Source organism: Polypterus senegalus, chromosome 2, assembly GCF_016835505.1.
Source record: "Polypterus senegalus isolate Bchr_013 chromosome 2, ASM1683550v1, whole genome shotgun sequence".
NCBI lineage: Eukaryota > Metazoa > Chordata > Cladistia > Polypteriformes > Polypteridae > Polypterus > Polypterus senegalus.
This window is the reverse complement of record NC_053155.1, coordinates 152165115-152237203: the sequence shown is the minus strand read 5'-3', so window position 1 is coordinate 152237203 and position 72089 is coordinate 152165115. Positions and strand designations below refer to the sequence as shown.

The window sequence follows — 72089 nt, the reverse complement described above, 5'->3', positions numbered from 1 at the left end:
GCAGGCACATAGTGATGGAGGAGGTCACTGATGTAGTTTGGCACAAGGTCGTTTAAGGCTGTGTAGGTTATTTGTAGGATTTTATATTCGATTCTGTAAGACACAGGGAGCCAGTGAAGATGAAGCAGGATGGGTGTGATGTGCTCGCTGCTGCTGGTTCAAGTAAGGACTTGCAGCCGAGTTTTGAATAAGCTGGAGCTGTGATATAAGATTAGAAGGTGACCTGCCAGTAGGGAATTACAATAATCGATGTGAGATGTGATAAAAGCATGGACAAGTTTCTCAGCATTAGAAAAGGAGAGGAAGGAGTGAACATGTGATATGTTACGGAGGTGAATGTAAGAAAGTTTTTTAATGTGACTTATGTGGGCAGAATAAGAAATGGAGGAATCAAAAATGACACTAAGATTCTTTGCAATACAATACAATACAATACAATACAGTTTATTTTTGTATAGCCCAAAATCACACGGGAAGTGCCGCAATGGGCTTTAACAGGCCCTGCCTTTTGACAGCCCCCCAGCCTTGACTCTCTGAGAAGACAAGGAAAAACTCCCAATAAAAACCTTGTAGGGAAAAATGGAAGAAACCTCGGGAAAGGCAGTTCAAAGAGAGACCCCTTTCCAGGTAGGTTGGGCGTGCAGTAGGTGTCAAAAGTAGGGGGTCAATACAATACAATATACACAACAGAACAATTCCTTAAGACAGCATAATAAAAATTTTAGAATTACGGTTTAACAGTAGATGATATGACATAATTAGGTTTGGATATTTTTAGAGTCCTGGAGACCTCATCCATCTAGCTGCATCTCCATTTGGCCATGCCACGGCTGAAACATTGCTCCGATGAAAGGACCCCTCTTTCCCATGATTCCTGTGATCCTCCATCAGGGATGACTTTACCATAGGCAGGCAAACAACTTGGCAGGTGGGCCGTGGCACCAATGGCCACATTTGGGTACCGAGAAAAGAAACAGAATAGGTGAGGGTTAGTATTCAAATATAATTATCATGTTACTTATGTTATAGTGCTAATGACTAACAACAGAGATGCAGTATGTACAGTTAATCAGCAGCTCTAGTCAGGATATGCTAAACTGAAGTAGTGAGTCTTCAGCCGGGATTTAAAGGCTGAGACCGAGGGGGCATCTCTTATGGAAGCAGGAAGACCATTCCACAGTTTAGGGGCCCTGTAACTAAAAGCTCGACCTCCCACTGTTATTTTATTAATCCTTGGAATCCTAAGCAGACCGGCATCTTGAGATCTTAATGTGCTCAGGTTTGTAAGTCATGATAAGTTCAGACAAGTAAGCGGACCTTGGCCATTTAATGCTTTATATGTTAAAAGGAGGATTTTGAAATCTGCCCTAAATTTAACTGGGAGCCAGTGTAAAGATTTAAGAACTGGGGTTATGTGTTCATATTTTCTTGTTCTTGTAATAATTCTTGCAGCGCATTTTGGATTAACTGGAGGCTGTATAGAGAACAGTTTGAACAGCCAGTGAACACCGCATTGCAGTAGTCAATCCTACTAGAGATAAATGCATGAATTAATTTCTCACAATCCTGTTTATTTAGAAAGCGCCTTAATTTCCTAATATTTTTAAGATGGAAAAACATGTTTTGGACGACTTTGTAATATGCTTTAAATGACATGCTAGAGTCAAAGATAACTCCTAGATTGCGGGCTGATTCAGTAAAATTAATTGGGATTCCAACTGAGTTAAATGACGACAAAATATTGCTGTGATCAGCGTCATTCCCTCCAACAATTAACATCTCTGTTTTATCTGTATTTAAAGACAAGTAGTTCTCATTCATCCATTCCTTTAATTCACTAACACAACTAATTAAAGACAACATCGGAGAAACTTCATTTGATTTAAATGAAAGGTATAACTGGGTGTCATCTGCATACAGTGAAAATTAACATTATGTTTCCTAATGAGAGATCCCAGTGGAAGCATGTAAAGTGAAAACAGTAAAGGTCCCAGTACTGAGCCCCTGGACACCATATTGAACTTCTGTGTATAATGATGGAGTACTGTCAGCACATTTCTGTACATACTGGAATCGATTTGATAAATAAGAACTGAACCAAGCGAGCACGGGCCTGTAAGCCCAACATCGTTTTCTAGCCTGTGCAGTAAAATAGAATGGTCAATGGTGTCAAATGCTGCACTTAAGTCCAACAACATAATTACAGTGGAATTTCCTTCATCAGAGGATATCAGAATGTCATTTACAACCCGTGTTAGTGCCGTTTCTGTACTATGACCAGTCGAAAGCCAGACTGGAATTTCTCAAATAAATTGTAATGCGTAAGGTGTGACTGAAGCTGACTGGCGACTACTTTTCTAGTATTTTAGAGAGAAATGGTAAATTTGAAATAGGCCTATAGTTATTTAGTATGTGTGGGTCTAGGTCTGACTTTTTAAGTAAAGGTTTAATGACTGACACTTTTAGTGCATCAGGTACTGTGCCATGCAATAATGAACTATTGATAATGTTTAGAATGGTGCTGCAAGAACATCCATTGCACTTTTTACTAGTTTTGTTGGCACTGGATCTAGGGAACAAGTAGTGGGCTTCATTTTAGTAATTAAAGTTAAGACTTCCTGCTCAGTTACAGGATTAAAATTATTAAAGTGCTGAATGCAATGTGAGCAGGGTCTGCTAAGCTAGTATTTGGTTTGTACTGTGATGCTGAGATCTGGGATCTTATATTTTTAATTTTCTCATTGAAGAAGTTCATAAAGTCTGTACTGCTAATATCTGTTGGTATTTTGCACTGTTGATCTGAATTCCCATTTGTTAATTTAGCCACTGCTCTAAAAAGTACCCTAGGATTTTTATTATTGCTATCTATTAATGTAGAATAGTATTCTGAGCGAGCTTTAAAGAGGGCCTTTTTATATTTATTAACACTCTCTGTCCATGCAATTTGAAAGACATGTAGCTTTGTTGTTCTCCATCTGCTCCAGTTTTCGACACTCTAATTTAAGAGCTCGAGTGTTTTCATTAAACCAGGGAGAGTTTCTATGTGCTTTGATCACTTTTGTTTTAAGGGGAGCCACTGTGTCCAGAGCATCTCTCAAGGTCACATTATAATGTGATATTAGCTGATCTAAATTGTTTTCCACGTTTACATTTGATGTTAACTGATCTAAATGGTTTTCCACAATTACACTCGACTTACTCAAGGTATCTATAAATTTTGAAGCAGAATTACAATCTAGATGTCGCACTGTCTTTGTTTTAATCTGCGAGTGCGCTGGCATGGGCAGAACTAAATCAAACGTAATTAAGAAGTGATCGGAAATAACTACATTTAATGGAGTAATATTTAAATTTTGAATTTCAACTTTGTAAGTTATAATTAAATCTAATGTATGGTTATGATTATGAGTTGGACCTTTGACAATCTGACAAAATCCTACTGAATTTAACAAATAAGTAAAACATTTGCTAAAAGTGTCAGTTTCCACATCAATGTGTACATTAAAATCCCCATCAGAACTACGTGATCATAATTTATAGCCAAATCAGACAGAAGGTTGCTAAATTCAGTCATGAACAATGAATATGGCCCTGGTGGTCTGTAGACTAGCACTATAATTGTGTTGGAATCTGTTTTAATATTTAAAATGAATGCCTCAAAGGATGTAAAGTTGCCTAAATTTTTAGGAGTGATTTGCATTTTGTTACAATGAATTATTCCAAGGCCTCCTCCTCGACCAGAATCTCTAGACTTATGAAGGAACGAGTATCCATCTGGTGACGCCTCAGCTAGGGAACAGTGTCACATTTACTAAGCCAGGTTTCAGTAAGAAGACACAGATCAGATTTTGTACTTAATATTATATCATTTACCAAAACAGCTTTAGTGCCAAGAGAGCGAATGTTCAATAAACAGCATTTAAAACTGCATGGTTCTTTCTGAACTGCTGATATATTTTTTGTTTTAATTTGAATTAAATTTCTATTACAGATGCCCCTGGTGGAGTGTCTGGTTTTATCCCTTGGTCTAATTATACACCTTATTTTTGGTTATCAATTAATTTATGGTTTGTTTCAAGACTAAATTTACTGGATGCCCCACAACAGGGATTATGGGTAACAGCTTCAGGAAAATAACAGGTGGGATAAAGAACAGCCTGTGATTTAAGATCACATGACTGCGGCCTGGATGGTGCTCTAATCAGTCAACCAGGCAGTTTTTCTGCCATATTTTGGGATAATACATAAGATCCCTCCAGTTAGGATGAAGACCATCTCTTCTGAAAAATCCAGGCCTTTCCCAAAAATCATCCCAATTGTTCACAAATGCTATGCTTTTATTTGCACACCAGGTTTCTAGCCAGCAGTGAAAGGAATGCAATCTGCTATAAATCACATCCCTCTATACAATCTTGGTAAGGGACCAGATACAATTAAATTCCGACATTTTGTTTTAGCTTTGGTGCATAGAGAGATGAAGTTCGCTTTAATACCTCAGATTGCTGTAAATAAATATCATTAGTGCCGACATGCAGCAATAAGGTAGATACTTCATCGCGGCAACACGGTCCAATGCGGCCTTTATGCCAGAAATCTTGGCCCCTGCAAGGCACTTAACATTAACTGCTGGTTTAACATAGTTTGGAATTCTAACATTCCGCACTATGGAATCGCCAATTATGAGCACTTTATTATTCTCAGTTTCCACAGGCGCTGCGAGAGCTGAGAACCTGTTCTGGGTCCGAATTGGTGACCTGGGTGCTGGGGGACTAAATTTTGGATTCTTAGACCCCCGTCTTACTGTTACCCACTCGCCCTGTGGCTGAATTGGTGCTGCTGATTTCGGCCTCGCACTGACTACAGTGGGACCTGGAGAGACTGAAGCGAATCAGATGTAGCCGAATTGTCTAAACAAACCGAGTCGATCCAATTTTCGGTTTGCCTAATCGCTATCAGATTCCTAACGCGGTCCTCCAATTCGCGTATTTTCCCGACCAACTCTAAATTAACTAAACATTTTTGGCAGGTGAAGCTATCTGCACTGTCGGTCGGAAAACCTGAGCTGTACATACTGCAGGACACACAACATATAAACGTGCCCTCGATGGGCAGAGAGCAGATAGAACTTACATTAAATGTCATCTTTGCCGTTTTTATAGGTGCTTCTGCGCTTTCCGTGTTGAGCTGAATCACCGTCGCTTTTAAGTTTCCACCACCCGCTAAGCGATCGACTTTAATTTCTCACTGCCGGTTATTTCTACTGGTCAGCTGCCGGCTTTATCTCAGGTGAACTTGCTCGTGTGCTTTCAAAGGGCTACGTGCCTGTGGGAGACGCCGCCGCTCTCTGCTTCCGCTCGCTGATCCGCTCTCTGCTTCCGCTCGCTGATCCGCTCTCTGCTTCCGCTCGCTGATCCGCTCTCTGCTTCCGCTCGCTGATGAGGCAGGTCTGATGAGATACTGCCAGGATGGACTGGAAAGGAGCTGATTTTATTAAGTTGCACTTTAGTCCCAATTTGCAGTAGTTCAGTTTTGTTGCAATTTAATTTTAAAGAGTTCTGATCCATCCAGGTATTAATTTTACTGAGGCAGGTTGTAAGCTGAGAAAGCTCTGATGAAGTTCCACTTTTAACATTGAAATAGAGTTGAGTATCATCTGCATAAAAATGATAACCCAGTCCAAAGCTATGAATAATATGCCAAGGGGAAGCATATAAATACAGAAGAGAAGAGGGCCGAGGACAGATCCCTGAGGAACTCCTTGTGTGACTGGCGCTGAGCTGGATCTGCTGTTGCCAAGACTGACAAACTCTTGCCTATCAGTCAGATAGGACTTGAAGCACTGGAGGGCAGTGCCAGAGATACCCAGCATGTTCTCCATTCTGAACAGTAGAATGTCATGTCTGACAGTGTCAAATGCTACATTGAGGTCTAACAGAATTAATATGCTGGTTTGTCCAGAGTCTGCTGCCATAAGCAAATCATTGGTTACCTGTAGCAGAGCTATTATTCTGCCAAAATGGGTGTTCTTGGCAGCAGTTAGTGCTTCTCTGTAGGCTCTTTGGTGATAGATGAGCGGCGATAGCAAAGCAGCATAAAGCATAGCAGGAGGAGGTAGCAGGATTTGGAGGTTCCAACATACAGCCATAAACAGTAACGCTGGGTATTACAGGCGTGATCACCCCAGAGCCACAAGCCAGGTGTGAATGAACATCAGATCAGTTCTTAGTCATAGAGCACAGTAAAATGGATCGGGAGCAGACTAGCACAGCAAATATAATCAAGGAGACAGATCATCCCAGGCTACTAGATCGCAGGGTACAAAGAAATGTTCATAGGTCCCGTCCCGTGATCCACAGATTCAGTTGTTCCCAGTCAAAGTAAAGTCCATGAAATCTGTAAATTTTTTGGAGCTATACAATTCATGTCAGCTGCATTCACGAGCTATACATACAATAAAGAAAATAAAATAAGTGTAAGAAAGTGTAGGATTAAGACAAATTTTGCAAAGTGTCTTTGAAGTCTTAAAAAAGTTCAAAATACATCTACAGTCACCAACTTTAGCAAAAATTCCCCCATATAACTCTGGTTTATGAACAAAAGGTAATGTTAAACTTCATAAATGAAAAATGTATTTAACAAAAAAGAAAACAATGGCAAAAAGAATTTGTCTAAAAGGCAATCCAGATCAAGCATATACGAATACATGATTACTATCTAATATTTGAGATACAGAAAACAGGACAATATGACACAAAATAACAACAGATCCAAATCTAAACAGCAAAACTTAGAAACTCCTTCACAAACTCAGTGTTCCACGGCTAGGTTTTCTTTCTAGCCAGGAGGAGTAACCAACAGCAGTAATGTGTGGACTAGCCTCTTATGGTTTTACTCACAATGAACATGGAATGACAGCACATTTAAAGTAAAAGTACATCATTGACAAATATCAAAACAAAACTAACAGAAATAACTTAAAAAAGAACAGTTCAGAGATAACTAAAACACTAATAAATCAGAAAATAAATGTAAGCCAGGGAAAAAAACCCTGGCTATAAGACAACACCATAGATTTGACAGCAATGAGCATTAGCCAGCTATTAATTATGGAATAAGGACTAAAGCTAATAACAATTCCACTATGAATTTTACAATTCTTGCTGCCAATGCAAGGTGAGATGAGATCACATTAAATTCTGTATCTAGCTTTACAGTTGGTTTCCCATTAACTTAAACTACTCTAAACATTAAAGGAACACTTTGAAAACACATCAGATCTCAATGGGAAAAAAATCATGCTAGATATCTATATTGATATGGACTGGGTAATGTGTTAGGAACAAAAGGATACCACATCGTTTGATGGAATGAAAATTATCAAACTACAGAGGACTGAATTCAAAGACACCCCGAAAATCAAAGTGAAAAAATGATGCGGCAGGCTAGTTCATTTTGCCAAAATTTCATTGTAGCAACTCAAAATCATATTCAGTAGTTTGTATGGCACCAACGTGCTTGTATGCATGCCTGACAACTTTGGGGCATGCTCCTAATGAGATGATGGATGATGAGCTCCTGGACAGTCTGAGGTGCAACCTGGTGGCGTCAGATGGACCGAAACATAATGTCCCAGAGGTATTCTATTGGATTTCGGTCATGCGAGCATGGGGGCCAGTCAGTGGTATCAATTCCTTCATCCTCCAGGAACTACCTGCATACTCTCGTCACATGTGGCCGGTCATTATTGTGCACCAGGAGGAACCCAAGACCCACTGCACCAGCATAGGGTCTGACAATGGGTCCAAGGACTTCATCCCGAAACCTAATGGCAGTCAAGGTGCCATTGTCTAGCCTGTAGAGGTTTGTGCATCCCACCATGGATATGCCTCCCCAGACCATCACTGACCCACCACCAAACTGGTTATGCCGAACAATGTTACAGCCAGCATAATGTTCTCCAGACCCTTACATGTCCATCATATGTGCTCAAAGTGAACCTGTTGTCATCTGTGAAAAGCACAGGGTGCCAGTGGTGGATCTGCCAATTCTGGTATTCTATGGCAAATGTCAATCGAGCTCCACGGTGCCGGGCAGAGAGCACAGGGCCCACTAGCGGCCACCGGTTCTGCTGATGGGTTAAGGACCTTCTATGGCCCTGCCCAACTCTCCTAGAGAGCCTTTCTCCTGGAATCTCCTCCATGCTCTTGAGACTGTGCTGGGAGACGGAGCAAACCTTCTGGCAATGGAATGTGCCATCCTGAAGAAATTGGACTACCTGTACAACCTCTCTAGGGTCCAGGTATCACCTCATGCCACCAGTAGTGCCACTAACCATAGTCAAATACAAAACTAGCGAAAAATCAGAAAAGATGAGGAGGGAAAAATGTCAGAGGCCTCCACCTGTTAAACCATTCCTGTTTTGGTGGTTGTCTCATTGTTGCCCCTCTAGTGCACCTGTTGTTAATTTCATTGAAACCAAAGCAGCTGAAACTGATTAACAACCCCCTCTGCTACTTAAGTGACCAGATTAATATCTCAGAGGTTTCATTTACTGGATGCTATACTCAAAAGTGTTCCTTTAATTATTTTGAGCAGTTTATTTTGATTTGCCGTACCATTTGGGAATGTTTGGAACAATTAAGAGCTTTTTGCTGAAAATCAGTGCCTATGTACTGTAGGTGAAAGAAAACTCTAAAAATGAACAATTCAATCGGTTACAGTAAAGGTTAATTCTGAAACTAATGACACAGCCATGTCAACAACAGCTGGCAAATTTGTACTAAATCTAACAGAAAGAAAAAGTAAGGCTCAAAATGTGTTTTTTTTATTATAGGAACCTGCAGGGATTAGATTGCACACCCTTAAATTGGAATAGATGGAGTGGGTGGCAGAAGTCAAACCTGTGCTCAAAATAGTTATGATGCTTCAGTTTGGGTGGCCAATGAAATCGAGTCCTAACTGACACAGGCACTGGTGATAATTTCATTAGTACCAGTCTTCTTCAGCAATTACAAATAATCAGCATGCCTGTTAAGGTTAAATTTAGGATCCAGACCATCAATGGCAGCACCATTGCAAATGGTTTATTACAACTTATCAATTCCCCATTATCAAGGGTAACAGGTGTATTAACCCTGAAATAATAATGGTTTTGATACTGAATTTTAAAAAATAATTCTGGGTTTCCCATGCCTCCAGCTACTTAACTCAGAATCACTTGGAAACTGAAGTTTGTTGTTTCACTAAATTATACCCTCTTCTCCTGTGTACTGCTGTTTGGTTTCCTTTACCTTGAAAGTAAGATGATTCTGCTATCTTCGGAAAAAAATGGAATTGCCTCCAAATCAATCAACAATTGTGTACTAAATCTCCAGGAGGTGACTAAGGGGAGACAGTATGAGCTGTCAGAACCCAAGCTGAAAACAATTAATTAATACAAAAAGGAAAACCAGACTGTGAATTAATCAAACTTTCCTATAGTCTGATTGAAGTGGAGTTTTTCTGACTCTGAAATGAGAGATGGTTTGCTAAACATGTATCACAAACTCAATAGAATGTTTATCACTATCGCAAACTCAATAAAATCGTCATCAAGAATACCTGTTCCCTCACTATGACTTCATCAAAGGTATTCAAAAACCTAGTTCCAAAAAGTGCAAATAATTGTATCTGTATTCAGGAAAGAGAAGAATAGAAAACAGAGTTTAACACCTCAGAGCACACAGTAACAGGTTATGCCCTATGAACTGGCTGTTCTTCAGTTATCATCAATGATATATTTCAAGCAACTTAGGAAATATTATTTGGTAAACAGTAGATTTATATTTTAATTTTTGCAAAGTTTTGGTCACCTACATCAATATTGTTTGAGAGGTTTAATCCTCTCTTAATAAACATCTAAGGAAAAATCAGAAAAGTGCAGGTTCCATAAGTCATCAGTTCTGTTTCTTTAATACTTTATCGCACAAAATTATGTTAGCATAGATCAATTGAAAGTATAACCATTCAGAATCAAAACCCTTGCCACCTCAGAAAAACAAGTGGAATGGTTTTTAGCCTTTAAGCTACTGCCTTTGGTTCATTAATAACTTCAGCTCTGTAATACACTCATCACCTTATTAACCAGCACCAAAGATTTTATTCACACCTGAGGTCCAAGAGGCATTTAAAGGGCTCAAAGAGCTGTTTATATCAGCACCAATCTTGTGACATCCTGATGGGTGTCTATCATTTGAGCGCATCTAAGGTGGAGGTGAGTGCCATTTTGTTACAGAGGTTTCATGACATTGGAAATTCCTGGAGTTTACATGTTTTCCTGGTGGGTTTCCACAGTGTGCTCTGGTTTCCTTCCAAAGACATGCAGGTTTGGGGATTTGGTGATGCTAAAATAATGCTAGTGTATGTGTGTGCTTATGATGAGCTGATGCCCCATTCAGGGATTGTTTCTGCTCGTGCCCAGTGCATGCTAGAATGGGGGCATCCTTATATATTATATTGATATTGTGGCAAGGTGTCCTGGGAGTTTAATGGCCGTTTCAGGCAATTCACAACCCAGCGAAGCTGAATATTTTCTCACCGTGATGATATCTTGTATTGCCACCTGGTGGAATCTTCCACATTTATGTTAAGTACAATGCTTGTGTAGCAGTAGCATCCGCAGGCACATGCATCACATCGCATGAAGTTTAAACCCAGCCTTAAATGAAAGTTGGGACTTTAGAACAATTTTGATTAAAACTGGCCATTTAGAACAAAAAAACTCATCACTCCTATCACCTAATGTTTCTAAAATATTAATTCGAGTTTTGAAAGTTCCTGAAGTTCCACTGTTTTTCGTAATTAATTTCAAATGTTTAATGCTCTCTATGTGATGTAAAACTTTGCAATATTTGTGGCAAACCTACTATTAACAAGTTTCCATCAGTGTTCCTCTCTTCTGTATTCTGTCTGAAGTTAATAGATAATCTAGTCCAGGGTGTTCTAAAGCTGCAATTCTTTCTCAACGTTGTGATGTAACCAAACCATTAAGGAACCTCAAACCACGAACATACTCTGAGTCCCAGATTCAAATAATGGATTTTTTTATGACAAACACCTCCAAAAGTAACAAAAACAACAAGTACAGGTTTCCCAGTGGCGGTTCTACATTAAATTGCTCCCCGGCAGACTCCTCCCGCCCCCAAAAAATATGACAAAACTACACATTTTGTACACACCACACGTTTTATTGTAGTAATTCCGTCATTCCGTAACAGACCAATTTTTGCAAATAAATAAATAAATAAATAAATAAACTGCTCATAACTTAATTATACTCTGTACAAACCAATATTATTTAAGAAAAAATATTTTAAATTATTAAGAATAATATACAAATAAAATATAGAATAAATCACACTAAAGAAAATTAAATTATTTCACTGCAGAACAGAAAACACAAGCTGAAACTAAAATCTGACATTTCTGGCCTTTCTAGATGCAAAGTCATCAATAATGGCATCATATGAGATATGCTCCCCTACTGAATGATTAATGCTTATGACAGCAAGGCCAGTGAGCCGTTCCTGAGACATGGTTGACCTCAGGTATATCTTGATTAACTTCAGTTTGGAAAAGCTCCTCTCTGCTTGAGCCACAGTCACTGGCAGGGTAAGTGCAATCCTGAGAGCAGTCCAAAAGTTGGGGTAGATCTCAGATAGATCCTTATCGTGCATGAAAGTGATAAGCTCAAGGAGGCTCATGGTTTTTGATGGCAGGTGAGGGAAGTTCTTGATTTCCTGCAAAAGCTCTCTACTGTCCAAATCAGAATGCCCTTCGAAGTGCAGTGTGGTACCTAGTGCATTGCACTGCTCTGCCAGCTCCTCATCTGCAAGACTAGGGAAATTTGTCAAAACCCCAAATTTGTTTTCCACATTTTCCAATGTGCTAAATCTCTCCGCGATGGCTGACAGGGCTGCATCAAGAACAACATTGAAGAATCCAATCTCCAACTTCCTAAGGGCATCACTGAAAGGCTCATCATGTGATTCATATGAGAAGTGGCGCTTTGTGGACCTCAGCCTTTTTTGTTTCAAAACAGCTTCCACATTCATTTCTTCACAAATGTCTTTGGCCTCCATCTATGCAGTCACAAAGCCACTTGCCCTGTAGCTCTGGAGACCTTGCTCAGTCTTCTTCAAAAGATTCACAGCTAGGTCGACATGCATATTTGGAGACTGCATGAGTTTGCTGACATGCTGTATTGCAGATAGCATGTCATACCAAACAACCGTGCAGATGCTGAAGCAGTACGACCCCACCTTCTCAGACAAAGACTTGACCTCAGCCTTTATAGCAGGGTCTTTGGTGTTGTCTCTCACCTCAATTAAAGCCTCTCTCACGGCAGCTCCGTGGTACCTCGTGGGCTCAACGCTCTTGACCTTGCTCTCCCACCTTGTTTCTGCCCACATCTTTAAGGTGATGCTCACATGGTTCTTCAGAATGGACCATCTTTGGGAGGAGGCTGAAAATAATGTGTAAAGCTTTTGCAGTACACCAAAATAGCTCCCTTAGCAGCATCACACACAACTAAATTTAATGTATGCGTCCCACATGGTACAAACAGAGCTCTGGGATTCTTTTCTAAGAGCCTGGCTTGAACTCCCTTATTTTTGCCCTTCATGTTTGCCCCGTTGTCATATGATTGTCCTCTGCAGTCGTCAAAAGGAATTCCCAACTCCTCAAGTCTTGTCAGGATCATGGATGCCAAGTGCTGCCCTGTGGACTCCTCTGCCTTCAAAAATCCCATAAAAAGTTCCCTGATATGGGGCTTCTCCATCAGTGACACCACTCTAATGACCACTGACAACTGTTCTATGTGGCTTATATCTGGAGTGCAGTCCAGAATTATGTAATAGTTTCACTGGAAAAAAGTTAATGGTTCACAATGGTATTTAATAGAAACCATTAGAATTTCTGTGATGGTTTGTATATTAGGCTTTTACTGTGTTTTTTTTTTTTTTTTAGCAAGGTAAGCATAGCATGTATCATAAGCAAGAAGGCTAACAAAGTAAGAGTTAACGTTATACCACTAATTAACACAATGACATGAATACCTTAATCATACAGAGAGAATATTGTTGCATACCTTTATCTTTTGCCCGTTTCTCCTCATCATCTTTTCTTTTTTTCCTAAATTGGGCACCTGACAGCTTTGGCCTTTTTCTCTCCATCGCTGTGTTTACTAAGTAATCGGCAATCAACAGATTTCCCATCATCCCCCAATGCTGTCACTCACGACCAGAAGTCAAGACTAAACCAATTCACCTCCACATCATAATCGTTTTTCATTACCTATTTTTATTAGCCATTTCACACAATTAAATAAATAAATAAAAATGTGCCAATTATTGGTCTGTGTTTAAAATATTTTGAATGAAATGTGCGTTATTTGTAAGAAAGTCAGGTGTCACTGACATAGTTTAGCCCCCCTCCTTGTCCGCTTCATTTGGGAGAGATGAACTGTAGTCTGCGCCCTCCCCCCCAACCCCCCACCACCCCTCATCCTCTCTCCTCTCCGCTCGCTTCAGCTTCTGCGGCTCCTTCAGCAGTAGGGCGGCGAGGTATCATAGATAATAGAAACCGCTTAGCGGCACAGATGATTTTTTTTTCCTCCAAGTTCGTGTGCCGCCCACGTGTCATGAAAATGCCCCGGCGGCTGCCCTGTTCGGCTATGCCTAAAACCGCCACTGAGGTTTCCTTTCTCTTTCCCCAATTTAATTCTCCTCACAGTTTCTCTCACCACCGCACTGCCTGCCTCCAGTCAAGTGTTGCCTTCCTTCCTCTCAGCTCTGACTGGCCTGGATAAGGGAGTGTGGTCCCTTTTATTAAAGACCTGGTAGTACTTCTGGTGCCAGGGCCACTGCCCGATAGAAGCACTTCCAGGTCATATGGAAGTCCCATAAATAGGGGAGCCCATCTCCTGACAGTGCCCTGTTGTGGCACCCATGATCTCCAGCATGGCTGTGCTGCCGAACTACATCTCCCAGCATTCCCTGCTGGTTCCTAAGTGGGCACAGATGCGGAGGGTTATTGCCATCTCATGTCCTTGGGGACAAATGTTTCCCCTTTTACAATTGATGGGCTGTCTGTCCATTCTTTCTGGCTATCTCTTCTGGGATTGGCTCTTTCCTTTCTCCTGGCGGGATGCCCATCCGCCTGCTCAGAGCCTTTTGTCCAGCAGGTACCATCCCCTTTTTGGTCGGGATGCCCATCTAACCCATGTGGCATTGACAACATCTTAAAGGCTAGACAAAGGATCAGCAAAACCTTGCATTACTTGAAAAAAACAAGAAAATAAAAAGGATAACACCCATGTTTTTAAGTTTAAGTAGTAAGAGATATGCAATGCAGAAAATAACAAGTTCATAGTAATGATTTATAAAAAAAAATGCATCCAAAAATATTCACAGTTCAATTTATCAAAAATGTTTACACCATTACAAGATAACTGCAGATAAGGCTGTAATACAAGGAGCCACATTAATAATAAAGAGCATTTGTTTAACATTATCAGAGGCTTAGTGAGACTGAATAAAGCCAGTTCTGTCAGGGTAAAATGATCTAGGAATTATGAAGTGAAGACTGAAGGCCAAAATGGTAACAAATGGTCTAACAGTGTTAATAATTAGATACACATAGTATACTCCAATAAATAATAAAGTATGATTTAGTGGGCTGTATACTTAGAGCAGTTGTTATTGAATAAAACTGTAAAGAAATATACAGTACCAGTGTTTATGTTAGTATGGATTATCTTGAATGATGTTGATTTTACTATAATGCAATGCTCCACGAGAGGTTAATAATCAGACTGTTGGGTGTCATAGCCAGGTATATGTGTAACTACATTAAGTACATTAATAGGGTGATATGAAACAATATAGATAAAATGTAATTGACAAGTTTCCATTTGCGGTAGCACCAAACTAGGTGAATTAGCAGATACTCTGGTGCTGAATAATATTGTAGTTACCCTTAAAGGAACACAGGTAAGCTTTTGATGGATGCTGGAGCACCTTACATTTTATTAATGCAACATAGTCTCTACCATGGTTTCTGTCTCATCAGCCCGATGTAAAGTTCCCGAGCACATCATAAAGACAAGAAAATCACAAGTGTCCACGGCCTTGCTCATGCTCTGGCTATTGCTGTTTTCCTCTCTTTGTCTCACTTTTCTGCCTCTCCTATCCTCCTGAATCTCCCGCACTCCTCAGCTACTTGTTCTTTTTAGTTCCCAGGGCTCTGCTCCCTCTCCTCTGATGCTTATTTTGTCCAGTCTCTGACAGGCTGAAGTTCCAGATGCAATTTTTTGACTCCTGCAGTCAGCATTGCAGTATTTACATTTAAGTGGATATGAGTGAAATAAAGTTTCATGTAAATGATCTACGTATAAAATTTTACACATACAAAGCAAAAAATATTTCAGGAGTTGAACCCTAAAGCTCAGAGAGCATGTGATTTAAGAAAGACTTGGGGGTAAGTCCTGCTAGAAGCATTAAAAAATGAGGATGTTTGGTTATAATGCATGCTTTGTAAAATAAACCATTAGAGGTTAACATTAACCTTTTAAATCAGCATATCTTGGTCAAGCGTCTCAGATTCTATCTACACATCTCCTATAGACTAATAACAATAGTATGATGCCATACAAGGTGAATGTTTCGTTTTGATAGCCATATTGCAAGTAGGACATTATAATGCTAGATATACTGTACTCTAGGCTGCAACTACATACCACACAGTCTTGGAATTATTGAAGGAATTCCATTTTTGCTGTTTAAACAAACAAAAATTAAAAGGTAACATGGCAGAATTGTTACAAATTATAATGTTAAAAAAGGAATTAGTAAGACTGAGGACAGCTGTTATATATGTATATGCAGTACTTTTTCAACAAGCAGTGTGTTACAAATATTGATTCATATAGAGGTCTAAAGATACAGTCATATGAAAAAGTTTGGGAACCCCTCTCAGCTTGCATAATAATTGACTCTACTTTCAACAAAAAAGATAACAGTGGTATGTATTTCATTTCCTAGGAACATCTGAGTACTGGGGTGTTTTCCGAACAAAGATGTTTACTGAAGCAGTATTTAGTTGTATGAAATTAAATCAAATGTGAAAAACTGGCTGTGCAAAAATGTGGGTCCCCTTGTAATTTTGCTGATTTGAATGCATGTAACTGCTCAATACTGATTACTTGCAACACCAAATTGGTTGGATTAGCTCATTAAGCCGTGAACTTCACAGACAGATGTGTCCAATCATGAGAAAAGGTATTTAAGGTGGTCAATTGCAAGTTGTGCTTCCCTTCGACTCTTCTCTGAAGAGTGACAGCATGGGATCCTCAAAGCAACTCTCAAAAGATCTGAAAACAAAGATTGTTCAGTATCATAGTTTAGGGGAAGGCTACAAAAAGCTATCTCAGAGGTTTAAACTGTCAGTTTCAACTGTAAGGAATGCAATCAGGAAATGGAAGGCTACAGGCACAGTTGCTGTTAAACCCAGGCTGGCAGGCCAAGAAAAATACAGGAGCGGCATATGCGCAGGATTGTGAGAATGGTAACGGACAACGCCACAGATCACCTCCAAAGACCTGCAAGAACATCTTGCTGCAGATGGTGTATCTATACATCGTTCTACAATTCAGCGCAATTTGCACAAAGAACATCTGTATGGCAGGATGATGAGAAAGAAGCCCTTTCTGTACTCATACTACAAACAGAGTCGCTTGTTGTATGCAAATGCTCATTTGGACAAGCCAGATTAATTTTGGAACAAAGTGCTTTGGACTGATGAGACAAAAATTGAATTTTTTGGTCATAACAAAAAGCGCTTTGCATGGCAGAAGAAGAACATCGCATTCCAAGTAAAACACTTGCTACCTACTGTCAAATTTGGTGGAGGTTCCATCATGCTGTGGGGCTGTGTGGCTAGTTCAGGGACTGGGGCCCTTGTTAAAGTCGGATGAATTCAACCCAATATCAACAAATATTCTTCAAGACAATGTTCAAGCATCAGTCACAAAGCTGAAGTTATGCAGGGGTTGGATATTCCAACAAGACAATGACCCAAAACACAGTTCGAAATCTACAAAGGCATTCATACAGAGAGAGAAGTACAAATGTTCTGGAATGGCCGTCGCAGTCCCCTGACTTGAATATCATCGAAAATCTATGGGATGACTTGAAGCAGGCTGTACATGCTTGGCAGCCATCAAATTTAACTAAACTGGTGAGACTGAACTGAAGAGGCTGTTATATTTGCAAAAGGAGGCTCAACTAAGTATTGATATAATATCTCTGTTGGGGTGCCCAAATTTACGCACCTGTCTAATTTTGTTATGATGCATATTTTCGGTTAATCCAATAAACTTAATGTCACTGCTGACATACTACTGTTTCCATAAGGCATGTCATATATTAAAATGAAGTTGCTACTTTGAAAGCTAAGCCAATGATAAACAAAAATCCAAATAATTAAAAGGGGTTCCCAAACTTTTTCATATGACTGTATATGGATCAAGCACAGCAAATATCAATAATTTTCATAAATGCATATAGGAAACTAGGAGCTGTATTAAGTTGAATGTCCTATTCGCATCTAAATTTTTGTACTACGTTACATTTGCCAAATGTTTGGCTATTATCCTCCATTTTAGCCGCATGTCTTCCATTTTGGCAGGCCGAGCTGAGAATCTGCAAAATGTCCAGCTTATTCAAGTTTACATTATGTGTCAGAGCTTCAAGTGCCCAATCTTCAATACAATGTAAGAATATCAGTTCAATTGAAACTCCGAAGAGCAACTATCACCCGCTACCATGTTACAGTGTAGGAATATTAGCGGGCTCAAAACTCCTAGGGGGAGCAGTTACATTTATATGCATAGAACTATCAACTGAAAACTTTGCTCCATTTGTGCTCAATTAGAACATTAGAATGCCTGTGGCCAAAACAGGCAATCAGACCAATAAGCTTGTCTATTGTGTTCACCAAGTGAAGATTTGAAGGTCCTGAAAGCCCTGCTCTTCAACATACTACTTGGAAATTAATTCCACATGTCTGTCCTGCTTTTGTCACATGTCCTCCTTTGGCTACTCAGGTATCTGGCAACCCTATGCTTGGTGTTCTTATAACACACTATGCACACCATTCTGCTGTTGTTCACTGAGCATTTCAATCTGTTATGTGTTAATGAAAATCCTTACAAATTAGGCCTGGTTTACAGTATGTAATGACAGAGCAGTGAACTGCCTGTCGTGTCATTCACACACATGGCAGCGGCTTGTGCCTTATGCTACATATGAAAATGGCTTGTGTAAACCACTGTCAAACAATTTAACTTCCCTTGCTGCTTATAATTTTAGTAAGTAACCTATGTGATAATTGACTTTAATGTAACTAAAAAAATTAAAAATGCTCCAATTTTCAAAAAAGTTAAATTAAGTGTACCAAAATATTACACCATGACACTCTTTGCTTTGGCATTTGATTATTTAATTTGGATCTCAGTCTGCTCCTGATTTTTGTCCAGTGCCTAATTAAGGATCTTAAATGATTAATTTTGTCCTTGGCACGGTGTGGTTATGAAGTCAGCCTTGTCCCACAATAAATTTATTTCCATTGTAACTGGATCTACTGGTTATGAATTTTAATTTGATTCAGGATTACAGTGTAGAGGTTATATAGTGTTTCCCTCTTAAAACAAAACAATTAATTTTTCAGCTACTTATTTTCAGTGTTTTTTCCAGCTAACTACATTGTGACATCTGAAATCTCTTACCTTGACTTACTATCTCTTTCAGTTCTCAGTTCCTACCAAGTAGTTCCAGACTATATACTGGCCATCCATCCATTTTTTTTTATTTATTAATTTTATTACAATCAATACATAGCAATCAAGTTTTTACAAAAAAAAGAATTATGTTAAGAACAGATCGATCCCCACCCCTGAGAGAGAGATCAAGCCAAACGGTGTAAAATTTAAGGCTTGTAAAAATACCTAAATTAATAAATTCTCTGTGCTTTATAAACTTATTTTAAAATATTACTGATTAGATCCTGCCATGTTTTGAAAAAAGTCTGTACAGATCCTCTAACTGAGTTTCCAATTTCAAATAATATAACACATCAGTTTCCCACTGACTTAAAAGAGGAGAGTTTGGGTTCTTCCAGTTTATCAGAATAAGTCTGCGTGCCAACAGTGTAGTGAATGCAATCACAATTTGTTTGTCTTTCTCCACTTTAAGCCCCTCTGGAAGAACCCCAAACACAGCTGTTAATGGGTTAGGAGGGATTGTGAGTCCAAGGCTGTCTGAGAGGTAATTAAAAATTTTTGTCCAGAATAATGTTAATTTGGTGCAGGCCCAGAACATGTGACCCAGTGAGGCTGGGGCTTGGTTGCAACGCTCGCAGGTTGGATCATGCCCTGGAAACATTTTGGAGAGTTTTAGTCGAGACAGATGTGCTCGATATATAATTTTGAGTTGTATAATTGTATGCTTTGCATATGGAGCTCACGTGAATTCTCTGCATTGCTACTTTCCACTCCTTTTCTGATATATTAATTGAGAGGTCATTTTCCCAGTGTCCTCTTGGATCTTTGAAAGGAAGGGATTGTAAAATGATTTTATATATTGTAGAGATGGAGTCTAATCCTTGAAATTGAGCAATATTTTTCCAGCGTGGATGAGGGTGCAAGATGAGGAAAATCTGGAAGGTTCTGTTTAACAAAGTTCCTGATTTGAAGATAGTGAAAGAAATTTGTAGCTGGAATGTTAAATTTGGAATGTAATTGTTCATAGGATGCAAAGACGTTGTCTATATAAAGATCTCTAAGCAAGTTAATTCCAAATTTTTTCCAGATATTAAAAACTGCATATGTTTGTGAAGGTTGAAAGAGGTGGTTCTTTGCAGGGGTGCCACAGAAAGAAGCTTCTCCGTCTTAAAATGCTTTCTACATTGGTTCCAGATTCTAAGTGAGTGGAGCACAATTGGGTTATTAGTGTATTGCCGATAACGTGTGTTTATTGGAGCACAGAGCAAGGAATACAAAGAAGTACTGCAGGATTTTACTTCTATTGCGGTCCATGCCTGTGTATGTTCTTCTATTTGTGTCCAGGTTCTTATCGCCTGTATATTTGCCGCCCAGTAATAAAACTGGAAGTTAGGTAGAGCCATGCCGCCTTCTGCCTTTTGTCTTTGTAGGGTCGCTCTTTTGATGCGTGGATGTTTTGAATTCCAAATAAATGAGGTTATTGTTGAATCTAATTGCTTAAAGAACGATTTATTAATGTATATTGGTATGTTTTGAAATAAAAAGGAGCTTAGGAAGAATATTCATCTTAACAGTGTTAATTCTTCCAGCTAGTGTGAGATGAAGGGTTGACCATCTATGCAAGTCTTGTTTAATTTTTTCCATGCAGACGACGAAATTTTGTTGATAAAGAGCTTTATGTTTACTTGTGATGTTTACCCCGAGGTATTTAAACTGTTCTGCAATGATAAAAGGTAGGGTGTCTAATCTAATATTATATGCTTGAGAATTCACTGAAAGAGTACACTTTTATTCAGATTAATTCTGAGACCAGAGAGCTTTTGAAATTCTGTGAGTGCTGCTAAGACTGCAGGCACAGAATTTTCTGGGTCCGATATATACAGTACCATGTCATCTGCATATAATGAGATTTTCTGTTCCAGTCCTTCTCTGCTAATCCCCTTTATCTGATCAGTATTTCGACAATGTATTGCCAGTGGTTCAATGGCAATTGCAAACAGCAGTGGTGACAAAGGGCATCCTTGTCTTGTGCCACGCTCTAGTTTAAATTAGTCTGAGCAAATGTTATTGATGCAAACTGAAGCTTCTGGGTTAGTATACAGTAATTTAATCCATGCACAAATGTTGGGCCAAACCCAAACTTCTCCAAAATAGTAAAAGGTATTTCCATTCAATCATGTCGAATGCTTTTTCTGCATCCAATGATAATAATATTTCTGGGGTGTTTGATTTAGTTGGTGAGTATATTACATTAAACAGGCGTCAAGATTTGAAGATAAGTGTCGGCCCCTAATAAATCCAGTTTGGTCTTGTGATATTACGAGGGGAGCACTTTCTCCATCCTTCTAGCTATGATTTTAGAGAGTATTTTAACGTGTTATTCAGAAGTGAAATTGGTCTGTATGATGCACATTGTAATAAGTCCTTATTTTGTTTTGGAAAGACAGTGATTAGTGCTTGGCAAAGGTTTGTGGAAGAGATTGGTTATCTCTGGCTTCTGTAAATGTTGCTAATAGGAGGGAGCTAGCTGAGCGGAGAATTTCTTGTAAAACTCTGCAGGGTAGCCGTCAGGGCCTGCTGCTTTTCCACCTTGGAGTGACTTTATAGCATCCAGTAATTCTGATAATGACAGAGGTTTATCGAGTTCCTCCACACTAAAAGCGTCAATTTGTGGTATCTGTAATGTATCCAGAAATGCATTAGATTGTATATTGTCTTCTTTAAACTCAGTAGTATATAGGGATTTATAGTAGTCTCTAAAAGTGTACATTATATTTTTGTGTTCGATGATTTTATCTCCGTTCGTGTTAGTGATTACCGAGATTGCGCTATGCATATCTTGCTTGTGAATTTGTTGCGCTAAAAGCTTATTAGCTTTCTCCATGTTCATAATAATGATGTCTGGATTTGTAAATTAGTTGTTCAGTTTCTTTAGTTGTCAAGAGGTTTAATTCTGAATGTAGAGCCTGCCTCCTCTTATGTAGAGTCTCGCTTGGTAGTCTGGCATGTTCTTCATCTATTTTAGTAATTTCTTTTTATCTCTGCTACTTTCTTCGCTTCGGATTTATTTCTGTGGGAAAGATATGAGATAATCTGTCCTCTTAAGAAGGCCTTAAGAGTTTCCCAGAGTATTCCTGCAGAGATCTCAGGGGATGTATTTGTCTCTAGAAAGAATTCGATTTGTTTGGATATAAATTCAGTACAATTCTCGTCAGCTAATAGAAGCGGGTTGAGGCACCATCTGCGGGTGAGTGTATGGGGCTTAGTAATTTCAGCTCCAAGATCATGGGAGCATGGTCTGAAATAACAATAGCATCGTATTTACAAGATTTAATCTTAGGCAAGAAGTTATTATCTATAAAGAAGTAATCAATCCTTGAGTAGCAGTGATGTACTGGTGAGTAGAAAGAATATGTTCTTGAGTTTGGGTTTAAAAACCTCCAGGGATCTGATAAGTTGTGATCAGATATAAACTTTGTAATTATCTTTGCGGTGTTAGTTGCCGTTCCCCCTGTGGAGGAAATCTTATCTAAAAGTGGATTTAAAACACAATTAAAGTCCCCCAGCCATTATAATGGCCATCCATCTTCTGTTGCTGTGTGGTAGAATGTTCAGTTTGAATCTTCAACTTGTTGAACTCCCACATTATACCTGGATTGCCTGTTGTGACTGTCCCATTGCAAATATGGCAGTTGTCTTTCAAAAGACTTTTATAATCCTTAGTTAAATAGGCCTATCACACTGTTTAAAGTAAAGTATGATATTTTTCAATTTAAGGTTTTTTTTTTCAGTCATGGTAAATACTGTATTTCTTTGCCACTTAAAATGGTGTTCTATAGTAAAGTGTTTTTATAACTTCTATAAGATACCTTAGAATGTTCTTGCATGTTAAAATACATCTAAAGGAGCAGAGGTCCAAATGTGACAACTGAAACCTTAAATCTTAACAATGTCCACTTTTCAAGATTTCAGAAAGGTTTAGGAAAAAAAATTAATTCAAGAAAACTGCCTTCTATATTTCAGAGGATATACTTGTGACAACCAAAGTAAAATAGATGTAATACATGTTATCTTAGACTCTTTTCTTGAAGTGAGGATTTGTTTCCTGTTCCTGGGGGTAATTTACAATTGAACCACAGTTAGATATTGTTTTGCCCGCAGGCAGCAGAATCTGTTATGAATTAATATGTGTTTATGTATTTTATTGTTATTGTTAGAGCAAAGGGTGACATGGTGGTGCAGTGCTAGCACTGCTGCCTCGCAGATAGGAGACCCGGGTTCGCTTCCCAGGTCCTCCCAGCGTGGAGTTTGCATGTTCTCCCCATGTCTGCGTGGGTTTCCTCCAGGTACTTTGGTTTCCTCCCACAGTCCAAAGACATGCAGGTTAGGTGCACTGGAGATCCTAAATTGTCCCTGGTGTGTGGGTTTGTGTGCCCTGCCCAGGGTTTGTTTCCTGCCTTGTGCCCTGTGTTGGCTGGGATTGGCTCCAGAAGACCCCCATGACCTTGTTGTTAGGATGTAGCAGGTTCAATAATGGATTGATAGATGTTAGAGCCAATCTTAGAAAGTTAATGTTTGATGTTAAAATTCATATGTTTGCTTAATTTCTATAGAATATCAGTTTCTTACAGCTGCCTAGAATATGGTATAGTCTTTAACCCCTGTAAAGTAACATGAGTTAGAACTTTCTTAGCTATATCTGTAGAACAGAGTGTTAATAAAGCCAGTGGGGAAATAGTCCTACTGCTAGCAAGGACTGTTAGATATGTTTGCAGATAGAACAGAAGATGGCATGCAGTTTTCTGAACATGCTTAGCATGCTTAATTTGCCTCAGATAGGGCTGTATAGCCAAGCTTAAAGAATGAAACAAGATATATAAGCCTTAAAGGGAACTTTACTTTTCTTGAATATACATTTTTTTCTCTATTTTTGTGTGAACTGTTTTGCTTTAAAATTTTAATAAAACATTTAAAATGAAGATACTTGGTCTGAACACACTGTTGCTAGAATCATACTATGAAGTAAACTGAAAGCTGCAGAACTTTTGTCATTTCAGATAAACTTGGCTACATTTATTATTGTTGTATTTGAGTTGTTATATGATTTATTGTCATTTATTTTCCATTTAAACTGTTATTATGTACTGTCTTTTTAAAAATCCCTCCATTTCTTCTTCCTTGTGGGTGGAGCCCAAAGAGGCAGGGCCACACTGATGTCACAGCTCCTAGGTCTTCCTCTTGTTTTCTTTCTTTCTTTAGAGGCAGAACCAGAGGCAGAGGCAGAACCCAGTAGTTGAACATTTGTTAATGGTTGAAGTTTTGTATATCTGTTTTTTATTGGATTTCTGGTTATGTTTTATCTCTTGCTTTTGTATTAAGGTTTTTGATTCAGGACTATGAATTGGAACTTTGTTTGCTGTGGATTGCATTTTTAGTCAAATCCTTTTGCTTTTTTATTCATTTGAACGTTTTGTTTGTATTTTTCTATTTAATGAATAACTCCATGACTTCTGTGCACAAGCTGTAAACCTCCTACTTTGTTGATATGTTTTTGGAACATATAAGTTTCTTTTGTAGGCTTAAATCCTTTTTGGGCCTGCAAAGCCTGAGGCAGGCCAGTAGAGCTGTATTAAGCCTGTGTGGGTAAGGCCTCTTCCAGGTAAAGGAAACCTGGTCAGACCATGCCAGTGAAGCCTTTTGGAGGTCTAACGCCCCTTATTCATCAAGCTTGTGTCTCCAGTTCACAACAATATCCATATATTCACAATTATATCATGCTTTAGTTACAGATCTCAAGTTGTGGATTAATATCCAACAACACTTCTGGCTTGCAAAATGGACATGTATGGTAAGTTTTAGGGTATATTTGGACTTATGCCCATTGAAATCTCTTTGAACCTGCAAGAATGGACATATTTTTTTAAATTATGTGAAAAATGCTTCAATTTAGAGCACACTACATGTGGTAAATTAATATAGACCACGATTGTGAGCATTGTAGAAAATAACAAATAAATTCAACTTAAAAAGCACAGTGTTATGGTTCAGCCAGTGTTAAAAAAGGCTGGGGTTCAAATTCTTTTATGTCTTTTTTTGTTCATTTTTATGTCCTTTATTTATGTAAGTGTTACTTTTGTTAATTATTTTAGTTATAACTGTTTTTGATGTAAGCAAGCTGTTCTTATGTGCCATGTGTTTTGTAGGTGGTTCCCCAAAGAGGTGAGGCCACCTGCCCATTACTGCATGGTGTTGCCCTCAGCCCTATAAAGGCGGACAGCATTTCCACAGTACCTTGTGGTTCATTCGAATGCCCTGGGGAGTTTTGGTGAGTTAAGTGCATTTTCTGGTGCTTTTTGTGATTCTTTGGATTTTTTGGCCTTTTTTGCTCCATTCCTTGACAATTCTTTAAATATCTGTATTGGGACTTGCTTCCTTTGGATTGTCTTAGTGTTTCAGGCAACTCCTTCTTGCCTTTTGTGCACACATAACTTATCCTTTAAATATCTTTGAGAAGGTTTTGCCCTTCCAGATTGCCACCTATTTCAGTCCTTCCTAGTCACTGCTTTTGCCATTTCCTCTGTTCATAACTTGCATTTCTTCCATGTATAGTACATTGCAACAGTGTCTCACTGGAGGCATATTTCTTTTACTTCTTTTATTTCTATTACATTTTGGGTTTAACTCTTTCCAAAATGACTTTATTCCTTCAACTTGGTCCTGTCTTGCAGTCCCATGTATTAAAATCAATAGGCAATAGCTTGCTTACTAGTGAGTTATATTGTGCTAAAATTGATTTTGCATGCAATATATGTCTTTAATATATCTGTAGCTGTGTTTCTCCAAAATTTCCAAAGTTCTGTAGCTTTTAGCTTGCCTCATGGAACAGTTAAGGCAATAGTGTGACACGTATTCCAACAATTCCACAATCCAGATATCTTCATTTTAAAAGTTTTAGTAAAATTCAAAGCAAAACGGTTCACACAAAATAGCGACTACAAAGAAAAGAAAAATTATTGTTTAAACTTTTTAAGGATTACTTATCTTGTTTCAAGTTTGGTAATATAGTCATAATGTGTGTAAAAAGGTCATAAAACTGTATGTCAATGTTCTGTTTGTAAACTAATGTAACAGTCCACACTTCTAGAAGTGAGATCATTTCCAGACTGCGATAGCTAAGAAAGTTCTATTTCATGTTAGCTTACAGTGGGTAAAAAAATTACACCATAAGCTAAATAACTATAAGTAACTGATAGTCATTTGAAATTAAGCAGACACTTAGGCGAATTAACATTAACTTTATAGGTTTGGCTTTTACATTCCCTGTCTGATCATTTCTTATCAAACTAAGGCATTTTATTGCCAAAATCAGGATAATCTGTCAGTTTGCACAGAAATAGATATTGCAGCCTTATCAATTTGGTATTGACATGATTTGTATATGCATTTTATGTATATGTGTTGGGCCTGCTACAATGTATAATCTGTAGAAATATCTGTCTGGCTATTTGGGCAGCCTTCTCCCTTGCATGCCATCAAGGCTTATATTTTACTTTCTCAGTTTTCATATGGAATTATAGCTGCAAAACTTGCACTCCTAGGGGAAGCTTTATCAAAAGAAGGTATAATTAGGGTTCTGTTGTTTTAATATAATATAATAATTTTTTTTTGGCCCTACCAGATCATCACAAATGCATTGCTTTCTAACCCCTGTGCAGAATTTCTTCAAAAGCTTAGTTAAATAAGAAACCTTGAATAAGTGTGTCCATTTCTGGTCCTTTTCAGACTCTGAAACACTGATATTATTGGCACTGTGATTTGTGTTGCTGCCTGTCAGAGTTTCAATCCAAAGGATTTTTTGAAGCCCAGGATGATGTCCAGTGAGTTTTTATTTTATTATTTTTTTTTTTTTGTCCTGGCTATAGTTTGGAAATGTTAGCAAAATCTGTTTTTCTTATTTAAAATGAATGACTTAAGTTTCAACCTCATTCATTTTCTTAAACTGTTTCATAATTTTGTTTTGCGGAGTATTTTATATTTTGGTTTCTTTTGTGCTTTTCACGGTAATGTGTGCTAAATTAACAAGCAGTGTGATCAGTGTTTGTTAAACTTGTAAAGTTTGTACTAAAATCTTTTATGTAATTTTTCATGGCCCTGTTTATCTTCTGCGTCATAATTCCATATGAAAGTTCAGCAAGCAATACAATCTCACGCAATACAACACAAAGTAATGAGCCTTCAGCAAACTGTATTTCTAATGAAATAGAGCTGATCATCAACAAATGAAACAAATTCTGTATGAGTGTTTTTCTTGTATATATTACTGTGCATTTTCTTTTACCTAATATTTTTGTTATTTAACATGTATTGTACATGCCAAACTGAATTTCTCATTCACCTCGAGGTCTGTGTTTATTTGAAAAAAGACCTAGAGGTGTTTATCCAAAATTACTTGGGTTTCCTTTAGCTAATTTGGTTGCCATCTCCATCCCAAAGACATGTGCATTAAGAAAATAAATGATTCTAAATTGATTGTTCCCTCAGTATATTTTCACATACAACAGGTAAAGGCTCAACAGCTGAAATGTTTTTTCTAAGTATTTTTCTGCATGCTGGTTTAGTAATTCCATGGAACATTAATTTGGTTATTTAGAACATTAGAAATACTACAATAAGAACAAGCCATTTTACAACTTGTTAGTTCTATTCACCTACCTCTTGTAAAATAAAACTGCGTTGAGTTTTAAGTTTCCCCAATGTTCTATTATCTACCATACATCTTAATAACATTTCTTGCATCTGCTGTTAAAACTGTCTAACATGTGTGTGAAATTTGGCCTTAGCCAGTTTCCAACTGTGTCACTGTGTATCATACCCTTTTTAAATAAGAAATTTTAAAGTAACATATGGAACCCACTGTACTACTTTCCTTGATACTTTTCAATTCTTCAGTCATGTCACCTATTAATTATAGTTTGCTTAAACTAAAAAGTTCCAACTCCTCTAATCTTTCCTCATAGCTCAAACCACACAGTCCTGGAATCACCCTAGCTGCTCTTCTCTGGACTTTCTCCAGCACCGATATGTCTTTTTTTTTTTTGTAATATATCAAAGTGACCAAAATTGTACACAGTAATGAAGACGAGGACTCACTAGTGCATTATATACAGTAGCTTAGGTATAACTTTGTTTGACTTGTACTCTGAACATTGTTATATAAACTAACATCTTATTGGCCTTCTGTACACTGTCTTAATATAGGCAGTGACAAAGCTACAATGATTCCCAAGTCCTTCTCATAAGGTGCACTTTCAACTTTCAGACCTATCATTTTTAATTGCCATGTGTAATACTTTACATTTATTGTATCATGCTTTGTCTGCTATGGGCATGCTGAGTGTGAATTCCATTCAGGTCCATCTATAATGATTCAGATGATACTATGCTATTAGCCATTCCTGTTAGATCTGTTCTTATTTTGAACCATCAGCTCAGCGAACTGACAGGAATAACAATGTGTTTGAACAGAGTGTTGAACTCTGTGATACAAATAAGGCAAGAATTCTGGGAAAGATATGAAACTGATAAAATCAAGTGTTATTTTCAATTAGAATGTATATGCTTAAGCTCATGTAAACTAACCAGTGTTTAAGAAGTTGTGAAATAGTTTCAATTGTATATCATAATTAGATTAGAATAACTTCAGGTGAGCAGAAGAGCAAGATGAAAGTTAATTCTCAGTTACCTAATTTTTGACGTGTGTCGCTTACTAAAAATAGCAATCAACCCAAAGAAATCACTTCTTTTGGTTCGATGCAGATGCTATACAGCTTTTGAGAGAGGCAAATGATGTATGGCTTTTTAAATGGTGGGATAATATGCAGCTTTTAATATGAGAAGTGTGAAACGCAGTATTTGGTATGAGAAACAGAGAGCATAGGCTGTTCAGAAGAACATCATGCTGTCTAAGGACAAAGGAGAAGAAGAGAACAAGTACCTAACTATAAAAGTGGTCCATACTTTTATAAAATGCCTCCATTGGATTAAGAAGAATGGACATTTTAAATTACATGGACATGTCTCCCTCTTAGTTATACTGAAGTGAAACTTGCTTTATGGGCATTGATTTTAATTATTCAGATGGTGTATTTTCTTCTATTTTAACCTCTAGTGTTTGATAAGCAAATAAATATAAGTCATGATTAAACCAAAGTTTGAATGTCATCCCACTGAAATTGCCTTGTTTACAGAAAGATATGGAAGAAGATGATCTGCTGTGGCAACCCGTAACGGGAGCAGCCAAAAGAAGTAGAAGAAGACTAATATTATTTGCTCAGCTCTTCTTGCTCAGTGGAGTCCTATGCTTTGTAAGTGATTTGTTGTTCTTTCAAAGGTGGAAATCTGGGCAACAAAGGATGAAGTAACCTGGCAGGAAGTTCTCCTGGCCTTATTTGCGTATGACTTGCATGTTTGCTCAGGTGTAAGCTATGCTTGTTCTGTTAGATTTGTGCAGTCCTGTTAAAGTTAGCTGTCTGGGAAATCCCCACAGGAGTGCAAACCTTGAAGTTGCTTCTGGCTTTTGTTAAAGTAGTTTGAAAATGTAGCCCTTTCAGGGGTAGTGATTTGTGCATCTCAACAGAAGTGCAGCTCATGAACGGAGTGGATTCTGCCCCATGGTAAAATACTGAAGGTGAGGAAGTCAGCCTTGGCCATTGAGATATTGAAGAATCTGGCGTAGTTGCCTTAGCCCTTGTTGTCTTTGATGTGAATGTCAAGGAGGAAAGTATTGCAGGGTGTATGCATACAGTAAACCAAGGCTAATAATTTAAGCATTTCCATGTTTCATAGAACTTGTTCACTGATATAAAAGAACCTTACAGGTTAAAGTACCTTTCATGAACAATTTTGCACACTATAAACTTTAACAGTTTTATTTATCTAAATATTCATTATAAAATACATTATATTGTGATCAACAGATCCTAATGGTCTTATCACCATGTCCTAAATTTACTAATTAGTGATGGCATGTTTTTTATGATGCCAATCCCAAGTGCATTTTGAAAATTAAAGAAAAATAAAGGAAAAAAATCCATGTATGTTTTATTTTTTTACAGCATTATTAGATCATTGCCTCATGTTTTCTGTGCTTCAATCATAGCACACAATGAAAGTATAAAAGAAAGCTGGCTCTGTCTTTCCTTCATCTAAACAATATGTTAATTTTCTATGTGTGAGTTCTCCCAAGCTGACAATCAAGGAATGTTTTTTATAAGTACAGGCTAATCAGTGCTAAGGAACAAGTGACAAACTAAGTTAATGTCATTGCAGAGCTCAGTGTTACTGGCTGTGTGATTTGTATTAACATAACACAGCACACCGGATGATATTTAGAAATGCACGTTATTTTCCTCTTGGAAGCTTTTGAAATTTAAGAAAGTGAGAAAATCCCTTCTCATATTGCTTACCCGAAAAATTATAAACAACATGTAACTCTATACACATTCATTGTAAGCATAATGTGCCTTGCAGGCTGCAATCCTGCTTAGACCCTAAAACATTTTCTTGTAAAGTGACTTATTTCATTAAGCTATTAACTGAATTGTTTGTAATACAACCAAAATTGTTCTTTATAAAATACATTGAAACATATGTTAGAAATGTCTGAAATATCCTTTATTGGAAAAAGGCTGGCTGGAACTTTTAGCATGAAAAAACAAGAATAACAGCAAGTAATTACAAATTTGTTACCCATTTTGTTATTCATTCAGCTTAGAACTAGCAACTTTAGTGTTTCAGTAACTGAATAACAGAACAGTGCAGATAACAGTATTCAGCTTCTAGATCTGATGTTAATAAAACTCTGTACCCTAATGCCTGTGAAAAAGTCTTAGTAACTTTCACTTAGTTAATGAGCAGAACGTTATCCAAGATAAAACCCACTACTTTTGTGTTGTATCATAATCCAAAAAAAATTCTATGTAAAGCTCCCTTGTGATAAATTTACAGTTTATTTATATATAAAAATGTTTATCAACAAGTAGAATGGTGGCACAGCAGTTAGTGCTGATGAATTGCATCACCAGAATACTACATTTGAAGGCTGTTTAAATTACTTTTTGTGTGGATTTTGAACTTTATACTTCTAGTAGCACATTTGTGAACAAGTTTGAACTTCCAGTGTTTGTACCCATTTTCAGTTCAGTGATCCAAAAATGAATAAGCAGGCCTGAAACACAGCTAGATGATTGGATAGTTCCTAGCAGACAATGCCCCTTACTTGATGAAAGGGATATTAGTTTAAATCCTATGAAAAAAAAGTATTCCCAAATGTTATAAAGAATTTTAATCTCAAAACTTGTCTTTCTCTTACAAATCAAATCTTCTTTAAAATAAACAAATTACAAAAAAACAAAAAAAGAAATTACAGTAACTGGAGTCACTCATTATGTAATCATATGCTTGGTAGCAGGTAATGCAATAGCTAACATTTCTACAGTATATTTAAGTACTGCATATGCTATAACTGACCACACAGTTTTATTAAACAAATTAAAAAATGTATTATACAGTAAACCTGACTGTTTCTACACTTCATGTAATGAAAAATGTTTACCAGCAATGTTCTTTATTTGATAAACTCGGAGGCTCTGCTTTGCTTCACTCGCCAACCCCCATGTTTGTGTTTGTGAAGATACATTTTTTTTTTCCTTGCAATTGTTACATATGCATTATTTTCACTTTTACTTTAAAACTTCAGTAAAAACAGTAGGTGGAATTAACTTTTCTTCAAGATCGCATTGAATTTTGATTTCTTGTTTGGTCTCACATGGACATAACGCAACTGGCCGTGAGTGAATATTGTTTCATTCTCTAACAAGTCTTCTCTTATTGAATTGTTGAACAAGGACCATAAAGGCCCACTCTTTAGACATGCATTGTAAATCTGTTGTCGGCTTCCTTTCTTGACTACTGGTAGATAATGCACAGACAAACCAATCTACATCATTAATGGTTAATATTTTTTTTTTGCAGAGTAATCATAAATGCATGTGAGGGAAACCCCATTTTTGAAATTCGATCATGTAAATGTATGCTTTGATGTGACCAAACACCATTTCTAGTTCATTCAATAAAAATATGATTTTTTGATAAAACAATCTCATTACCAAAGTGGGAATATCCATAGTCAATGTAGGCAGTGACATTGTTCTCAAGAATCTGCGTATTTCTGACCATTGTGGATTGCATGCCATTGAAATAAATAAATCTGGCCTACCGGTAGTTTGGGATATTGCCATTGCATGAAGATATAACTGTTGCAATGCTCGTGGACTACCTTGATGTGATGATGGTAATATTACAGCTTTACCTAATTTGAAAATGTCTGAACTATTTATCTGAATTTTGAACATGAACAATGAGCTCTTACATATGTTCCATTATAAGTTTTGCTTTGATTTAATAAAGAGACGATTATCTTCGACTTTTAGATACACATTAGTAACGTAATGTTGTGATAGACGTTGAGATGACAAGTGGGTTAAATACATTGTATCGCTAATTTTGACCCAAAATAGTGTGGGTGAAATTCGTTTAGCAGAATGCGTTTGTTTCATATTGTACATCCATCCTGTTTTGCCATCTGGGAAAAGCAAAGGAAAGAGTAAAGGATCTGAATGTGGTGATGCATTTGACAGAAATGATGAATCATGTTTTGCCTTTGGATATACACAACTATGTACTCTGTCTTTGATGTCTCCGTCTTTCCAAGTTATTATCGCTGACAATTCGTCACATGTTGGTTTCTTATAAATGCAACTGTGATCTTTCGGATTCATATAAAAGTCCAAGAATATTTCTTTGTCCGTGTTTTGCAGATAAATGTTGTGTAAAGTCTGCGGTGGGTTGGCACCCTGCCCGGGATTGGTTCCTGCCTTGTGCCCTGTGTTGGCTGGGATTGGCTCCAGCAGACCCCCGTGACCCTGTGTTCGGATTCAGCGGGTTGGAAGATGGATGGATGGATGTTGTGTAAAGTGCAGTATTGTTGAACGTAGGGATTTGTATCCAGTATTGGCTGTATAATTTTTATTGCGTCCAATCATTTAACTCTTTTGATTCTACGTTGCATGGCTCCTCCGTGATCGTATCTATACACCTGACTGAATTGTGGTTTCTTCGAAATTAAACCTGTCATAGCTGTAATTGTTGCAGGACCACAGATTCTCGGAGCATATGGTCCATTATTGTGTAAATCTATGTGTTGTGCATTGAATAATGCGAACGGAAAAAGGTTATTGTAGACACGTATGTTTTGCCTGTAGTGTTTGTGGATTTTACTTTCACCAAACAACAAATCTTTTAATTCTTGCGGATACACTTCTTCATTGGGAAGCAACAGTACTTTTCCCTGATGGCAACACGAATTCGACAATCTACAAGTCCCTGACTTAAATGTTAAAGCCTTACAAATATCTACATACTTCTGGCACATCACTTATGTCTATATATCTCTATTTGCTGTTCTGTTATTTCACCAAGTAATAATTTCCATTTGTTAGCGCTATTGCGATCTTTACTCTCTTGTATTTGATACTTGCGAATTATTCTACTTCCATATTTTTGAACTTGCTCTGCATGCCAACATTTTTTTTTGGATCCTTGTGGTATAGTGGATCCACAGCTCATGTCAAAAAGGCCACATTTTAAATAATCACCGCACTCATGGCTTAGTGAGGGGGGCGTGGTAATTATGGCAGATCGGTTCCCGTGGTGATTCGTGATGCGGGCGATTCTCACATAAGTGCACAGGTGAGGAGATGTCTGCATACGTAATTGGTCCCGGAAGCTGCCGATTCCCACAGTTGATCCATGTCCCTGTGATCTATAGAAGCGCGAGGCGGCTAGTTAGGGGGGGTGGGGGAATAAAAAAAGAAAAGATGGAGAAGATGGCAGGAGGGAGAAAGCAGGTGCAGAAGAGAAGGAGAGCGAACGAACGAACAAGCAAGCAAGCGCAGGCTCGCACCGATAACGAGCAGCTGGGAAAGGTGAACCCAAGTGGGGTATTTGGCCGGCACCTAAGGGCCGATGGTAGTGGTCGCTCCTGCTGAGCACTTGCTGGCGGCAGGATTGACCAGGAGAAGGTTGGCTCGCTGCAGTGGGAGTTAGAGATTTAGAATAGAAGCCCCAGTGTGAGCGTCCTGGTTGCTGGGGAGCCCCAGTCTCAGTCTGCCTAAGCAGAACCGGAGCCAGGGATCGGAAGGCCACCAGACCAGATCTGCGAAGGTCAGCTGCAGGTAGGGTGACTCCCCTGTTGTGAAGCCAGATGGGAGAAGCAGGGGAGCCGCCAGATGATAAAGGCACCAGGCTTTGTTTTTAAAGAGACTGTTTCCAGTCGTTCTTTTAAAAACAACAAGGTTAAAACATTTTTTTTCTGTTGGATTTTAACCTCCACCCTTTCACTTGTTTTTAGGGATTATTTACTTAATGACATGTATTTAAAGCACTGCATTATTTATTTGGACATGTTGTTTGTTGGTTTTCAATAAAAGCACTTGGCACTTTGGCACCATCCCTTTGCTCCATTTGTTGTGCCTCACTGCCTAGCTCATCAATGACATTACTGACGGTGTCGGGTTCAAGAGCTCCCAGAAGCTGAATGGGAGCGTGGAGCGAACCCGCATCGTCACAATCCTTTCGAATTCCAGTGCTTCCATAATCTCTAACCTGATCTGCATGTGTTTCATGTCAACGTGTTTAAATGTCTTTATGAAGTTGTACTTTGCCTTTTACTTTGTGTTTTGTTTCTGTGACCGATTGGACCCGTGAGGTTAGATCACCGTGATCTTGTTTGACAATGTTTGTAATTAGGGCATGACTTGCCTAGCTCACCATCTCACGGGAACATGCTTCCAATGCATGTGTGACATGACTTGACCGTGACTTGTCCGTGTCACGGGAAGTGAAAGTGTCTCTGCCTCTCTGAAGTGCCTCTCTGTCTCTCTTCAGAAGATTACGTCTCATTGCAAATTTTTTATATTACAGAGATACAAGGTTCCAACCATAAGATTCTAGTCGAAGTCAGATGTTATTCTTCCTGTGCCTGTTTCCTCTATAGACATAATATTGATTTTCTAGTTGTATGCTGTTGACCCTCACTATTTAGTTAAATGTAAAACCTAATGATGCTTCTCCTTTTTGTCTTCAGTTTTTCTGCATGCTTTGTTGCAATAAACGAAGATTATTTATTTTGATTTTTAATTATTTGTTTAGACAGTGGGCGCTCTGAAGATATTAATTCAATTTTCCAATAATTTGGGAAATCTCTGTTTTACACTGCAGCAAAGACACTAGAACTATGAACAGACGTTCAAAAATTTCACTTTCTCCATTTGTGGTTGAGATGCAGCAATAGGGTATTTTTCAACAAATACCCCAAACACATTTTTTGCAATAAACAAATTACACAGTTTATTCATAACATAAGGAGAATGTAGAAAATAGTGAACACCACAAAACATAAATATGCATTCACTTAGTTTGATATTTTTCACTCCTATAGAAAAAGGCACAATACTTATGCATTATACTTCCTTAATCCTCTTCTAAAGAATTGCTACAAGAAACATTTGTTAGGGCTAGCATTTAAATGTTCTTGTAAAAATTCTGGTCATTCAGAAAGTTAGGTGGATCAGTCTTTATTATTTTAAGTTTCTTGAGTGCCCACACTTTCTTTGCATTTCAGCTGCACTCACTCATCCTCACATGCAAGGATTTATGTGTTTATGTATGTGTCACAAAGTGCTTTGTGATGGATTCTGTTCTGAGTTAAAGGAAGATTACTTTAGTTTTCCTACTAAGTTCAGAATGAGAAACTTATAATAGCTCAAGACTTATCTGTAATGTATAGTTTCAGCCAAGGCAATGCCAATAACCAGAAATATATATAGAATATGTACATTCTCTGGCTTTACTCTCACTGCAAAATCCAAACCATAGTCTCAGAATCAAAGCATACATTTTACTTCCTTGTTTCATTCCTGTTGTCTCCAGGTTTAGGTGATATTTTGTCTGATTTCTTCAGTGAATTTATTTTTGCTTCTCATAAGCTGCAGTTACAGGCTACACTGCAGTGTTCAGTCCTTGGGGCTCTACACAGAGTGGTTATCTTTTGCTTATATAAGTTTTGTCTGCTGGGCAGTCAGTGATCAGTTGATTACCTTGTTGAGAAAGATGAGTACCTTGTTTGTGCACCTTGCTAACCCACATGTGACCCACACATTTCCTCTGTTAGGATTGGTGTTCTGCTCTACATGTAAGACACTAGGTTAGCCTCTGGAGAAGAAGAGTCACTCAGTCTTTGTTAAATCCACTCTCTAAGCAACAGGGATCCTGTGACAAAAGAAAGGTTAAGGTCAGAGAGACAGTGGGCAGTGAGCAGAGTGCTTGCAGTGAGTTATAAAAGAAGAAATGGACATCAGTTTCAGCCTTTTGCCTGATTATGGACACAAACATTTTTGTCTAGAAGGCTGAGACTGGTTGAGTTATGACTCTTTGTTCACTGACCAATGGGGTAAACATCCTGAAATATCTTCTGATGTAATGTGCTTGTGCAAAGAGGGGTCTGTATGGTGTTTTGGCTGACGGGTGCTTGTAGCTGTAGGTTAGCAAAATACTTGCTTGCCATGTCAAAGCAAATTAGGCAATGCCACTCTATCCTACAAGAGGTAAATTTTCCAAAAACCTGCTAGGAGTTAATATGTAAAAACTGAGCCTGAGTGATTCTTTAATAGTCAGTAGTTTTGATGTACTGGTGTCAGGCTGTATTGAATTGTCTTGTTATGAATCTGAGCTTTGTATATCTTAAAATTTGTGTTTCATGAATGTTTGTTTTATTGTGCCATTAAACAGGACTATTCTTGGACTCTCATGTACCACAACATCTAATAGCAGTGAACTAGGAACTTTTAATCCAGCTATGGGCTAGACATATATATTTTGGCCTCAGGAAGGGTTTTGAAGAGGCATTGAATCTGCTTCTGTGTGCTCTGCACTTTAGATTTTGTTTTTCATTCTTTTTTCATTTTAAAATTATATTTTAAATTTTGCATTTATTAATTTTGGTATTGATGCCTAGATTTGGAAATGTTGTTTTAATACATTGTTATTATGTTTTTTGGGCTAAGAATCCACTTACTCATTGGGTACTGGCTTGTCAGGGCTTTAGTCTAAATCATTATAATTTTATTTGTATCATTATTGTTAATCAAAAAATAGGTAAAATGGTAAAGTATCCTACTACACTTGACTGTTCTTCTGCCATATTAGAAAAGATACACCACGCACATAATATCTCTTTATTATCAATCCCATTCCTTTAATGGAGAGACTGAATTGGATGCTACACTAAGCCTTTCAAGCTGTCATTCGAACACAGGTTGTGTTCTGTGAGTGTTTTCCAAGTTGACATTTTAGTTTTCTATATTGCCATCCAGTGTCAGTTTGTGATTTTGGCTAAGCATGGTGAACAAACCTTCCTGTTTATGTCATGTCACAGGTTAGACCCTGCCACATTTGAAAATCCGACAAACAAAGTTTAGGGTAATTCTGTGTTATTTTTTCACTGCCTTTCTAGTCAGGGGACTGAACTGTGTCAAATACATACCCCCTGATTGCCCCATGTTCACAGAAAGGGGAAAGACACCAGAAATTAACTGAATGTTTACTACAAGTTTAATGTTTAATTTTATGAAAACCTTTAACACATGTTGCCTGTCAGTGTGTTTCTCTATTTGTGATACTAATAGGTGCCTAATGTATACTGTATGTTTTCAGAAAGAGATGTACAGTTCACATGTTTATCATTTTTAAGTTCATCATCTCTTGGCACATGTATTTAAAAAAAAAAATAAATAAGTAATCTAATTCCAAATCTCTTTTATACAGAAGACATTTGCTTAGGATTCAGCCCGCAATTATGTTGTCTCCGAGCTAGCCATTCTGAAAGTCTTTGCACAGCACCATAAAAATGTAAAACCTTTTAAAGTTTCCCCACTCATTACAAAAATAGGTTCCATGTGTATTTACTCTTTTATTCATCTGCAAACTGTTGTATTCTGAGATTATGTGAAAGTCATTCACTTTATACTCCAGTTTAATTACATAATCCTAAAAACAGAACGTGGTAACGTTTTTATTTCAGCCAGCAACAAACCTGATCTTGTGTTCTTCATAGTAGCGTGCATTGTCAGCAATTTTCCAAAGTGAGTTAGATATCTTATGTTTTACCTTCTTGTCATGACTTGTCCTAATTTTAAAATCTTTCCATTGATTTACTTATTTACTAATGCGAATTCAGTGTCAGAGTTAGTTCTCAATGGACTTTCTCATGTGCTGCTATATCTGTTTACTGGGAACAAAATTGCACACAATGATGTAGATACAGTATGAAGCTTGCTGGTATTTTACGGCTTAACAATATTCTCCTTAAACTTGTATTTTGTGCAGCAAGCTATGCAACCCAGCATTCTGTTCAACATCTTAATCACTTCTGTAGACTATCCACATTATACACCATTACAGTAAGAGACTATTGTTAAATCCTTCCCTATACTGTACTTTTACATTCCAGAACCCCTTTGTGCCCCCCTCTATGTATCTGACATTCCCCCTAGCTTAGTGCACATTTACTCTATGTGTTACTTATATTTTTGTGAAGATCATCTATGTAAACCAGAACAAGGCTCCAACATGAAACACAGAGGGTGACCTCTTCTAAAAGTATGTAATTTTGAAAACATATTTGAAGGGAAATATCTGAGGTGCACTTGGCCTTGTTCAGCCATACAGGAGCAAGTATATAATTTATTTCATGTCTTTGAAAGTCGAATAGCAGGCTTAAGCAAGCCAAAGTAACTTTCACTAGTGACCCCTCAGCATGTAGTGTTCGGCAATAACTTGGGTGTACAAGTTGTTGCGAGGTACTTTAAGGCAGGTGGCGCAAGTGCATTGAAAAGGGTGGAAAATACGTTGAGAAATGACATTATCAGTTTTGTTAAGGTTCGTTCTATTTTCTAATAAAACCCTAAATCCAAAGTGGACTGTTTCATTTATGTTAGGTAGAATGCCCAGAGGGGACTGGGTGGTCTCATGGTCTGGAATCCCTACAGATTTTATTTTTTTCTCCAGCCATCTGGAGTTTTTTTGTTTGTTTGTTTTTTCTGTCCCCCCCTGGCCATTGGACCTTACTCTTATTCGATGTTAATTAATGTTGATTTATTTTATTTTCTTATTGTGTCTTTTATTTTTCTATTCTTATGTAAAGCACTTTGAGCTACTGTTTGTATGAAAATTTGCTATATAAATAAATGTTGTTGTTGTTGTAATAAATCCCATTTTCTAACTTTAGCTTGACTCCCCCTCGTAATACAATTTACTCATGAGGGTTGTGCACTATGTACATCACTTGGATGGTTTGATAAAACATAGCATTAAAAACACAGACTATCATTCTTTCATTTATGATTTTCTCCAATAAAATACTCTACATTTTTTTGAAGTTATTCAAATTGTTAGTATGATCCTTATTCATGAACTAAAATAATTTGTGATTTGTCTGTTGAAAATTTTAGTGATTAGAATGTTAAAACTGATTTGAGTTTCTTTTTCTTTTTTGTAAATAGACTTAGTGACCTGAAACATGGAATAAAAAGTATGTGAACTGCTGAAGTGAACTGTTCTTTGTCATAAACTATGCAGACCATATTGTAAATTTCAATATATCAGAAGGAAAATAAATGCGCTTGGCTACACTATTACTCAGTTAATGCATTTACCTACGATTGCTTGTTAGTAAAGTAGGATTCCTTTGTACAAACGACGGCATATTTATAAAAACACCCAGGGATCATGAAGCTTTTCATTGAGAATAACTGCCGACCCATAAGCATCAGGTTCAAAACTTTAACAGGACTATCACAATTTTGATGGGGCATTAGGCTCAAGTTTACTACACTGAATCAGTGATGCAGCAGTGTTTACAGCACACCATACAACTGTTCCATATATATTGTGTTACTTCATAATAATTTTTGCTTTATTTTGCAAAGTTATTGTGTTATTTTGCAAACATATTATCAGCTGCAGTTGGTAAAGTTGTACACATGCATGTTTTGGTCATCTAGTGACAGCCAGTTTGGAAAAGGTTCAAGTAAAAAGAATTAAACAGACATTAAAGGCATACATTTAATTCTACATGTGCTGAGTCACAGAAACATAGTAATTATTGCAGCAGCACTCAGGCAAGGTGAAAGGCAAGAAGCAGACATGGTGGACGGTACGCTGATCCTTTGCAGGATGCCATCACACATCCAGGCAGAAAGATTGTGAAAGTATCTGTTTGGTTTTAATCCAGATATTTGCTAAAGATAATTTGAAGGTGTGTGATCTGGTGGCATTATCAAAAGTATTATTGATGCGCCCACAATATTTAGTGTTAAAACATGCAGTTAAGCAAGCTCCGTATTCTAGTCAATTCAAAACACATAGGGGAACATTTAAATGCCAGGCAGACCATGGCATTTTGACGCTGGAATGACAACACTTTGCTTTTAGTCTGTCTATGTTAAAACATCTGTGCTAAATTCAATAAACTTCAGTGTGAATAAAATTAAATGTATGCTTATAACTTTTTGTTCAGGCTTCATCTCTTTTTCAGTATTTGACACTATCCAACTGAAGCATGTATGTGCACAATGTTACTGGCTAGCAATTTGTTTGAAAAATAATTGTTAATTATTGCAGAGTAATGAAATATTTTTGATAAACAATGCAATAATTATCATGAATATAATATAATACTTTGTAAATAATGCAATTTTTTTTTTTAATGGAGGGTGTAAATAAACAACAAACACAGCATAAAGGTTTGGGGTTGTCTGGTCCCATATACTGTACAGTTTGATCTCAAATACAGTGATTTTTCAGTAATACAACAGACAGTGCAATGATGAATTGGGGAACATTTATGAAGTGGGACCAGAAATGACACAGACGGAATGCTGGGAAGGAACCGAGGTGGTGGATGGGAGCCATGACGTCACCTGAGGTAGACGTAAGGAAGGGAAAGAATACGGAAGTGTCAGTACGGGGTTATGTAGTCTGGGCACATTCATGGCGCCTCGCCTTCTTTCTTTCTGTAGGAGAAAAGAGAGAGAGAGGTTAGTACCGCTTTTCCCCTTTGGCAAGAGTTTTCGTGCTGCACCTCGGGTCTTTATGCAGCTCCCTATGCACGCGTGCATGACAAGGGAATAAGATACAATAAAAGCATTTATTTGTGTTTAAAAAAAAAAAACCTCTAGAATACTATTAAGAACCATCAGTTTGCTGCCAATACATTTGGTATGATTCATCCAAAACTGACCCAAAAATGTTTAATTATTTCTTCAAATAATAAGAAAATTCAAAAACACAGTCTAAATCTAAATGACTTATTTAGGAAATGGTTAAACAATTAAAACTAACAGAAAAACTCTTTAAATGGAACAAATGGCAAATTAATTAATCTAAATTAACAAAAAATAAAGTTTGCTCTGAAACCAAAACCTGAAATGCAAAAATTAAAATTTCCAAACTCAAGTTAATGCCAAAAGGTAAACTCACTTAAACAAAGGAGAGCCAAAGACGCAATCACAAGAACTAAGAATCCATGGTGACAGATGTCTTAAAATTGTCCTCAGGTAACTTATGCTCAAATGAAAACAGCACTTGAGGGTATTACTCTAATAAATGTTTCCAGATACAAAAAAATGGGAAGTGATCAGGAAGAAACAAAAGATCAAACAAATCGTAAAAAAAAGAAAAGTGCAGAAGTGTTGGTGAAAAAATTCCAAACATAAAAGAAAATTAACAATGCAGATCTTAACAGCCCACCAAATGTAAAGTGCTTTGAAAAGAACATTGCAAAACAAGAAAAAAATGGAAATACAGTCATGCAGCAATTTAGGGCTGACAGAGCTGAGGCGATTCATACTTAAGGCCAAGAGCCATAGGAAAACAATACAGTAGTAATGTTCTAGACATCGCCACAACAAGCTGCAGTAATAAATCTTTCTTTATATTAGTTCTATTATTTCACCACTTCTCATGTTTTTTGACTCTTGAGAGGCCCTTTAAGATTTGTTTTTATCAGTGCTGCTCCACATGTAAAATTCTTATGCATTCTTCCCACACCACCTTTCTTACACCGGTGTTTCTAAATCATTATGGTCCAGTATGTCACTTTTGCTTTTTTAAAAGGAATAATGACCCACTAACAGCAATTGTAAACTGCTCCCTTGATGGAAAGAGCATGATTGGGGTACCCATTCATGAAAATATCTCACTTAGAAATAGGGAAACATATTGCGCAACTCTGCCTATCATTTAGGCAACCCACCACAACGTACTCAAAAACCAGTGGTGGTAACCTGCAACCCACTGGCATCAACCAATTGTCACAACCCAGTGGTTGGCTAAAGTGACCCACCAGAGTTTACTAGTGAACCAATAACAGCAACCCACAAGCATTTGGCAGCTTGGAAACACTGCCTTAAATGGACTCAGCATGTGGAAGCCATGATTCAAAGATCGGTTTGTGCTACACAATATCGTCGGTTAAGTATGCATACTGGTGAAACAACACTAGACCCACAGACTCTAAATTGTAATGACTGGTACACTTTGTGACTGTATTATCATGAAATTGAATACACTTACCAGGTACATTTACTAGGTTAATCTACTCCCACCCTTGAAGATTAACACACACACACAGAAAAAATCTAAAGTGGTGTTAAATGCCAGTCACTCCGCAATATTCCACATATGATTCACTACACAGGGTCTCACTATCACTAGTACTAACAAATGTGGATATCCTCGCGACACACATAATAATGCAACTCTTTTAGTTATATGCCACTTACCAAACAACCACAACTTAATTTTACTGCAGTTCTATTTATTGAGAAGAAACCTCAATAGCCTTGATACACCCTGTGTGACTGAGAAAAAAATTCTTGTCCACACTAAATGCCCTTTAACTAAAATGTATTTATTAATACAATATTAAAATATATATATATATATATATATATATAACAATACTAAATGGAAGAAAATATAATAGAAAATAAAACGAACAGGAAGGTTTGGCTATAAACATTCTTAGAAAAGCTTAATGAAACTCAGAAATTTCAAGTGGATGATGTTCTGGGTGGCTTTTGGTTTAGCAGTTATTCATAGGTTGCATTCCCTGACTTCAAGATAAAATGGTCACATGTGTCTATCTCTTACGTCACCTCCTCTGTCATTGCCTTTTTGTCATCTTTTTTTCGATTAATTTATTTGAGCCATATTTTTTAAAATGCACTTTCAGCACATTATACTCATTTGATTGGTCGGCCGTCTTTGTAATAAATGACTTGACTGAAAGCCGTTGATCTTTTTGTGTACCTCGTACTTCTTTCCTTTCCCAGGTCTTTCCCAGATTATAAACTAATTAAAACAGGTTCTAGTTTTGTGGCATCTATTCTTAAACTAACCGAAACAGATGCACTAAAGTTATCACTTAATAGTACAATAAAGGAATAATATATGAGAGAGAAATTCTTTAATGTAAGCAGTCTGAAGTTCAAAAATAAGATTTTCCACTCCAGGCCAGTGACTGATATATAGCCTAGAGGCTAATCCCAAATGGAGCTATAATTCAGTGCAGGGCTGTACACTGTGGTGCTGTATGTTAGTTTGGATATAGCAAAATATGCAAGGATTTTAAATTGGGACAACAGTCTTTTCGGTTACTTCAAAAATAATGACTGCTGCAAGTGGTGAGCTAGATGACTGAATAAAATTATTTCCATAATTTAAAGTTTTTGTTATGGGCTCAAAACTTTGACGAGCATATAAGTTTAAAACATAAAGTTAACGATTAAAGACAACAAATTAATTTGTCACATATAGCACACAGAACATAAAATGTGTGCTAGCTTGTAGAAATCATCCAATTGAATTGTTGTAGTCATTCCATTTTAAGGTCTAATTATCAAATATGCATAACGCAATGGAAAGTAATTTTTAGTCTTACAGAAAATAAATAATAAATAACTAAGAACATGTGGCCTAAACCACTTTTAGAAACATTAAAGGGGAAAAGGCATGAATACACTTAAAAAAAACATGCGGATATGAAAATGGCTCCAAAGATCCTGTTATGCTTGATTAATAAAATTCAAATGAAGTCTTCATTGGTTCACTTCTCATTCAACACTGTCCTGAAACTTTTAATCTAATGTGAAAATTTGCATCTACTTCATCAAACTGACATCTAAATGGACTGGAGTAAAGCAGAAAGACGTTCATAATAAATGTCTTTTGGCACTTAGTCTTTTACTTTAAATGTTGAACTTACCGATGTTTAAAACAATGGTCAAGCCATATTTTCTCAAACAGCAGGTCTGAAAAAAATACCCTTCATTTTAAAAATCTGAAAACTTTTGTTTTATGATTGTACATGAAATACACACATTTAAATACATATAGCGTTTTTTTTTTTTCTTCAGTGCATTTTAGCATCCCATGAGGTTGTGGAAGGTCCATTTTGTTAAGAGAACAAGAGTTTAGTGCTTTTATTTCAGTGATTCAAAAGGCATTTGCTCTGGATGGGAAACTGATAAACAAATCGCAAGATGAATACAGCTTATAACACTATCTCTTAAAGATCTAGAAGAGTAGTGCATACACTTAAAGCTTACAGAAAGAAGTAAGGCAGAAGTAAAATCGGGGATATTCTCTGGTGCACAAGTAAAAGCAACATAACCTCAGACTTATTTAATCCAATCTAAGGTTATATGACACCAAAAGTCTATCCTTGATAAACTATGCAAGAGAGGTACCCAATCCTCTTGAGTTATGCGCATGAGAACCACTAGATTTATTTTAAATTGCTATTTTTTCACAGTTAATATAGTTTTTCTTAATGTTACTCATTTATATTGTTATGATGATGGCATCACCACTGATTCTCTCATGGATACTGACCTTTTAGACTTAATTTTCATGAATGTGACCATCTTGATATTAGCAATGATATCCATTGTTGGTCATATATTTCACTGGGGACACTGCATGTACAGTGTCACAATAGTATGATTAACTTTTTTTACGAGTCCAAGCTTTATATATTCAAAAACTAAACTTGCTATTTCAGTTGGGGAATTTATTATTAGGATTTATGGTGTTCAATACCTTAGATACTATTTCTTCAGTTTTGAATAGCTGACCTCCATTTAGAACATAACAATCACTTTTCTGTATTTATTTTGATTGTTAAATGGGCTTCTGAAGCTTTATGGGTGAAACAAGATTATGATTTTTGATTTGATTTTGACCCATGATACCACATTCCTTTGCCATCATGGAAATGAGTGTAGAGACTGTAAACATCTTGGCCAGGGCAAAGCAAAGTTGGAGTCACCAGAATAACAATACGATTACTAAACAAATTGAACTCCAGTCAATGAAACTATTTGGGCCAGGGATGTCAAAAGTATGGATCCATTACATAATCAGCCCATACTAAAATAAACACTGAGCACACTGACACAATATAGAGTCACTAACATGCACATGTTTAGAATGCAGGTGGAAACTGAAATACCCAAAGAAAACTTCTATCAGCATTGGGAACAGCTGCACATTCCAAACAATGGTTCACTAGACATTGTACCCATATCTAAAATAAACTGCCTATTTTTTTTAATTTGATTTATTTTAAAAAATGTATTTAAATGGATGTTCTCAATGGTGTTTCTGTATTAACGGCCAGTGGACCATAACTCTACCAAGATATGCAAATCAAGTAATAAGTACCCCCTAGTAATTTACCTTATAATCTAAATGTTTATGACAACTGTCAGCTTTGTCTGCTTAAGCAAGCTTTTCCTATTTTCTATCATTCATACATCCATCCATCTTCTAAATTTGCATATTCAGAGCAGGATCTTGGGGAAGCATCAGACCTGATGGACAGGGTGACACATCAGCACCAGCACATTAGGAGCCAATTTAGCATTGCCACTCCAACTGACCTACATGTCTTTGGACTGTGGACAGAATCCAGAGTATGTGTACAAAGGGCAAACATCCAAACTCTGTGCAGGGATCAACTTGGAGAACTCCAGTCTCCTTGTTGCAAGGAAGCAGCGCTACCACTCTGCCACACATTTTGTATCATATGCTCATTGTAATTTCTTAGGAGCAACAATGTGCTGGGTGCTAATGGGGCTAGTTCAACTGGCCATGTAGTGCTCTGGGTTTGAACTTGAGTTTGTGTGCATGTGCAACCTGATGTTTTCAGTTTAGCCATAGGGCTTCAAGGCTAGAAAGTGCCTTACAATTTTTGATTTTTTTTTGCGTGTTAGTGCTTCCTGTTCTAACTTTTTTCCAGTCAAGGCTATCCAGCACAAGCCAGCAAAGCGGTATGAAAAGTCCAGTACCATTTGCCCACTTAAATGTAGCCACAGTAAATTTGGTGGTGAAGAGGAGAGCAGATTGATATTGGAAATGCATGACACAAGACATTAAGTTGATCAGAATATGGCTGAGTAGCTTTGATCTTTACCCACCCTTGAGGACTACCTTATGGTGCCGTTATCCCTTGTACAGATTAAAGCAAAAAAATTAAAGGAGGTGACCAGTATAATAAGCAAACTATCATATTAACCATCTTAAATGAATGTATATGCTTCTCTGTGTATTATAAATAAAAGTATACATATAATATGAAACTATGTCTGAACAATAAGAGGAAATGCCTTAGGCATGTTCTGTGTAGGAACAGAATTTGTGAAGGAAGCCAGCAGCTTGGGTATGGATGATAAGACCTGTATCCCGAATTCTTCACATGACACAACTGCTGGATTTGTGCAGATGATCTTTCTCTTCTCTCCAGCGAAAGCTTATAATGTTGGCTTCATTGACATCAAATTTGCCTGTTTGCTTCATATTGGAAACATCCTGAACTGTCCGCTCAGGTCACTTGGCAATCTTCTTTCTACGACTTCTTATGTTTTGAACTTCCAGCTGCTCCTGTTTACAATTGTAGATATTAATTAAGTTTTAGTTTGAGTTTTATAATATGATTGTTTACTGTAAAACTTTTGATCATTATGGTTCTATAAGTACATTCTTTTAATGTTAGAAATCATAATTCCCCTTTCAAAAGATCACTTATGTGAGTGGGGGAGCTTATTAAGTGATTGTGACATTTTCTGTATACAAAAAGCTCATTTTTATTAGATTTAGTTATGTTAGACCAATTAATAAAAAAACTTATTAATATTTTGTATTTTCTAAATAAGCATAGTAAAGGATGGGTATTGGTAGCATTTAAGAGCTTGCTGTACAAATTCAGACAACAGTATTTGATTCTGTGGGTCTTTTCATCATTTTGGTTTTATAAGTTGATAATAATTTCTACACTGTGTGACCACTAACGTGTGTTGCAACACCCTAAACACAAGCACAATGTCATAAACACAAGTCCCAGGTTCAAACAAATGATTTCATGTTCAAAAGCACAGATACAATTGTTCCTTTTCCTTCCTTCCTTCCTTCCTCCAGGTGAGTGATGTCCAGTTCCTATCCCTACTCCAACTTGCCTGTACTGCAACAGAGCTAATACCTTTATCCAGGACCTTGGAGTATTTCCTGTGTCATGACACTGTACATCTGAAAAACTTCCAGGTTAGGCAAAAATCCCAAAACGTAGGGACCATTCATCCTTTCAGCACACCCTGGGAGCATCTATGATCTTGTTAGGTTCGTAGTTTAATCATTACACAGGATTAAAAGATATAATAACTTTTCAATAGACAGACTTTAGAGACATTTACTTTTACTACTGGTTCTTTAGTCCACACCCATTCTCTCACTTGCATCCGCATTCACATGCATTACTAATCGTATTGTAAGTATTCCTTAATAGACCTTACTAATCAACTATTATTACATCTTCCTCTCTTAAAGAGAAGTATGACATTACTTTTAAGCTTAGTAAGGTTATACATTTCAAATGCTACTTCGGTAAACCTAATCACTTCAAACAACTGAACTATTCCGGAACATTTCAGGCATACACCCAACATTCAAACTATGTATAAAAAGCACAACTGTTAAAGGAATTCAGCATTTCTTAATTGATAATGTTCCTTTAATCCTCAACATGACTCAATGAGTCGTTCTGGTGGTTTTACTTTATGTGTTGATCTTCTGGTTAATTGTGCTTGCAGTTGAGGTATTCTTTCCTGATTTTATATTTGTCGTCTTGTTAATATTTGTTTTACTGCTGTTAGTGTTCTGATTAGAAGTTATTGGTCCTTGTCTCGACCGTTTCTTCTTAGAACAGCTCCTTCATCTGTCTGTATATTGTATGATCTAGGCTGTGTCTGTTCTAATACAGTTCCTGTTTGTGTCCATGTGCTGTATTTATCCTTGCACTTTACAATATCAACAGGTTGGAGTTCAGGTAATTCACAAGTATCTCTGTCAAAGTAGAAATTTTGTTTTTCATTATGTTGTTCCTTGTACTTTTTCACTTTCTCCCCTTCTTTTGTTTTTAACAGGTTCTCATCAATGCTGTGCTGGAGAATAACCACAATCTAGGGGTGTTGCATGATATGCAAGAAGACTCTTGTGGAAATCACATCCACTATCTTTGGCCTATTGCATCAGCCGCTTCACTATTTGCACTGACTTCTCAACCAGTCCATTTGACTGAGGGAAATGTGGGCTTGAAGTATTATGAACAATATCCCAATGTTTGCAGAATATTTTAAACTTCTCATTAGCAAACTGTGATCCATTATCACTAAATGCCTCATTTGGCATGCCATGTCTTGAGAATATGGACTTCATGTATGTTATCACAGTATCTGCAGTGGTACTGCTCAGTTTGCATACTTCAGGGTAAACAGAATAATAGTCTGACACAATTAGATAAACTGCTCCATTACATGTAAAAAGATCAACGCCTACCTTCTGATATGATCTTGCTGGTGTACCATGTGGTTTCAGTTGTTCTGCTGGGTTACTTACTTGATACTTCTGACACGTGTCACAAGTGGATACTGTCACATCATAATTAATTCTGGGCCAATGCATCACTTTGCGTGCTCTCTTTTGACATTTCTCAATACCCAGATGTCCTTCATGAATCTTTTTCAACATTTCTTTTCTCAAGCTCTTTGGTATAACTATTTTACTTCCTTTAAATATTATATCATCAACTACTGTTAATTCAGCTCTATAGCTCCAATACTCTGTTATGTCTGATGAACAGTTCCGTTTATCATATGGCCATCCATTCAGTATGATCTGTTTCAATTTGTTTAAGGTTACATCTTTATTTGTCTCAGTTCGTATGACGTCCATCTTTGCATCTGAAACTGGTACTGATTCTGTGATCATATCAATATATGCTTTAACATCTACTTCTGTTTTAGAGCTCAAAGATACCTTTGGGTCAACTGCTTGGGAAAGAGTGTCGGCTGTGTACATCATTTTCCCTGGTATATATGTCACCTTCAGAGTATAGCGTTGCAGCTTAATTATCATTCTTTGAATTCTCAGAGGACAGTCTTGGAGCAGCTTTTGGAATAATGAAAGTAATGGTTTATGATCTGTCTCTACAACAATTTCCTGTCCTGACACAAACTGATGAAATCTGTCACAAGCATAGGATATGCTGAGCAACTCTTTTTCAATTTGTGCATAATGTGTTTCAGGGTCTGTCATGGATCTAGGTACATATGCCACTGGTTGCCAATTATGATCATATTTTTGCAAAAGAACTGCCCCAAGTCCACTCTGTGATGCATCTGATGAGATCTTAATTTGCCTTAAGGGATCATAAAACTTAAGTACTGGTTCTTCTGTTAGTTGCTCTTCTAGTCTCTTGTTCATGATTCCATTCCCATTCTGTGTTTCTATTAATCTTCAGAATAGAGCTATCTTATCTGAAAGGTTAGGTATGAACTTGCCCACATAATTTACCATTCCATTAAACCTCTAAACATCTTTTTTACACTGTGGCCTGGGCATATTTACTATAGCTGAAATCGTTTTTGGGTCAGGCTTAATGCCTTCACTGCTAATGATGTCTCCAACAAATGTTAATTCACTTACTCTAATTTGGCACTTCAACTTTGTTCAATTTCAAATGTGCTTTTCTTGTTGCTTCTAAAACCTTTCTCAGTCTGCAATCATGTTCTTTCTTTGAGTTTCCCTATATAATTATGTCATCCATAGATGTGTCTACACCATCCAGGTGCTCATAAATCATGTGTACTGTTTAATGGTACACTTCAGGCGCTGAGGCAATGCCAAATGGTAATCTGAGGAATCTGTATCTGCCATAGGGGGTGTTAAATGTACACAATTTTGAACTTGGTTCATCCAATTTCAACTGCCAGAATCCAGAGGATGCATCCAACTTGCTGAAGTATTTAGCATTTGCGAACTGTGACATTATTTCTTCTTGTGTTGGTAACTTGAAGTGCTCCTTTTTTTTATTGCTCAATTCAAGTCTCTTGGGTCTAGGCATATCCTCAGGTTTCCATACTTTTTCTCCACAATAACTAAAGAATTCATCCACTCAGTTGGTTCATCAATCTTCTTTATTACATTCAGTTTTTCCATTCTGTCCAACTCTACTTTCAGTTGATCCTGGAGAGCAAATGGCACTTTTCTACATGGATGAACAACTGGTGACATGCTTTTATCAATCTGTATTGTGTGTTCTCCTGGCAAACAACCTAGTCCTTGGAACAAGTCACTATATTCTTCCATCACGGATCTTTATAGTCTGTTTCTTCTCGGTCTCCAATAGCCAGAACATGTTTTACTAGGTTCAGTCTTTTACATGCTGACAAGCCCAAAATTGCCTTGAAATCTTTTTGCACCACCATAAAGGATAGAGTGTACTCTCTATTTTTGTATGTCACTTTAGCACTGCACTTTCCTTTCACTGTTATGTCTACACCTCCATATGCTGTCACTTTCACTTTTGTTAGAAACAGCTTCGGTTTGGGGTGCAAGCTTTTGAAATCTGACTCAGAAATAATATTTATTTGTGCAGCTGTATCTAGTTTAAATTTAATATATTTTTCATTCACTTTCAATGGGAGTGTTCATTCACTTTTCTGTTCTGTTTTCCTTGATAGTGCATCAACATAAAATTCTGCCTCCTTGTTTTCTTGGACTGTATTAACTTTTCTGTGTGGATTGCTTTGACTCTTACAGCACCGCACAAAATGATTGTTTTTGTTGCATTTGTTGCAAGTCTTTCCATATGCTGGGCATTTTCTTGGCAGATGCTGCATACCACATCATCTGCATGATTGCTTCTGATCACTTCCTGACTCATTTTTATTTTTAATTGCCTCTTTGTCTTTTTTCACATGTGTGCTCTTTTTCTTTGATTCATGTGTGTCTCGCTTTTGTAATGCATCCACAGAGCAGGTACCATCACTAACAAGTTCTTTAGCTTGTGTTTTAACCATCTCTGCTGCTCTACACAACGCTATGGCTTTATCCAGGTCAAGATCTTGCTCTCGTAGCAGTCTCTCTCTGAGAGCATTATTTGGGATCCCACACACAATCTGATCTTTTATCAGCGAGTCTGTTAGCCCTGTGATTTCACAAGTCTTGCTCCTATTATGCAATTCCGTCACATACTGGTCTATTGTTTTGCCGCTTTTCTGGAAACATGTAAAAAACTTGTGCCGCTCAAATGTCACATTGCGCTTTGGGTTGCAATACGCTTCGAATTTTTCAACTATTTTGTTCAATTTCATATTGTCTTTATCTTCTTCAAACTGAAAATTGTTATACACCTCTAGCGCCTCTTCGCCAATTACATGTAGAAGCATAGATGCTTTCACTTTTTCACTTTTCCTATCTGCTTTAATCGCAGCAAGATACAACTCAAATCTCTGTTTAAATCTTTTCCAATTTTCAGCTACATTTGCCATTAGCTTGAGTTTTGGTGGGGACTGTAATCCTTCCTTTTTTTTTATGCTTTTTTGCTAGAACGTCTTAGCGCTTTCTGAACACGTTTGCAGGTTACTCATGGACACGAGACTCGTTCAAAAGCTGAACCTCTTCTTCACATTCCTCTTCCAATCCGCCACTTCTGACACCATGTGGTGATCTTGTTAGGTTTGTAGTTTAATCATTACACAGAATTGAAAGATGTAATAACTTTTTAATAGACAGACTTTAGAGACATTTACTTTTACTACATGTTCTTTAGTCCATGCCCATTCTCTCACTTGCATCCGCATTCACATGCATTACTAATCATATTGTAAGTATTCCTTAATAGACCTTACTAATCAACTGTGTGGACGCGCTCCGGGCATAGACAGGCAGACATGTTGTTGAACACCACCACACGTTTATTTACAAATACTATATACAAGTTTCAAGTGCACACACAAACCCCCACAAAGTCCTGGCCACTCAATGCCTTCTCTTCAGGCCACCTCCACTCTCTCTCTCTCTCGCCTTGTCCTGCCTCCACCCAACTCCAGCCTCGAATGAAGGAAGACGGCCCCTTTTATTTCACCCCGGATGGGCTCCAGGTGTTTCCCGGCACTCCTCCCTGGACACGCCCCAGTGTGGCGGAAGTGCCGGCTGTTCTCCCGGAAGCTCTCAGGGTGTTCCTGCTCCTCTTCCCCCCCAGCACTTCCTGATGTGGCGGAAGTGCTGAGGTCCAGGGTCCGCAAGGCATAGGGGCGCCCCCTGGCTTCCATGCCCTCTACCTGTGGCCCCCAAAGCAACCAGGATGGCGGCCCCCACGTGATCCAGGGCGGGCATAGACCCTCTTCTGGTCTCTCTAGGTGTCCCGGCCGGGTCGTTGCCCCTGGCATTCCTGACAACTGTCATTACAGACTGCCCCATGGGCCTATAGTTCCCAACATGCATTGTGGGTATCTGTACCATAAGGGATAAAGCTTATCCCTTATCTTTGTCAGTCAGTCAGTCATTGTCCAGCCCGCTATATCCTAACACAGGGTCACGGAGGTCTGCTGGAGCCAGTCCCAGCCAACACAGGGTGCAAGGCAGGAAACAAACATTACAACATTAGAACACTCTAGACAAGAACAGGCCATTCAAAGCTCGCCAGTCCTATCCACTTGTTTCCTCCAAGAAAACATCAAGTCGAGTTTTGAAAGTCCCTAATGTCTTACTGTCTACCACACTACTTGGTAGCTTAGTCCAAGTGTCTATCGTTCTTTGTGTAAAGAAAAACTTCCTAATGTTTGTACGAAATTTACCCTTAAAAAGTTTCCAACTGTGTCCCCGTGTTCTTGATGAACTCATTTTAAAATACAAGTCTCGATCCACTGTACTTACTCCCTTCATAATTTTAAACACTTCAATCATGTCACCTATTAATCTTCTTTTGCTTAAACTGTAAAGGCTCAGCTCTTTTAATCTTTCCTCATGATTCAACCCCTGTAGTCCTGGAATCAGCCTAGTCGCTCTTCTGTGGACCTTTTCTAGTGCTGCTATATCCTTTTTGTAGCCTGGAGACCAAAACTGCACACAGTACTCAAGATGAGGCCTCACCAGTGCATTATAAAGGTTGAGCATAACCTCCTTGGACTTGTACTCCACAGATCGTGCTATATAACCTAACATTCTGTTAGCCTTCTTAATGGCTTCTGAACACTGTCAGGAAGTCGATAGCTTAGAGTCCACTAGGACTTCTAAATCCTTCTCGTAAGGTGTACTCTCGATTTTCTGACCACCCATTGTGTATTCAAACCTAACATTTTTACTTCTTATGTGTAATACTTTACATTTACTGACATTAAATTTCATCTGTCACAAATCTGCCCAATTCTGTATGCTATCCAAGTCCTTCTGTAATGATAATAACGGATTCCAAATTATCTGATAATCCACCTATCTTGGTATCATCTGCAAACTTAACCAGCTTGTTACTTATACAGTGGAACCTCGGTTTACGATTAACTTGGTTTACGAATGTTTTGCAAGACGAGCAAAAATTTTTAATAAATTTTGACTTGATAAACGAGCGATGTCTTGCAATACGAGCAGTATGTATACACTTTGTCTGCTGAGCGTTATGTAATCACAACTGAGCTGATGGTTCTTCTCTTTCTTCTTAACTCGCTCGCTTGCCCAGCGCATCTCTTTCTCTCTCTCTCTCATCTCGCTCGCCCAGCGTGTCTCTGTCTCTCTCTCTCCTTATCTCCCTTGCTCGCCCAGCACGTCTCTCTCTCTCTCTCTCTTCCTTATCTCGTTTGCTCGCTCGCCCAGCACGTCTCACTCTCTCTCTCCTTATCTCGCTCGCCCGGTGCGTCTCTCTCTCTCTCTCTCCTTATCTATCTTGCTCACCCACCCAGCGCATCTCTCTCTCTCTGGCAATCGTCTCCTATTCTCCATCTGAGTCTGTGTGCCTCACTCATATAGTCACATCTGTTTACTACAGTATTGTGACTGTGTGTGTGCGTGCGCTGTGAAGTGCGAGTCCCCGTCTTGCTCCCCAAAACACGAAGCTGAGTCTCAGTACTTTAACACCAGCTTTATTCAGCTTGAGACCGCAACAGCACTGTTATTTATTGTACCGGGATCTTTATAATGTTCTTTGTATGACCCATTGACGACAGGCGCTTATAGCATGTCTGCGATCTTTTTGGATGCGCTTATACCGCGAGCTGCTACAGCGCTGGGAGACTGCGATTGCTTTGGGACGCTCTTCCGCGTGTTGTCCCATTGGGTGTATTCCCACATGAGTTTAGAAACTCACACCAGCCATGATTCTTTATAAAGGTAAAGTGCAGGTTAATTTGTATTATGTATTTTACTTTATATTTTGTATTAATCATTTTTATATGAATAGTTTTGGGTTGTGAACGAATCATCTGAGTTTCCATTATTTCTTATGGGGAAATTCGCTTTGATATACGAGTGCTTTGGATTGCGAGCACGTTTCCGGAACGAATTATGCTTGCAAACAAGGTTCCACTGTATTCCTATCTAAATCCATCCATCCATCCATTTTCCAACCCGCTGAATCCAAACACAGGGTCACAGGGGTCTGCTGGAGCCAATCCCAGCCAACACAGGGCACAAGGCAGGAATCCAATCTCGGGCAGGGTGCCAACCCACCGCAGGTCTTATCTAAATCATTTATATATATTAAAAAAAGCAGCGGCCCTAGCACTGACCCCTGTGGAACACCACTCTTAACATCGGCCAGTTCTGATGAGATTCCTTGCACCATCATCCTCTGCTTCCTGTGTCTGAGCCAATTCTGCACTCATCTACAAACATCTACAAACATCACCCTGAGGTCACACTTCTTTTAATTTGATTCCCAACCTCTCATGTGGCACCTTATCAAATGCTCTCTGAAATAATATCATATGCTCCACTTTGATCGTATCCTTTTGTTGCCTCCTCATAGAATTCCAGCATGTTAGTAAAGCACAACCTCCCTCTTCTGAACCCATGCTGACTGTTCAGAATAACTCCTGTCCTTGCCATGTGTTTCTCAATCTTATCCTTAATAATTCCTTCCATTAATTTTCCTATGATGCATGTTAAACTTACTTGCCTATAGTTGCTTGGATCTGCCCTGTTACCCTTTTTATATAATGGGATGATAATTGCCATTTTCCAGTCCTTCAGAATCTCTCTAGTGCGCAGTGACTTCCTAAAAATATATGTCAAGGGTTTATATATGTACTCACTAGTCTCCTTAAGAACACAAGGATAAATATTATCTGGGCCTGGTGATTTGTTTGATTTCATTTTATTTAATCTGAGCAGCAGTTCTCCCTCTACAATTTCCAAATCCCTCAGTACCTCCTTAGTAGTCCCTGTTACCTCTAGGAGGTTATCCACTTGCTCACTTGTAAACACCTCAGAAAAATGTAAGTTTAAGGCATCTGCTATTTTATTGTCTGTATCTTTTAATTCCCCTTTACTATTCCTGATGCACTTGACCTCCCCCTCACTGTTCTTTTACTACTAAAATAGAAAGAATCTCTTAGGGTCTTTCACCTTATCTGCTATATTACTCCCCAACTGTCTTTTAGCCTCCCTGATATCCTTCTTAATGGTTGCCCTCATGCTCTCATACGCTGTACGATTCACTTTGCAGTCATTAGTCTTTATATGCCTTATAAAGCAGTTTTTTCCTTTGCAACTTCTTTTTTAAATCTTTATTAATCCATGGAGTTTTTTTTTAGTTTCCTATTAATTCCAAATTTAGGTATGTATCTGTCCTGCACTACATGTAAAGCATTTTTAAACCTGTTCCACTGCTCCTCGACTGTCTCCACACTTAAAAGCTTATCCCAGTGTATCCTACTTAAAAATTGTTGCATCTGCTCAAAATTAGCCCTACCAAAGTTCAACTTAACAATTTTAGTTTTTGCATCTGCACTCTGCACTTACAAAATACTGAGAATTGTATTACATTATGGTCACTTGACCCTAGTAGTCCAATCACCTCAACACCCCTAATTTTATTCTGATTATTACAAAATACTAAATCCAGACAGGCGTCATCCTGGGCAGGGCGCCAGCCCACCGCAGGCCACATGCACACACACACTAGGGACAATTTAGGATCGCCAATGCATCTAACCTGCATGTCTTTGGACTGTGGGACTTCAAGAGAGGTCCACCAAATCAACAAGTTAATTAAAGGGCAGGCTAAGTTATGGAACTCACTCTGGACCTCCAGGATATAGTAGCAAAATGAAGAATTAAAACAAAAATGAATGCATTATGAACAATTCTGCAAATCCTCTCTCTGACACATTGACACTGAGGTCTTCCTGCCAACGAATTATTCAGCAGAAGTGTGTCAAGAAACACCACTGGTACTCCTTTATACCAACAGACTGCCAAGTCAGAAGTTTTTTTTTCTTTCCTTTTCAGTTTTCTTTCATTCTAGTCTTTCGTGGGTATTTATAATGTTTTGTGTGTGTATGTGTATATATATATATATATATATATATATATATATATATATATGTGTATATATATATATATATATGTATATATATATATATGTATATTTATTTATTTATTTATATTTTGTCACACACATGCAAGTAGGAGGCAGCTAAAGGGTCTGAGTAAGTGTAATAAAACATCTGACCCGAGGGCAGCAGAGTGCGCTGACTGTCTTTCTCAGTTCCCTACAGCCCTTTCCCCGGAAATCCTGCAAGGTTCCGGTGCCTCGGAAGACATCACTTCCGAAGCCGGCCCCTTTGCTGACGTCACTTCTGGTTCGGGCCATTCTGATGACATCATTTCATCTCCAGACTTTTAAAGCCTCCATCTTAGGCTACTATAGTCAGTTCTGTTTTGGGCTCTGTGATATGCACATCTTGCTTGTGATTCAAAAACCCTTTTGCAGCTGGGAAAAACAATATATGGATGGCTTCCCCAAACCTTTCTAATGTCTTGGACTCTTAATTATGGCAGTGGTGTAGTCAGCAGGAATAAGTCCCAGAAGAAACGTGGTCTTAGACATGTAAATAACCATGTAGGAAAGTACCGGGGCTGAGTTTCTGCGGGGGCAGTGCATTTGGGGGTCAGGAAGGACTCAGTACAGGCTCCGCTCCTCAAATACAACCCCGGGCTTATAACTTACCAAATGGAGAATGTGAAGGGGACATACAGGCGTAGGCTGGTTTCTGGGTATGAAACAAAAAGGGCTTATGCTCTCTCGGAGGGGAGAGCTGAGCCGCCCATTGGGACTGAGGTCCCAGATAAATATGGGCTATCACCAGTCCAGCAGGCAAAAATAATAAAAAACTGGATACTTGATCCAGAGAGATCAGTCCAGGAGCAGGCTATGACCCTCTGGGAGCAGGTGGCTGTATGGCTAAGGCCATTTGAATTAACTACCTGCCAGATAGTATAACAGGTAACCTGCTTTATCTGCTTAAAAGGCCTCCCTAAAAACTTTGCCCAGCTGGACTGGGGTGACTTTCACTCTATGGAAGAGCTTACAAAGCTCATAAAATCACCTGAGACAGTCTCAAAATCTAGGAGAGCAGAACGGCCCTCTAGTAGATTTCCTAGAGATCACGTCCTAGTGAATAAGACTCTTACACATACATCGGAGCCTGTTTCTGAGTTCCCGAGCCACCAGGAGTGCGACCTACACGGAAGCAAGGCGGGATGTAGGAGGAGGGGGGAAGATGGTTTGTGCGCTCTTGCCAACCCCCTGACGTGTTCAAATACAGGATCAGTAGTCATTAATGGTTTTACTGTGACAAAGAATTAAAAAAAAGACCAGTATTAAATGTATTCACTGAGACACCTAGATGTACAACACTGCCGTGTGTTCAGTGAGTCAGGGAGGATCGCTAAAAAAATTTCCCATGGCGGTCCACCCTTATCCTCCCTTTCCAGCGATTCTAGGGCGGGACTGGTCAGAAAATAAATGCGGTGAACTATTGACTACTCCTGATAAAAACTTAGGCCTCGTTATAGATGGGGACAACTCATCTCAAGCTGTCTCCACACTGTGTACACAGCTGACGGAGAGAGATAGGGAAGCCCATGAGGAGGACAGGGAGATTCCTGGACCGTCACAGGCAAATACGTCATCCACCTGCGATTCGACAAGTCGGGAGGAATCCCCTCCACTTGAGGTCAGACCAGACCCTCTCTCCGACATTCGCTTTCAGTTTAAACAAACACTGGCTTCTGTTAAAAGGGAGCAGTGGAATGATGACTACCCAAAATTCGCAAAAAATGCAGTAGTCCTTGTCAACGGCCAATGCACACAGCAGCCCATGCCACAAGGACCTCACTTTGTAATAGAAAATGATCTATTATATCGGGTCGCAGAACATGGGACGGAGGTTCGGAAACTGTTGTTAAATCCACAAACCTACCGGCGGCAGGTTGTGAGTTAGCTCACGCCCACCTCCTTGGAGGCCATTTAGGCTCCAAAAAAACTTTATAGCAGATTAAGGTCAGATTTTATTGGCCAGGAATTTACGAGGAGGTTCGCCATTTTTGTATTTGTTGTCCAGAATGTCAATTACGGCAAATTCATAGGAGGGACCGTGCTCCTCGCGTTCCCCTTCCCTTAATTGATGTCCCTTTGAACGAATCGGGATCGATATTGTAGGACCCTTGGAGCCCTCAGCCTGAGGACTTAAATATATATTAGTCCTTGTGGATTATGCAACCCGATATCCGGAAGTTGTTCCCTTGCGCTCAGCTACATCTAAAACAATCGCACGGGAACTAGTAGGAGTATTTGCGCGGGTCGGAATTCCTAATGAAGTCCTAATAGACCAAGGAACTCCTTTTACCTTGGAGACATTCAGGGAAATGGCCAAGTTACTGAAAATAATGCACTTAAAGACCACAGTGTACCATCCTCAAACCGACAGTCTAGTGGAGAGATTTAATCAGACTCTCAAGCAGATGCTTCGCAAGGTGGTCAGCGGGGATGGGAGGAATTGGGATCAACTCCTCACCCTCGTTTTCTTTGCCTATCGGGAAGTCCCACATGCCTCTACGTGGTTCTCACCTTTTGAATTTTTATACGGACGACAACCCCAAGGTATATTGGATAGTTTGAAAGAAGGTTGGGAAGGAGAGGCTCTTCCCTCTACAAATTTTTGGGAATATATCGCACAGTTATGTGATAGATTTGGTAAAATTCAACCTATTTTAAAAAGTCATATGGAAGAGGCACAAGCAGAACAGGCCCATTATTATGACCGTGGCACGACACTCCGAGAATTCCATCCGGGGGATCATGTCATGATATTAGTTCCCACCTCCCATTCTAAATTGCTCGCCCATTGGCAAGTCCCTTATGAAATTAAGGAGAGAAAAAGAGTGGTCAGCTATTTGGTGAAACAACCCAATCATAGACCAACTGAGCGGATTTATCATGTGAACTTGCTGAAGCCGTGGAAGGAGAGAGAACCAGATCCCTCTTCCACTCAGCCCTGCTCATTCTTTGCTCACATAGACACCCTTAATTTTGGCGAGGAATCTATACTAATAAAAGGCAAAGCCCTCACTCACTCACTCACTCATTCACTCATTCACTCATTCACTCACTCACTCACTCACTCACTCACTCACTCACTCACTCACTCATCACTAATTCTCCAACTTCCCGTGTAGGTAGAAGGCTGAAATTTGGCAGGCTCATTCCTTACAGCTTACTTACAAAAGTTGGGCAGGTTTCATTTCGAAATTCTACGCCTAATGGTCATAACTGGAAGGTATTTTTCTCCATTAACTGTAATGGAGTTGAGCTGGCAATGACGTGGGGCGGAGTTTCGTGTGACATCATCACGCCTCTCACGTAATCACGTGAACTGACTGTCAACGCAGTGCGTAGAAAACCAGGAAGACCACCAAAAGCCCTTAAGAAAACATGCATTATATAATTGAGAAGGCAGCGAAACAATAAGAAGCGAGCGAGTGACATATACTACCATATTCATGACTGCTGCTACCTCGGAAAGAAAGCAAGGTGTAAACCTAAACTTTAAATTAAGTTCATAGACAGGCTACCGCTGGCGTTTCACATGCCCACAGGTAATGCGGGATACAAGTTTAATGAGAGGACGCGGGATATAAACGAGAGTTTTGATCACTTTATAACTAAGTTAAAATTGTAGGTGAAGGGGTGTGCTTATGCAAATTCGAGAGACTGTGTTTGTGGGGATTGACAGTTAAGGCGGGTGGGGGAGTCACGTCATCATCTCCCCTCCCATTCATCTCATTTGGCTCTGAGCTGAGCTCTGCAGCTAACGCCGTCTTCCAAAGCAACTTGGTCAGACTGCCACCAAATACTCACAGAAAAATCCACAAGTTAATACACACGCTGTCTCTATAGAGTTTCTCCACACTGAATCCTCCAGGCACTACTTACAAAAGGTTACATTGACAATCGTGTTACGTTATTTTTAAAATCTTTCCTTTTCTTAGCACAAGCACAGCTGAGAAGCTTCGATGCATGTGCTCCATAACGCGTTAAAAAATAATGCATTTAATCACACTTTGCATTACAAGCAAGGGAGCTTTTGTCAATGCATGATTTCCTGGTACACCGATTACTTTGATCAGCGCATCCCGATTCATTTTACCCTCGCACCACCTTAGTTTGAGAAGAAGTATGAAAAAATATGAGGTTAACACAGAAAAACATCACCAATTCAAGCTTTATGAATAATCGATTCGCCATCAATAATTGTTTTGGTAAAGCCATCCTCCTTCCATTTTATAATTTTTCCGCCACTAGCCGTGATTAAATGAACGGTAAATAAAGTAAGAGCAAAGCGAGGGTGACTTATTTAGGCAGGCATATATATGACAGCAACACTCATGACAATGTCAATCATGTTACGTTATTATTAAAATGTTTCCTTTTCTTTTCATTACTTCTTTAACACACTACTTCTCCGCTGCGAGGGGTATTTTGATATATATATATATATATATATATATATATATATATATATATATATATATATATATATATATATATATATATATATATATATATATATATATATATATATATATATCATATAATATATGAATGACCTCCAAAGAGCGCTGAGACTTTTGATATCATGAACGTGTCTGCAAAACTGGGTCTCCTGCCCAGCAAAAGTCGAGCAGCCAGCGCGCGCGCATAGCTGTGCCGGCCTTTGAGACGCTGACTGCGCTTCTGCCTTAAGTCAAAGTGAGCACTTTTAATTTTTTTCATCCTCCCCCTGCGCTATAGCCCAGACAAGTGCAAACACGGGACCCCTTTTCTACACCACGGCAAAATAATATTAAGGCGATTCACACTTTCTTTTGCACGTATACGATTATGAGGTCCTCACTCGGATTATGAAGACACGCATACGAGTGGAGGACTGACAGTGCCATCACAGCCGATTAATGGCGAGGACGTCTCACCAGTCTACACAAGACCCACCGCGACTGTCGTCAAAAGGCGATCATAACGTCAGCGAACACATCTCTCTATACTATATAAAAGAAAAAGGCAACTTTCCTTTCTTTACAACTTTTTCCTTTTGTCCCAAACTAAAGCCTTTCTCGCTTAACACTGCAGAGGACACAAAACTAATTTTCTTTAAATGCCGGTAAGGCACATTACCAGAGGCACAAATTTGAACGTTCACATAGAAAATGTCATTTCTATACCACAGCCGTCGTGTAGCGCCTTTCAAAAGGGATCTACTACCGAGAGATGATCCATATATATTTTAGCTGCTGTTAGTTACTTACCTGTTGTGTTACACAGTCTTTAAAATGTAGTTTACCCAACCACTCCAGTAGTGCTCAATGTACCTGTACTTCTTAAAACGTTAATGTTTTACTGTTTAATAACTTATAGACTATATTTTATTATTTCTCCCTTGCACTCAGTGACCAAAGCTATACACACACATATATAAAAGCTATACACACAAGTATATGTATGTGTATATATATGTATGTATGTGTATATATATATATATATATATATATATATATATATATATATACACACACCCCTATCTACATTATATATATATATATATATATATATATATATATATATATATATATACACACACACACACATATACATATATATACATACATACATACACACATATATATAATTTGTGTGTGTGTATGTATGTATGTGTGTATATATGATGTAGATAGGTATGTATATATATATATATATGTGTGTATATGTAGATATGTATATAGATATGTAGATATGAAGATATGTATGTGTATATATGTGTATATATATGTATGTATGTGTGTATGTATGTGTGTGTGTGTGTGTGTGTATATATATATATGACAGCAGCAATCCAAGCTGTGAGAAAACAGTAAAAGGAGGCGTGTCAGACGTTGTGGTACATTTTCTGATGCAGCTACGAAAACAACTTTGTGACGCTGCCCAAATACACAAAACAATTACTTTGACAATCATGTTATATTATTTTTAAAATGTTTCCTTTTCTTTTCATAACTTCTTTAACACACTACTTTTCCGCTGCCAAGCGGTATATATATATATATATATATATATATATATATATATATATATATATATATATATATATATATATATATATATATATATATATATATATATATATAGAGATATATATATAGATAGATATGAGAACAACACTCATATCAATGACAAAACAATTACATTAACAATCATGTTACGTTATTTTTAAAATTTTTCCTTTTCTTTTTCGTACCTTCTTTAACACACTACTTCTCCGCTGCGAAGCGCAGGTATTCTGCTAGTTAACTTATAAACAAAGAGGGGAGCTGGAATCAGCTATCCTGTCAGTCTCAGAAGTGGTGAGTGAAAAACCCGGAATGACCCCTCTGATTGAGCACGACATAGTGACTGAACCGGGGGTTATAGTCTGGGAGCACCCTTATAGACTTCCTGAGGCAAAGAAAGCAGAAGTGGAGCTGGAATCAAGTGGATGCTGGAACTAGGAGTGATTGAGTAAAAGTTATAGTCCCTGGTCCAGCCCAATTGTCTTGGCTAGTAATCCTGACGGGAGTTGGAGGTTTTACAATGACTTCCGTCGGCTTAACCAAGTCTCCCTTTTTGATGCTTATCCCATGCCTCGTGTGGATGACCTCCTCGAGACACTTGGACAAGCAGAATTTCTGACCACGCTCGACATGACAAAGGGGTACTGGCAGATTCCTTTAACACACTCCAGGAAGGTCAAGACCGCGTTAAGCACTCCTAGCAGACTCTGGCAGTATCGTGTTCTTCCATTTGGGTTACACGGGGCTCCTGCAACTTTACAGCGTCTGGTGGACAAAGTGCTCCAACCCCATAATGCGTATAGTGCTGCCTATCTGGATGATGTCGTCATCTATTCCAGCACATGGAAGGAACACGTACAGCAGGTCACTGCAGTATTGCAGACACTAGGAGAAGCCAGGTTTGGTATTAATCCCAAGAAATGTTTCTTTGAATTGAAAGAGGCTAAATATTTAGGCTACCTTGTGGGTCGGGGTACCGTGAAACCACAGTGTTCAAAAATAGATGCCATTAAAAAATGGTCCCGTCCCCGAACCAAGAGGCAAGTCCAAGCCTTTCTCGGGTTGGCCAGGTAATACCGCCGGTTTGTACCTTGGTTTTCAGAGAGGTCAGTGCCCTTGACTGATCTTACAAAGAAGAGGGCTCCTAATCATGTGGCATGGACTGACAAGGCAGACGCTGCATTTAGTGTCTTAAAACAGGCTGTTACTTCAGCACCAATATTAAAAGCTCCTAATTTCTCTCTCCCTTTTATTTGACAGACGGACACTTCAGACACAGGCCTGGGTGCCGTGCGGAGTCAAAGCGTTGATGTTGTTGAACACCCCGTCATGTACCTGAGCCAGAAACTGTTGGATCAGGAGACTAGGTATGCAGCAGTGGAAAGGGAAGCCCTTGCAATCAAATGGGTGATTACACAGTTGAGGTACTACCTCTTGGGCCGGGAGTTCACTCTAGTGATGGATCATGCTCCTTTACAGTGGATGGCCCTTCACAAGGAGTCGAATCCATGGGTCACTAGGTGGTTTCTTGACCTTCAACCTTACAAGTTTTTGCTGATTCATCATAAGGGTTCTCTCCATGCCAGTGCTGATCCTCTCTCTCGTGCCCACAACCTCTCTGGGAAGGAAGGAAAGTACCGGGGCCGAGTTTCTGGCGGGAAGTGCGTTTGGGGGTCAAGAAGGTCTCAGTACAGGCTCCACTCCTCAAATACAACCCTGGGCTTATAACTTACCAAATGGAGAATGTGAAGGGGACATACAGGCACTCGCACATGCACACGCTGACACAAGAAGAGAATATTTAAACTGGCCTATCTGAACGGATTTATAGTGCTTACGCCTAAAAAAAGGATTGTCCTGTCAAAATAAGATAACAGATAACAACAACAACATTTATTTATATAGCACATTTTCATACAAAAAGTAGCTCAAAGTGCTTTACATAATGAAGAATAGAAAAATAAAAGACACAGTAAGAAAATAAAATACGTCAACATTAATTAACATCGAATAAGAGTAAGGTCCAATGGCCAGGGTGGATAGAAAAAACAAAAAAAAAACTCCAAACAGCTGGAGAAAAAAATAAAATCTGTAGGGATTCCAGACCATTAGACTGCCCAGTACCCTCTGGGCATTCTACCTAACATAAATGAAACAGTCCTCTTTGTATTTATACACTTAAACACATGATACACTTAATCAGTAGTGTATGCGACCCACGATTTGTGAGTTTGAGTGTATGTGTGTGTGTGTGTGTATGTACGCACGTGCGTGTGTACATCTGCATGTGTGTGGTTTTGTCAGTTTTACTATAAAAACAGTTAAACACCCGTTATTTGGGAAGCTGGGATATTCTGATCATTCTGATCCCTGATCACTGATAAACATTCAGAATAAACCGCACTATTCCAGTGTTTTCCTCCATTTCAGTAAACATGACTAATGTCCCTGCTGAAACAGACCGCCCTTTAATGAAATGCTGCCAATACGGATAACAGAAATCACCAGGTGGTTTTCGGTCAATAATAAAACAGTGTCTGTTGAGGTGAAAAAATGGGAGGTACTGTGGTTGCTATCAATGCTTCCTGGTAACTCAGCTTTTGAGAAGAATTTGTCATGGGAGGGACATGAGGGAGTGAGGTGGGTGCATTGAGCCGGGGCGGAACTGAGCGAGGCGCGGAGGCGGGTATCTGTGCAAGTGTTTTAAATAATGAAAGGAAAAGAAGTGCTTTGAAATCGAGGTCCCCCAACCAAGATGGTGTACGAAACAATACGTGGCAGACAGGCATATGCTACTTATATAAAATACATACAATAATGACAACAATATTCAAGCAATAATGAAGTGAAGGGGAGATGCTAAACTTAGGTGTCCATGCTGTGCCTGCCCGTAAATTCCAACCGATCTATTCAAACCAATGTATGTATTTGAACCGACCTATATTTCCAAATGGATATATCTCAACTAATATATATATCTGAATGGATGTATTCAAACCAATGTATATATCCAAATCAATGTATCTCAACCAATGTATATATCTGAACCAATTTATATATTTACGAACCCATCTTTTTTTCCTGAACTGCCCTGCATAATATACAGTATATATACAGTGGAACCTCGGTTCACGAACGTCTCGGTACACGCACAACTCGGTTCACGACCAAAAAAGTTCGCCAAACTTTTGCCTCGGTTCACGACCACACACTTGCTATACGAACAAGCCAGTTTCCCTTTTGGTTTGTGTGCGCCGATGATTTCCTCACGTGTTGCATTGTTCTCGGTCAGACGTGCCTGCCTGCTGCTGAGAGAGGGGGAGGGTGCGTGCATGTGCGTGCGTGCCTGACTGATGCTGAGAGAGAGGGGGAGCGAGCCTGCACGTGCCTGCCTGCCTGCCTGCCTGTTTGCCTGGCTGGTTCATATGCGCCGATTACTGTATTTAAGCAGAGCCGCTCCCTGTTCATTGTTCTCAGTCAGACGTGCATGCTTTACCTGCGCTCTCTTTGTGCTCTACAGTATTTCGTTTGCTTTTGCAGTTAACTATGGCTTCTAAACAAGTGAAGAGTGGTGAGAAGAAAGTTTTGAAGAAAATTGAAATCGAAGTAAAGAAAGAAATTATTGAAAAGTTTGAGCGTGGCGTTCTTTTTACTGATCTTGCCGCCAAGTACAAGAAGTCAAAATCTACGATTTCGACTATTCTAAAGCAGAAAGAATCTATTAAAGCAGCTGATATTGCAAAAGGAGTTACAGTGTTAACCAGGCAGAGGCTTCAAGTGCCTGAAGAGGTGGAAAAACTGTTTACCAGTTTACTCATTTACCAATTTGAGAACCCTCGTGCTTTCAAGCAGCACAATGTAATGTCGAGGGCAAACATGAAGGGTTGGGTCACAAGAACTTTGTTTTTGGAATGGCTGCATGAGGCTTTAGCTCCCACCAGCTAAACAGCTAAAAACACCAGAAACCCAAGAAATCACAAGAGAGAAAACACCTGAAGGAAAACATTCCTCCATTGCAGAGCCAGATTCTTCCTTCTCTGCACCCAGTTCCTCCTCACTTCATGCCAGAACTCGACTAATGCAAGGTTTGTTTTCTTGGTGGTTTTTGTATTACGGATTTTTCAAAAGTTAACTTTTCAGTTTGTAGCGTGAATTGTTGCAATGTTACTTTTCTCTTTTTTCAAATGTTCATTTTTTTTCCCTGTGCTTAAAACTCATTTTAAAAAAAGTGTTTACAGCGATCGGGCTGTAAGGCTATTAGCATGAACTGCTGCACTGTTACTTTTTTGGTTGCTTATGGTTGGTTTTTAAATTAAAGTTCGGATTTGTTCTAATGTTCCCCTCTGTTCAGAGAGAGAGAGAGAGAGAGCGCGAGGGAGCGTGTGCTGCTGACAGAGAGAGGGAGTCTGGGTGTTTTGTGTCAGTGTTATTCAATGTTTTTACATTAGTTTACTATTACACTGTGCATTCTATGGTGTAATTAACTATATTTGTGCTTAATCTTTATATATATTTACATATATATTTACATACAGTTCGTACGGTCTGGAACGGTTTAATTGTATTTACATACAATCCTATGGGGGAAATTACTTCGGTTCAGGACCAACTCGGTTTACAACCAGAGTTTTGGAACGAGTTATGGTCGTGAACTGAGGTTCCACTGTATATATATATATATATATATATATATATATATATATACTATATGTATATATATATATATATATATATATATATATATATACACTGTATGTATATATATATATATATATATATATATATATATATTATAATTTTTTTTTTTAACCTCTCTATTATAAAAAAAAAATCTTGGTAGGGAGACTAGGGAGACGAGACGTGATCTTCTCAAAGACAATTTGACGTCACGGTAGACAAGGCAGTGAGACAACATTTAAAACAAGTTCACAGACATCTAACCAAGCAGTTGTTAGAATGCTTTTGGCAGACATACATCATGTGCTCCCAGCTCTTAAAACAACGACAAGCAACACAGAACACGCAGTTCGCCAGCAGCAACAGCAGATTATCTGACTGATTCTCCTTGCCGTGCGTTCAGCCCCCCCTTCACATTGAGAGCAGCAGAGATGTGAAGTGGCTGGCATGTAGCGCAACCCGGTGGGGAGAGGGGGTAGGCAAGCAAAACGAGCAGAGGGCTAAGCCCCCTAGCATATATATATATATATATATATATGTATATATATATATATATATACTGTATATATATATATATATACTGTATTTATATATATATATATATACTATATATATATATATATATACTGTATATATATATATATATATATATATATATACTGTATATATATGTGTATATATATATATACATATATATGTATATATATATACATATATATGTATATATGTGTATATGTATATATCCTCCTCCTCCCAACTCTGGCTCTCTGAGTGGTGGTGGCTGGCCCTTTTTATAACCCACCTGGAAGTGTTCCAGTTGTTTGACCACCTGGTCCTGATTGCACCTCTGGGTGGGGCTGAAGAATCGTCCAGCAGGGCTGATGACTTCATGCAGCTCCCCCTAGCGGCCATCCGAGCCCCCAACTAGGCTGTGGAGGACTCCATCTCCCATGGAGCCATGCGACAGGCTGGGGGATCATCGTCCGCCAGGGAGGCTGCCACCAAGCGTCCCGGGGGAGGTACTGAGCTGCCCATGGTTGCTCCTCCGGTACAGATGCAGCAGGGGCGTCCCTGCCAGGCATGGGACCCGGCTGTCCGCCACAATATATACTGTGTATATGTATGTGTGTGTGTATATACTGTATATATATATATATATATATATATATATATATAGGTTTAATTTCGAAATTGTACGCATAACGGTCAACAACATCCGCCATGTTGAACTTTCTTATTCATAGCCCCATCTTCACGAAATTTGGTAGGTGGCTTCCCTGCGCTAACCCAAACCAATGTACATGCTTATTTCGGTGGTATGACGCCACTGTCAGCCGCCATATTGAACTTTCCAACGTCACTAATTCTCAAACTTCTCATGTAGGTAGAAGGCTGAAATTTGGAAGGCTCATTCCTTCTGCATGTGAGTTGATGGCTGCCGCTGAATTGTTCGGTTATCGCTTTCAAGTGTACCGAAATGGCCAAATATTTTACACCTTTGGACAACCGCCAATGCCTCTTAAACATCTTAGATTCACAGGTGACGATTTCAGTATTGGACACTTTGATGTTTATGAATGTTTAAACTCTCAAAAGCTGGATGTGAAGTTATCGATGAAACTGGTTGTATACTTACAACGCTTGACAGATGCCGAATGTCACTTCAACACAAGTCCTACAAATACTGTCATAATTGAAACAAACCATGAAACTCAAACCGATTATGACAGCAGCAATCCAAGCTGTGAGATTTGAAACAAGATTACTGTTCACATGGCCAACTGTACGTTGCATGCTTAAGAGTAAGCTCAGCGCACAGCTTGGTCATATTACAACCGGAGGGCCAAACTCACAATGTGGTATACAAAGAGATCCTTAACAAATAATTGGTATATTTTCCCTCAGTTTAAAAAGGTTTAATTTTCTTCTTAATAAAACTTTTAAGCCAGTATTACTTCTTTGTGGTATTTTGCTATATATATATATATATATAGATATAGATATAATGTGTATGTGTGTGTATATATATATATATATATATATATATATATATATATATAGATATACAGATAGATAGATATATATATATATAATGTGTCTTTGTGTATGTATGTACAGTATGTATGTGTATATATATATATATATAGTATATATATATATATATGACAGTAACACTCATAACAGTGACAAAACAATTACATTGACAATCATGTTACGTTATTTTCAAAATGTTTCCTTTAATTTTTCATTACTTCTTTAACACACTACTTCTCTGCTGCGGCCTTGTATTTTGCTAGTATATATATATATATATATATATATATATATATATATATATATATATATATATATATATATATATATATATATATATATATATATATAAAATTGATTTAAACAGCTTTTGTAAAAGCCAAATTTCCCCATGTGGGCCAATGAAATGTTCCATCTATCTTTTATCTAATCTATTGGGTAATAGAAGTAATTTTATAAATTCACAGATATCTTAAGATGGGCTGATTTATAGAGGGTACCTCGCTCCTGTAAAAATAACTAAAGCTTATGTAAATTGTTTTCCTCTGTGCTGGATGCAATGTGGCAAAAATTGTACTCTTTTATATATGCAGTGGTCCTGTAAGTCACTTTATCATTACTGGTTGACGATTCAAAAATTTCTCTCATTCTCTTTAAAATTGAAGATTAAATTAAGTTTTCAGTTGGCTTTGTTTGGGATTGGGATTATTTTCTGAAATGTCACATTTTTATTTTGCAAGCTTTATTAATAGCTAGGCTGGTTATAGCATGGCTTTGAAGATCGCCTCTTTTTCAGAGCTCTCAGAAGAACCCTCTGTGCTTCTACTGGAAAAAATTATCTCAAAGAAAAATTACTCCTTTCCTCAATATGAAAAGGCTTGGTTATATTGGTATAAAGGCCCATACATTAAATAAGGATGTTATTTTAATTACCTGCTCAAGTTATCTTTAAGCTAGACTCTGTTATTATACTCTTTTACATTTACTCAGTGGATTTGGGAAGTTATGGCTGTTCTTAGTTTTTTTATTTTGGTACTATAACTGCATATTTTATTACTGATGAGGAGTTTCCTCTCTTTAGTTTACTGTATTATTTATCTAAGTAACTTACATGATTTGAACTTTCCTTTGGGTAACATCAATAAATTGCTATAACTTAACAGTACTATTTTAATAATGTGTTTTCAATTATTACTATATGTACTGTTGTGATTATGTAATGTTACAATGAAACTGTCCTTTGTATATTTGCTTACTTACCCTTTAATAAAATTCTTTTTTAAAAAAACAAAAAAGAACTTTCAGCCACCTGAATCAACCACTTGTCCTGTCCCACTCTCCCCACTTGAACCAGTGCAGGTAGTTAAGAATTGGAAAATGTCTGGGGCCTCATGTATAAACAGTGCGTACGCACAGAAATGTTGTGTAAGAACTTTTCCACGTTCAAATCGCGATGTATAAAACCTACACTTGCCGTAAAGCCACGCACTTTTCCACGGTACCTCATACCTTGTCGTACGCAAGTTCTCCGCTCGGTTTTGCAGACTGGCGGCACCCAGCGTCAAAGCAGTGCTACTGTTCCTGTGTGGTTACTCCTTATTTTCCTGATGCGGCTTTATAAATACACTGAAACTAACCGCATTTTGTTTATTAGTGTAACGCATCTGATTGTAATTAACTCGTAACAATATAATGGTCCAGGGAACAGCCATAGCATTCCAAATACCATAACTGCTTTAGTGTTGTTACTCTCACTGCACCTTCTTCTTTTTCTTTCAGCTCCTCCCGTTAGGAGTTGCCACAGTGGATCATCTTTTTCCATATTACTCTTACTGCACCACTCGGAGTATTTATATCACTGTATCTGAGTGTGAATCACAGCAGCAGCTGATCGGAAAGAGAATTATCTGTATACAGCTTCAAGGACACGCTGTCTCAGCCAAAGCAAAACGTTTCAAAGCCTTTCCTGTACGGACCTTGTGGTTCAGAAACAGTTTTATCCCAAGAACTTTAAATGCACTCAATCAATTGCACCGTGTAGAACTGTTTGTACTTATAAGTACAATCACCCCACTGTAAACTTGCACTACAGTTATAATATCGCACAACCTGAGCCACTTTATAAAGCGCGTATTTACATATGATGACTATATCATTTTTAAGGTGAAATGCAGCAAAATATGTTTATTATATTTCTGTATACAGATAAAACTTTAACTTCATTTAAATAATCTATATTCTTCACTGGGAGTTTTGTGAAGGATAGAATAATTAAACATACAAAGATATTTCAGTGTTCCTTAAACGGTTTGAAGAATCGGCACTCTAAGCTTACAGATGGCTTAACTTCTATTTCAGAGCTGATTGTGTGGTGATTGGGTATTTG

The 72089-nt window shown here is 38.2% G+C and overlaps 1 long non-coding RNA gene across 1 annotated transcript; it reads left to right on the top strand.

Annotated features, from left to right (window-relative positions):
• Nucleotides 1–24080: 24080 nt before the first annotated feature.
• LOC120523488 lies at nt 24081–49934 on the top strand. Its single transcript, XR_005632638.1, has 5 exons — nt 24081–24665; nt 25021–25142; nt 26600–26694; nt 29065–29181; nt 48475–49934. It is a non-coding gene; the product is annotated as an uncharacterized LOC120523488 (long non-coding RNA).
• The last annotated feature ends 22155 nt before the right edge of the window (nt 49935–72089 follow it).